This window comes from Macaca fascicularis, chromosome 16 (assembly GCF_037993035.2).
Source record: "Macaca fascicularis isolate 582-1 chromosome 16, T2T-MFA8v1.1".
In the NCBI taxonomy this organism is placed as follows: domain Eukaryota; kingdom Metazoa; phylum Chordata; class Mammalia; order Primates; family Cercopithecidae; genus Macaca; species Macaca fascicularis.
The window spans coordinates 54212078-54284166 of record NC_088390.1 but is presented as its reverse complement, the minus strand read 5'-3'; positions in this window follow the sequence as shown (position 1 = coordinate 54284166).

Here is a 72089-nt window from a genome sequence, read left to right as displayed (position 1 = left end):
CTTCAGTGATAGCCCAAGAGCTACTGTGCCTAGATGAGCTGCATGAGCTTCATAGAGAAAGTGACTTTTGAATGGAGTCTTGAAGGGTATACAGAAACTTTTCCAAAAGGAGAGAGGAAAAGGAAGGAGGGAGCTCTCATTACAGGAAGAAGAGACGGTACATGTAAAACCGCAGGTATATGCAGGATGATCATGGTGTATACCCAGTACTATGGTCGGAATGTTTGTGTCCCTCCAAAATCCATATATTGAACTCCTAACCCTTAGAGTGATGGTATTAAGGAATTAGGACCTTTAAGAGGTGATTAGATCATGAGGGGCAAGCCATCATGAATGGGATTAGTATCTCTTAAAAAGAGGTCCCAGGAAGCTACCTTGTCCTTTTTTCATAGTAGATGATAGGCTCTCACCAGATACTGATTCATCCTTGATCTTGAACATCCCAGACTCCAGAACTGTGAGAAATCCATTTCTATTGTTTATAAGATACTCAGTTTATGGAATTTTTTATAGCAGCCTGAACAGACTAAGACAGATGAGTGTGACCACTGTGTGATATTTAGTTCAGTTCCTAGAATACAGTAGGTGTTCAGTAAATGTTCAATGAATGAATGAATATATGCTGCATGAATAAGACTGATAGGACAAATACGTGGAAAGTAATTTGGGACCTACATTGGAAGGATCTTAATTTGTCAAGGTAAGACCTTAGTACTTCATCCAGACTTAAATTAGGCATTATTTCTTTTTTCTTTTATTTGAAATTTATTTTATGTATAATTTAACCAAACCATATATGTAATTCTATATAATAATTTTTATGTGATATTATATTATAAACACCCTATTTTCAGTAGCTGCCTAATATTCTGTTGAATAGATATTCTTTAGATAATGTAATCTTATTTTTGAATATTTAGATTACACTCAGGGTTTCTTCTATTATTAACACATTTTTCTAATCTGTAAGAATTTTCTTTTTTTTTTTTGAAAGAAGATTTTTTAAATTAAATAATAGCTCCTTGTTTATTGGCTTTAAATACTGAAACGTTCAAATTGTGGGCTTTTCTAAATGCACAAAATATAAAATATTTTCTCCTAAAGTCCATGGATGGTGCCTTTTGGCCTCTCTGAACCCTCTTAACACAGCAGGATTTCGAATGTCTGCGGGACACCAGGAAACTCACGTCATTCCCACAGGGCTTTGGATTTAGGACTTTCTTAGATTGACAGTGACTGAATACTTGAAGTAAACTATTGACATGCAAGAGGCAGATTAATGTGAAGGTTAGTAGTTTTGGAGCTAATTCCATCATCTTTTCTTTAATTAATTAATTTTTTTATTATACTTTATGTTCTAGGGTACACGTGCACAACGTGCAGGTTTGTTACATATGTATACATGTGCCATGTTGGTGTGCTGCACCCATTAACTCGTCATTTACATTAGGTATATCTCCTAATGCTATCCCTCCCCCCTCCCCCCACCCCACAATAGGCCCCAGTGTGTGATGTTCCCCTTCCTGTGTCCAAGTGATCTCATTGTTCAGTTCCCAACTACGAGTGAGAATATGCGGTGTTTGGTTTTCTGTTCTTGCGATAGTTTGCTGAGAATGATGGTTTCTAGCTGCATCCATGTCCCTACAAAGGACACAAACTCATCCTTTTTGATGGCTGCATAGTATTCCATGGTGTATATGTGCCACATTTTCTTAATCCAGTCTGTCATTGATGGACATTTGGGTTGGCTCCAAGTCTTTGCTATTGTGAACAGTGTCACAATAAATACATGTGTGCATGTGTCTTTATAGCAGCATGATTTATAATCCTTTGGATATATACCCAGTAATGGGATGGCTGGGTCAAATGGTATTTCTAGTTCTAGATCCTTGAGGAATCGCCACACTGTTTTCCACAATGGTTGAACTAGTTTACAGTCCCACCAACAGTGTAAAAGTGTTCCTATTTCTCCACATCCTCTCCTTGTTTCCTGACTTTTTAATGATTGCCATTCTAACTGGTGTGAGATGATATCTCATTGTGGTTTTGATTTGCATTTCTCTGATGGCGAGTGATGATGAGCATTTTTTCATGTGTCTGTTGGCTGTATGAATGTCTTCTTTTGAGAAGTGTCTGTTCATATCCTTTGCCCACTTTTTGATGGGGTTGTTTGTTTTTTTCTTGTAAATTTGTTTGAGTTCTTTGTAGATTCTGGAAATTAGCCCTTTGTCAGATGAGTAGATTGCAAAAATTTTCTCCCATTCTGTAGGTTGCCTGTTCACTCTGATGGTAGTCTCTTTTGCTGTGCAGAAGCTCTTTAGTTTAATTAGATCCCATTTGTCAATTTTGGCTTTTGCTGCCATTGCTTTTGGTGTTTTAGACATGAAGTCCTTGATAAGGCATTATTTCTTAGTGGTTAAGCCTGAGCACTATTTGGACTGCCCAGGTTGAATGCTGGTTCCATCACTTACCATTTTTGTATCTGTAGAAAAGCCTAAATCTCAGTTTATTCACCCATAAAGTGGGGGAAATAATTACATACATTTTGTAGGTTGCTGTGAGGATTAAAGAGTTTAGAGCAGAGATTCATTCAATGTGAATCCCTGATAAAGGCTAATTACTATTGTTATTAATACTTTATGCCCTAGAGAGCATTTGAAGAATTTTAAAGGAAAGAATGACACGAGTAGATTTTATTTCTTTAAGATGCTACTGGGCATGTTGGCATGCCCAGGTCCACAAAATGCCACCTTAAAAATTTTTTTTCAGACTGTCTTGATTTGGGATAAAAAATTCTCACAACTCCATGAAAAATATTGGTGATTTCAAGAAGAGTCCAGTAGCAAAAAGAGTCCAGAGTATGAAAAAGTACCAGTCAAATCCTGGGACTAGATAATGATATATATCACTGGTTGCAAAAACTCTTAGTCCTGGAGGAAGAAAACAGTAGCTTGGTAATAGGACTGAAGTAGGACTCTTAGGAATGAGAGTAAGAAAGGCTAGTATTATATTTCAAATTTAACCAGGCATAGAAGAACAGGCAAAGGGAAGTAGAGAAAATGGAAATATGGCTAAATGTCCAACAATAGTTACCAAATGAGGAAAACGCATTGAAATGTGTAACTATCTAGTGCCCCTAATTCTGCCTTTTACCCCTTGAAGGACAGCTCCAAATTCTATCATTTGGGATAAGTGCAGCCCTGGGTGATGTGACTTTTGCATGAAGCCTGATGCAAAATTCAGTAGCAAGAAAGAGTGAGCAACCATGGAGGTTCCCAACAACTTTCTGCAACTTTGACCTAAGTCCTTTAACTATGGCTGGAGTTTTTATAGCTACTTGGTGTATTAGTGTATGGCACTAAGAAAAAACATAATTTCTAGCACCTATACTTCTATACCTAACAATGCCTTGGGCATTAATGTAATCTGATTGTAGGGATTGACAACTCAGCTATATCATGTAATTTGGGAGACCAAGAGGAAGATAGTACTTGGAGTAGTGGTGTCTAGATTATTCCTTGGGACTTTTGTGAGATTAACACCTGGGGTGTAAAAAAAGTGATTTTGTAGTCATATTAGTTTGGAAATAGTGACTCAAACAGAATTAAGCTAGTTTATTTACTTGTAGGTCTTCTCAGATGCTTACTATGCCAATGTTTATGATTAGGTTTCTGAAGGGAAGATCTAGGCAATAGGAAAGACGGCAAAGCATGGGGTATAAATATCTATGCAATAGGAAAGACAGCAAAGCATGGAGTATAAAGTTTTGTTCTCAATATGGCCAATCTAATGAGAGAGACAGAAAAGTAATCCAACTATAGCAATAGTTTATGAATACTTCTGCTGAGTGCAATATCCTACTTACCATTTACCCCTTCTCTAATGGTTCTGAATGCCAAAACCAAACCAATTATCTTACTGGCATTTGCCTCTTGTCTGCATGGTGACATCAGAATTTAGTTAAATAATTAAAGACTGTTAGGCACGCTGGGGACAGCTCAGTCTTACATCTGGCCCTTGTTTTGCAATCAGTTCTTTTTTAGGGATCCTAGTCCAAATTTTGTCTTCCAGATGTAATGCTGTATACAAGACAAAATCATGAGATTTCTCACAATTTCTTTCAAATGTGTAGGATTCCTAGAATAAGAGACATTAGAATAGGAGGAAAAGTTAGTTATCATCATGTTGAATCTCTTCATTAGATATCATCATGTTCAATTCCTTAATTTTATACCAGAGTTTCACTAAATATGTAGGTCTAGACATGACTGGCATGTATAGCTGCCTGAGTTGTACACTGCACAACTGTAATGTGCCTTTCACTAGACCATAATGTGAAATTCACCTCTTGAAGTAATCTGTGTAACCATAGGTAGTGACCTTGGCTTAGACATACAGTTTTGTTTTCTCCTAGAAGAGATAGCTATGTATTTTTAAATGCCTGAGAATAGTGATTAAAGTGCAATAATCAAAGAAGCATAAATCCCAACATCCGAAAGGTATATTATGCTTCTAAAACACAATGTTCTATTATAAAATAAATAAGTTGGGTGAACATGTGGCAGTCACTCAGTAAAAAAAAGCTTGTATAATATTTATAGTTTCAAATTTTTACCTCCTATATTTAGTAAGTGATTAAAAAAGTAATAAAGAAGGAGGGCAGTAAGAGCGGAGCAGCAGAGAGTGACACTGAGTGTTCAGGAAGAGTATAGAAGCAAAAAAACAAAAAAGACTACTCAGTGAACATCTAATGGAAAACCAGATGTCAAAATAACAATGAAATATATAAATATAATCTGTTTTATATAATTCTCCTTGGTGAGTCATCTCATGTGGCTTGCAAGTTACAAATAGAGTAACCCAAGTTCCTCTTCTTAAATAAGAAAATTTAGGAAATGAAAGTTTTAATGTGTTTTCTGATACCTCTTGGGAGTTAATTTCCAGAATGCCTAACACAGACAGCATCACCAGTAAATCTCAGTCTTATGCCTGCTGCAGCTTTATGATCTGTCTTCACCAGGCTTGTCAAGGTGCTCAAAACATAAATAGCCATCAGGAACAGAAGTTGTCTTCTCTACACCACTGTGAGGTTTACCTTGTCAGACAGGACTTAGATCTCTCAATCATTGGAGGGGATTGCACAGCATTGGTAGGATTGCTCTACTTCCTTTACTTGCTTTGCTTATTTCTCACTGGGCTGTGATGACATTGAGTATAGGGACTCTATTTCATCCTGGGCCACATAGCAGACACTCAATAAATAATTGTCGTGAGAGAGAAAGTTGTAGCCTCTTTCACCTATCATTTGAGAATCTTAGCTCCAGTCCCTGTAAGCTGTTTGTTCATGCCTATTAAACCCCAAGCCTACTGGCATTCTACAAGGTCCAAAAGGCTAAAATAGCCAAGATAGATTTTGCACAGCTTCCTCACTTTTCTGGCAAGAGTAGAAGTGGGCAACGCTAATATTCATTCTGGATCAGAATCAGGAATTCCTGTTTGCTTAGTTTCCAGAGATAAATCTTCCTGTACATAGAAATGTATCGTGTTGATGCTTCTGATGGGCAGGATGCCCAGAGCTTCATTGAGTTATCAATGTTTCCACTTGATCTATTGACAATGGAGGCTTGAAAGTAAACAGCTTTGCCGATTCCAAATAGCTGGTTTGAGGCTGGGCAAACAGGAAAGCTTTGCACAACGCTAAAAGCTGGCACGGGGCTTGGGGTTTTCAGTAAGTTTCTGCAGTTGGTTTTAGGAAGAGAAAAAGAACTCTGGATTATAAAATTAGGGCAGCAGATTAGGCCTTGAATTTAATTACTGTGTTTAGAGATAACTGACCCATGCAAGAAATGAGGCAGTGCTGTACAATAGTGAGAAAAAAATGGATTTTAAGTCTAAGGCTACCATTTGGGGAAATCGTCTATCCTTTCTGGTATCAAATTTCTGTATTTCTAAGAAAAATATAGTGACAGCAAAGATGACTTGATAGAAAGGGTGGTGATGAATACTGCCATGAGAATCCAGTTACCTGGATTCTGCTTATGGATATATAACCATAAGATATGGTTTAGCTTTGCATTCCCACTCAAACCTCATCTCGAATTGTAATCCCCATATGTCCAGGGAGGGAGGGGAATGGATCATGGGGGTAGTTTTCCCATGCTGTTCTTGTGATAGAGAGTGAGTTCTCAGGAGATCTGTAAGTGTTTGACAGTTCCTCCACACTCAGTCACATTCGCTGTCTCTGCTGCCTTGTGAAGAAGGTGCCTGCTTCTCCTTCTGCCATGATTGTAAGTTTCCTGTGGTCTCCCCAGCCACTGTGAGTCAAACCTCTTTCCTTTGTAAATTACCTAGTCTCAGGCATTTCTTTATAGCAGTATGAAAATGAACTAATACAAAACTCAAGACACTACTCAGCCTCATGGAGCTTTGTTTTTTTCATATGTAAGTGGTAATAATAACCCCAGCAGATTACCCAGAAATAATGAACTTGATATTCAACAGCAACATAGATAGATGTTAGACATTTTATACTACATAAGGGAAGCAAGAATCAGAATACACACAAAACACTGTATGTGTGTGTAAAGTTGACATATGTAATGTAAAATGGAGAGACACCCTATAAATGGATTAGAATTAGAAACTAATGTGAAGAGGGAGAAATGAGTGCTAAAATTAATGGAAAATAAAAGTAAAACATAAAAATTGTGTGACATGGACCTTAGATAATTGTACTCCTGAACTAACTCATATGATTAACTCCATTCTGTGGTTCACAAAGGGGAAAAATAATTATGCAAATAAATCTATAATTAGAAACCATAATAGCTGGTATGAATCAAATAAAGAAGATGCTATGATTAGGAATAGGCAGGGGTAAGGGAAGCTCTAACATAGATGTTAAAGTGAGTCAGAGGAAGAGTATAGGAAAGGACATTCCAGACAGCATGAATAGCCTTTGCAAAGTTCATGATGTTGCAAATAGATTGATGCATTCAAGAAACCAAGAGAACCATGAGGCTGGTGAGTGAAGACCAGAATGGTTAGAGGTGAGCCTGAAGTGGTCTGACAGGCCAAGTTATGTAAGACCTTATAGACCACATAAACAAGTTGCATTTTACCTAAGTGCAGGGAAAAGCCATTAGGGGTTTTAAATGCAAGGGCTAGTGGATAATAATGAAGACGGTGGGAAGAGAATGTATGTGGCGTGGTCAGATTTTTGTTGAACAGCTGCTCTCAGGGAGCCAAAGTAGATGCAGACAGATCTATTAAGAGCTTTTTTGGAGCAATCCAGATGGACTATGAGTGATTTGGTCAACAGTGTGGGCAATGGGAATGTAGACAAATGATTGATTAGAGAGACACTTGGAGGTAATATCAACATGTCATATAAGTTTAATATGTCTTTGTTATAGACTATATATGTGTTCAAATTATTTGTTCCTCATTTTTACTGGAGGATTATACATCCCTTTCTGATTGACATCAGAAATAGCCATGTTACTTTTTTTGCTGATAAAAAGTAGATGAATGTATTATATGTCATGTCTAGGTAGAATCTGTAATAGCCAGTGGATGTTTTGCTCTACTTCGCTTTTCCTCTGACATGACACAAACAATGCATCAGAAAGGGGCTGCCTTACCAAAGTGGGTCTCAGAATGATTGCGATGCGTAACAGAGCCTTAACTGACCAGTAAAAAAAATGAGTGAGAACTTAACTTTCTTGCTCAAGTGCACATCAAATGTTTGGTAAGATTATATTATATGCTGGGCTATAAAACAAATCTTAATATGTTTTAAAATAGCAAAATCAAATAGAGATTTTTCTTTTACCAAACTGGCATTAAAATTTGAATCAATAACTGGACAACATCTGAACAATCCTCAAATAATTCAAAATTAGACAACTCACCAGGGGATAACCCATGGATTAAGTAGGAAACAAGAACAATTATGAAATATTTTGAGTAAATAAAAATGAAAACAATATGGGAAAATCTGTAGGAAGCAGCTGAGAAAAATATGAAAGTTAAATGACTGCACTGGAGTGAAGAAAAAAATCAATAATGTGTGATTTCACCTTAAAAAGGTAGAAGAAAAGCTAAATTACACCCAAAAGAAGTAGAAAAAAGTATTTAATAAAATATGTGTGGAAATAAAAAATAGAAAATGGACAAAAATATAGAAAATTGAAAAAATCAAAATTTTTCTTTGAAATGTTAATAGATTGATAAAACCTAATAAGATTGATTAAGAAAAAAAAAAAAAAAAAAAAGAAACTACCAATATCAGGAATGAAAGACAGGACATCATCACATATTCCACAAACATTACAAGAATAATAAGGGGAAGGGTTATTATATGAAAAATTTTGTGTCAATAAGTTTAGCAACTTAGATGAAATGAATAAAAATTCCTGGGTAGTACAACTTTATTAAAACTGATATTAGAAGAAAATTTAAAAATCTGAATAACATATCTATTTAAGAAACTGAATTAAAATTTTAACATTTTTCACAAAGAAAATGTCAAAGATTTGTTCTGTTTGCTTAGGATTGTCTTGGCTATACAGACTCTTTTTTGGTTCCATATAAAATTTAAAGTAGCTTTTTCTAATTCTGTGAAGAAACTCTGTGGTAGCTTGATGGGAATAGCATGGAATTTACAAATTACTTTGAGCAGTATGGCCATTTTCACGATATTGATACTTCCTATCCATAAGCATGGAATGTTTTTCCATTTGTTTGTGTCCTCTCTTATTTCCTTGAGCAGTGGTTTGTAGCTCTCCTTGAAGAGGTCCTTCACACCCCTTGTAAGTTGGATTCCTAGGTATTTTGTTATCTTTGTAGCAATTGTGAATGGAGGTTTGCTCATGATTTGGCTGGTTGTCTATTAATGGTGTGTAGGAATGGTTGTGATTTTTGCACACTGATTTTGTATCCTGAGACTTTGCTGAAGTTGCTTATCAGTTTAAGGAGTTTTGGGGCTGAGACGATGGGGTTTTCTAAATATACAATCATGTCATCTGCAAACAGAGATAATTTGACTTCCTCTCTGCCTATTTGAATATGCTTTATTTCTTTCTCTTGCCTGATTGCTCTGGCCAGAACTTCCAACACTATGTTGAATAGGAGTGATGAGAGAGGGCATCCTTGTATTGTGCCGGTTTTCAAAGGAATGCTTCCAGCTTTTGCTTATTCAGTATGATATTGACTATGGGTTTGTCATAAATTATTTTGAGATATGTTCCATCAATACCTAGTTTACTGAGTGTTTTTAGCATGAAGGGTGTTGAATTTTATTAAAGGCCTTTTCTGCGTCTATTGAGATAACCATGGGGTTTTTGTCATTGGTTCTGTTTATGTTATGGATTATGTTTATCAATTTGCATATGTTGAACCAGCCTTGCATCCCAGGGATGAAGCTGATTCGATCATGGTGGATAAGCTTTTTGATGTGCTGCTGGATTTGGTTTGCCAATATTTTATTGAGGATTTTTGCATCGATGTTCATCAGGGATATTGGCTTGAAATTTTCTTTTTTTGTTGTGTCTCTGCCAGGTTTGGTATTAGGATGACGCTAGCCTCATAAAATGGGTTAGGGAGGAGTCTCTCTTTTTCTATTGTTTGGAATCATTTCAGAAGGAATGGTAAAAGCTCCTCTTTGTACTTCTGGTAGAATTCGGCTGTGAATCCATTGGGTCCTGAGTTTTTTCTGGTTGGTAGGCTATTAACTACTGCCTCAATTTCAGAACTTGCTATTGGTCTATTCAGGGATTTGACTTCTTCCTGGTCTAGTTTTGGGAGGGTGTATGTGTCCAGGAATTTATCTGTTTCTTTTAGATTTTGTATTTATTTGCACAGAAGTGTTTATAGAATTTTCTGATGGTAAGTGTGTATTTCTATGGGATCATTTTTTATATTTTTTATTTCTCATTTATTTTTTAATCATTTTTATCACTTATTTTTTATTGTGTCTATTTGATTCTTCTCTCTTTTCTTTTTTATTAGTTTGGCTAGTAGTCTATCTAGTTTGTTAATTTTTTTATTTTTATTTTTTTACAAAAACAACTCCTGGATTCATTGATTTTTGAAGGGTTTTTCGTGTCTCTATCTCCTTCAGTTCTGCTCTGATCTTATGCTACCTGACTTCAAACTATACTACAAGGCTCTAGTAACCAAAACAGCATGGTACTGGTACCAAAACAGATATATAGACCAATGGAACAGAACAGAGGCCTCAGAAATAACAACACAGATCTACAACCATCTGATCTTTGACAAACCTGACAAAAACAAGCAATGAGGAATGGATTCCCTATTTAATAAATGGTGTTGGGAAAACTGTAGCTATATGCAGAAAACTGAAACTGGACCCCTTCCTTATACCTTATACAAAAATTAACTCAAGATTTAATTTAATTTAACTTAAATATTTAAATGTAAGACCTAAAATTATAAAACTCTAGAAGAAAACCTTGGCAATACCATTCAAGACATAGGCATGGGCAAAGACTTCATGTCTAAAAAGTAAAAGCAATGGCAACAAAAGTGAAAATTGACAATTGGGATCTAATTAAACTAAAGAGCTTCTGCACAGTAAAAGAGACTATCATCACCATGAACAGGAAACCTACAGAATAGGAGAAAATTTTTGCAATCTATCCATCTGACAAAGGGCTAACATCCAGAATCTACACGAAACTTAAACAAATTTACAAGAAAAAACAACCCCATCAAAAAGTGGGCAAATAATATGAACAGACACTTTTCAAAAGAAGACATTTATGTGGTCAACAAATGTATGAAAAAAAGCTCATCACTGGTCATTAGAGAAATGCAAATCAAAACCACAATGAGATACCATCTCATGCCAGTTAGAATGGTGATCATTAAAGTCAGGGAACAACAGATGCTGGAGAGGATGTGGAGAAATAGGACTGCTCTAAGACTGTTGGTGAGAGTGTAAATTAGTTCAACCATTGTGGAAGAGAGTGTGGCAATTCCTCAAGGATCTAGAACCAGAAATGTCATTTGACCCAGCAATCCCATTACTGGATATATATCCAAAGGATTATAAATCATTCTATAATAAAGACACCTGCACACATATGTTTGTTGCAGCACTATTCAAAATAGCAAAGACTTGGAACCAACCCAAATGCCCATCAATGTTAGACTGAATAAAGAAAATGTGGCACATATACAGCATTGAATACTATGCAGCCATTAAAAAGAATGAGTTCATGTCCTTTGCAGGGAAATGGATGAAGCTGGAAGCCATCATCCTCAGCAGACTAACACAGGAACAGAAAACTAAACACCGCATGTTCTCACTCACAAGTGGGAGTTGAACAATGAGAACATATGGGCACAGGGAGGGGAATATCATACACTGGAGCCTGTTAGGGGGTTGGGGGGCAAGGGGTGGGATTGCATTAGGAGAAATACCTGATGTAGATGACAGGTTGATGGGTGCCGCAAACCACCATGGCATGTGTATACCTATGTAACAAACCTGCAAGTTCTGCACATATAACCCATAACTTAAAGTATAATAAAAAAAGAAAATGTTAAAGATTTGTTTTCAAAGTTTATATGGTAATGCAAGACCCTGAAATGACCTCTTTTCCACCACTGCCAACAAAAAAACTTGAAAAGAAAAAAAATGTATTTTTTATACTATCTGATTTCAAGATTCTCTATAACAGTAATGTAATAAAGGTCATTTGGATTGTCAAAACCATACATATTTAAACCAAAAGAATAGAGTAGAAGGTCTAAAAATGAACTCACACATATATGTAAAAATAGAAAGGTGCCACAGCAATTCAATGAGTAATGCAAAGTGTTAACAAATGGTTGAGATGAACACAGAGTAATCAGATACAAAGGAACAAATGGATGTCTCCAAAGATAAAATGAAACTCAAAACCTACTTTATGCCATATAATAAAATTTATTTTAGGTGTAATGCATACATACTCATGAAAGCGTAATCTATCAAACTTTTCAAATAACATATCAAAGAATATCTTCACAACCTTGAAAGGCTCATTTTTTTTTAAAAGACAGAACACGAAAATATTGATGAACTGAACTTCAAATTTAAAAACCTCCACACATCAAGAAAACAAATAGGCAAGGAAACAACTGGATGAAAATATTCACAACTTATATATTTGACTAAGGACTTCAAGCCACGATATATAAAGAAGTACTATAACTCATTCATAAAAAACAACTTGATTAAAAAAATAGCAAGATTTCAAGAACACTTCCCAAAGAAAGATGTTCCAGTGTTTAATGGGCACCTGAAAAAGTGTTCAACACCAGTAGTCATCAGGAAAATGTAAACTGAAACCAATAATATCCCACGATATACTCACTATATACCCACATTGTTGGTGTAGCTGTAAAATGGCACAACTGCCTCAAAACTGCTATACTGCTTAGCTGTTTTTAAAACATTTATTCTATGACTCAGCAATTCCATTCCAAGGAAGACAAAATCATATGTCCGCTAAAGACTTGTGCACACATATTCACAGCATCTTTATTCACAGTCGTCAAAGACTGCAAGCAATGCAAATGCCCAACAGTAAGAAACATCAACAGGAATACGTCATTTCCTGCATCAACAATGCCTTCACTCAGAATTTCAAAATGGGTTTCCAAAGTTGGGCATTTCTGATAAGTTTCCAGGTGATACTGATGCTGTTGGTATATGGACCACAGTAGAGAACCACTGATATAGATTGTAAGTACCAGGCTGCAGGGATCGCATCTGTCTTACCTACTGCTGATTCCCATCAGCTATTACAGGCATAGAGTGGCCCTCACTCAGGATAAACAAGCAAGCTGGTATATATATGTATTTCCATATTACTTAGCAATAAAAATAAAGTAACTACTAATACATTATACAAACAAACATTTTTATATGGCCTTTTAAAACCCAATTCTACATTGCTTAACTTTACCTCTGGTTTTAGCCTTCTTATGCCCGTCTCCTCTTTAGTCACTAAGCCCCAGCACCAACATCTTTTTGGTTACTCATAAGACTCATGATATTCAGAGAAATGTGAATTAAAATCACAAGGAAATATCATCTTACACCAGTCAAAATGGTTATTATTAAAATGCCAAAAAATAATAGATATTGTTGAGGATGCAGAGAGAAGGGGAAGTTTATATACTATTAGTAGGAATGTAAATTAGTACAATATCTATGGAATACAGTATTGAGATTTCTCAAAGAACCAGATTTCTCAAAGAATTACCATTTGATCCAACAATCCTGCTACTGGATACCTATCTGAAGGAAAATAAATCACTATTTAAAAAAGACACCTGTGGCTGGGCGCAGTGGCTCACACCTGTAATCCCAGCACTTTGGGAAGCCAAGGCGAGTTGATCACCTGAGGTTTGAGTTTGAGGCCAGCCTGGCCGACAAGGTGAAACCTCGTCTCTACTAAAATACAAAATTAGCTGGGCATGGTGGCGCATGCCTGTAATCCCAGCTACTCGAGAGGCTGAGGCAGAAGAATTGCTTGAACCCAGAAGGCAGAGGTTGCAGTGAGCTGAGATTGTGCCATTGCATTCCAGCCTGAGCAACAGAGACTCCGTCTCAAAACAAAAACAAAAACAAAAACAAAAACAAGAAAAACACCTGCATTCCTATGTTTATTGCAGCACTATTCACAATAGCAAACTCGTGGAACCAATCTAAGTGTTCACCAACCAATTAATGGATAAAGAATATGTGATGTATATATTTACACACATACACACACACAATAAAATAAACACACAATAAAATACTACTTAGCCATAAAAAATGAAATCATGTGTTTTGCAGCAACATGGATGGAACTGGAGACCATTATTTTAAGTGAAATAATTTAGAAAAAGTCAAATACTGCATGTTTTCACTTATAAGGGAGAGCTAAATAAGGTGTACACATGGTGGTCATAGAGGGGAATAATAGACATTGGAGCCTCAGAAGGGTGGGGGGGTGGGAGGCGGTTGAGTGATGAGAAATTACTCGGTGGGCACAGTGTACACTATTCAGGTGATGGCTACGCTAAATGCCCAGACTTCACCACTGCTCAATATATTTGTGGAACAGAAGTACACTAGTATCCCCTAAGTCTGTATTTAAATTAAAAGAAAAAACTTGATTGAAAGATGAATGAGAATTTGAGTAGCATGGAATATGTTCTTCCCTATATCAAGAATGCTGGCTGTGTGCAGTGGCTCAAGTCTGTAATCCCAGAACTTTGGGAGGCTGAGGTGGGAGTATGCTCAAGCCCAGGAGTTCAAGACCAGCCTGGGCAACAAAGCAAGACCTGACCCTGTCTCCATAAAAATAAATAAATAAATAAATATTCAGCCAGGTGTGGTGGCACACACCTGTAATCCCAGTTACTTAGGAGGCTGAAGTGGGAGGATCGCTTGAGCCCGGCAGGTCAAGGCTACAGTGAGCTGTGATTGTGCCACTGCACTCTAGCCTTCACAACAAAGTGAAACTTTGTCTCAAAACACACAAACAAACAAAAACAAACAAACAAAAAACACACACAAAGAATGCCTTCACTCTTTCTCATTCACTCACCCTTCAGCCACTTCTAATCTTCCTCAAAGCCCACTCTATTTTCCTTGACATATTATTATGACAATTTCCAAAGGATGAAAGATTGTATCAGTAAAATCTTCTTACATGTATACCTACCACCTAGATCCTACCATTAACACTTTATTATGCTTGCTTTATTACATCTATATTATTATCCATTCTTCTATTTAATGGCCCACTTTTATTCCAACAGTTCTTCAGGGGTACTTTCTCTGAATCCCCAAAGAGGCAAAGACTTCACATCCTATCCTCATACTCTCTCTTACAATTTCTCAACCTTCTGTTATGCCACTTGATGTAATTATCATAAACAACTTTGTTTAATATTTATCTTCTCTAGCAGAGCAGTGTGATTCTCAAAATTGAGCTTGCTTTTAAATCATGGGAAGGCTGGCTAAAACATAGATTACTCAGCCCCACCTCCAAAATTTCTGTCCTAACAGATCTTGGATGGGGTCCAAAATTTTGCACATCTGACAAGGTCTCAGGTGATGCTGATGCTTCTGGTCCATGAGCACCATGCTGCAGGGGTCATGTCTGTGGGTCTTCCTACTGATTGCTATCAGCTATCGTAAACACAGAGAAGGCACTCAGGATATAATATAGATTTACTGAATGAATGAACCAATGTTTATGTGTGTGTGCATGTTTTTGTGTGTATCCTTTTCATTTAATATGACATAGGAATTCCTTATAGCTCTCGCTGTCAATGAATAGGTTCATCAATCTGTGTATCTTGTTTATGTATCTTCCTCTATTGTTATATACTTAAATTGTTCCCAATTAATCCCATTGTATTTGATACTGTTTCCAAACAGGCCTTGATTTTTCACAGGAATTTCTTCACGTCATAACTAACAAAGGATAGGTACACGTTCTTATTTTTTTTTTAATTTTTTATGGTCCCAGGTTATAAAAGCCAGCATGTTATTTCCAGCTTAAATGAAGTAGGAATTATGATTTCCAAAGGCTCTCTTCTTAAGAGAGTGGAGAAAAAAAATCAGCATACTATAATTGTAACAAAGATAATATTTGTGTGAAGTTTTCTGTGCAGGTGTGAAGATGGGAGGTAATGCAACAGAACTGGCCTGGAGCTGTCAATATGCCATTATCATAACCGTGAAGCACCTGGTTCTAAATGACCGATGAATGAAAGGGTTCTAAGGTAAACAAGGAGTTGTCTGGCCCCACCCTTGAATTCTTCAGATAAAGGATTCCAAGTCAGTGGCCTGGAGTTGAACAGGACTTTTAAAATCTGCTTATGTTATGGTTCCTTGGCTTCAATATGAAAATTAAAAGGCAACCTTTTAATAACTTCTTTGATTTTCTGTAGTTATTTATACCATATTCAAATGTTGGAAATTTTCCCAAATGATTTTTGTTTCCTCTGCATTGGAATCAGGGAACAAAATCAGCACAAGCACCATTCTGATGTCCTCCTGGATATTGGAAGCTGCCTTCCTCATTGTAAAGCACTTATGAACCTATTTACACTGTTCTGTATTTAACACAAGATAAAGTTAAGTAGATGGCAAAACATTCATCTATTCTTAAATTTATCCAACCTCCTTTTACTGAATGTCTACCTTGTTCCAGGTCTTGTGAGAACACAAGTTACAGGAAGCACTATATTTCCTCAAGGAACTTAAGAGTCTAACAGGGAATGCAGTTATTAATCTCAGTGCAATGTGATGTAGTCTTTAGGTAAAATAGAAATGGGTCTTTCGGGGCAAAGACAAGCATTTAAATGAGGCTGAAACATCAGGGGAGGCACTTAACTGAGTTTTGAAGGGAAAGCAGTTTCAGTATGAGAAGGGTAGTGAAAGCCATTGCAAGTGAAGAATAGCATCTAGGTCCAAAACGGAATAAAGCATTCCAAAGAGTAAGAATGTTTCAATGGAGTTAACATGAGATCCCTTGTACAAGACAGTTCAGAAATTATTAAACAGATTGGCCAAGGTCAGATCAGGAATGGCAGAGAAACTTACCAACCAGGTCTGCCTCTTCCCCCTCATTTCATTACTTCCTCTTTGTTCTCTGTGTTACAGCCTCTCTGGCCTTCAATTATTCCTCCCAAATCTCAAGTTTCCCTCTCCCTCTGGACCTTTATGCACTGCCTGGGACGTTCTTTCATGCATCGCTCTTCATCCAGGTGATGCCTCCTACTCCATCAGATCTGGGCTTCAATTCTACTTTCTCAGGAAAGACCTCTCTGATCCTCCAGAAGAAGTCAGTCTCTAGCTTGCTTCCCCTCTGTTCACTATATTCTTCTGGCATAGTCTATATCATGTTTGATATAGGTGAACATGATCATTTTCACACTATTACATAAGCTCAAGCAGGTAAGAGAACATATCTGTTTTCCTCATTATTGTGTTCCTGTTTTAAGCAGAATTTCTTGCATATAGTAGGTGCTTAGCAAGTATGGGAGGAAATAATATTTATTCCATATTGATAGGCCATGCTATGTGCATGTGTGTGTGTGTGTGTGTGTACACAATTTGTTTTTACTTAATCCTTCCTCAAACTCTTTGAGGTAGGTAATATATATTTTTCTATTTTACACCTGAAGTAAATTGGGTTAATGGAAGTAAATTTTCTTAAAGTTGCAGCATGACCTCATGTCATTATATGTTGTATGTGTTTCTCTTTCTGTCAATCCCATGACCACTAAATGCTACCCAGAAGTAAAGCAGTAATTTTTATCATCTGAGTTCTCAATTCCTCTGTAAGTCTTTTTAAAAGTTTACTTGCACCACAAGCAAGAAAGTCTAGGCCATTTTGCCGGTTTCCATTTAGCTATGTAGTTTCTTCTAATACATCACTAGCCTTGTTGACTTCTCTATTTCCCCTGTGTATACTGTGAGGTTCTGGAAAACCAGACTTTTGTCCTGTTCACTGCATTACTACTCTCAAGTACCTGGTGCGCAATGGGTACTTAAATTAGTGCTGAGGTGGCTTGTATGAGATAGTTTAGAAATTATCAGATGGTTGTCCAAGATCAGATTGTGAACTGCAGAGAAACTCATTCACTTAGTGTGTCACCTACTCACCTTTAAATTTAAGTTAAATAGCTAAGTTATATTGTTCACTCCCAAGTGTATTCATTGAGTACGTGCTATGTGGTAGGCACTGTTCTAGACTCCAGGAATATAGCAGTGAGTAATACCAGTGAAGTCCAAGATAATATTACCATAGAGCTTATGCTCTACTGGGAGTTCTAGCAGAGCCAGCCTTTAGATTTAGCAGTCTTTTACAGATTGTTGCTCTATGCCACCTCCCTAATACAGGCTATAACAAAATATATATTTTCTCTAATGATCACGTTTAGCCTTATTCAAGCCTTAGGCATTGCTCTTTCCCTGAGAGAATTCTTCTTAAGAGTTTGTAACATGACCCAACCTTTCTTGCCTTTTTAAAAAGAAAATATTGCTTTCATTTTCATCCCCTCCATCATTGCTTTACGATTTTAACAAGTTTTATCTCTTCCAACAGCAATTAGCATATCCCCCTGTAGTTCAACCAAACATCTCAGCTTTGGAGGAATTAAGTATTGAGTTTTTCAAGAAACCCGGAAAAGAAGGAAGGGAGAGTGAGAGACAGTGACTTTGGAGAGAACAGGGTTGAGGAAATGTTTTGTTTTGAATTTTTTAAGGTAGTAGATATTTCAGCATGTTTATAGGATCAAGGGAAGAAGCCAATGAAAGAGGGTTGAAATATCCAACAGACAGAATAATTGATGGAGCAATGCTTTAGAGGTGAAAAAGCTGCAAACATAGGTGGGGGTATCATTGAGATTTTAGAAAGAAAATGTCAATATATTCTTTTGGAGAGGCAAAAAAGAAAAAGAAAACAAAAGTTAAGAGAATGCACACATTTCAGACCAGAGGGAATATGATTCAGAAACTATGTTCTATAGTTATTCTCCCAAAGAAATTGTAGGCAATGTCTTCTGATGAAGGGATGGGGGAAGGGGTGAGAGAATTGATGACTGAATAAAATAAAAACGTTTAGAAGAAATGTAGTGAAAAGCCAAAGGAGGTAACCGAGGTTTTGTAAAAGAGTTTCCAGACATAATTAAAGACCCAACCAGGACAGAAGTTATTTGATGTTATGTATCTTGAGAACAAATCCTGTGTGTAAGACTATACCCTTCAGTTTCCACCCTCTCCCAAACTGTTTTTATTTTATTCATTTATTTATTTTTTAATATCTCCTTCAGTCTACCACTCTTCATGGAATCCTTTTGGAAATAAAATTTGTTTACCACAATGCACCTTAACACCTACATAGCTGGGATCAGGAAGGAACTTGCAAGGGGGTAAAACTGGGACTAAGAGTACTAATTTTGATTACCTTAACTTGGCCCTTAGGGGGATGTGAAATTCAGACATTTACCCCATCCTAACCGAACCACAGTCTCAGACATAGTTCAGATACTTCCCAAATTTGTTTACCACAATTTAACAAATAATTAAATTTTATATGCCCAGTAGGCAAATAGACAAAATTTTGGCCATTTCTTTGTTTTCTTTCTTCTTTAAAATGCTTATTTGCAGATAAATGTTACATCTTAGGAGGAAGAAATTCAGGAAATTCAGAAATTTGTTATTCAAATTCCATAATTTAGCTGATTTTTCTACATATTCTCTTAATAATAAATTAGAAACTACATCTTTGTAGCTAGCGCATTTGCAAGTCATTGTCTTCATGATCTTGACCAGCTCCAGGTAATGTCAAGAACAATGAACGTTATCACCTGAGCAGCTGGGATCAGGAAGAAACTTGCAAGGAGGTAAAATTGGGACTATGAGGACTAAATTTGATTATCCTTAGCTTGGCCCTTAGGAGGATGTGGAATTCAGACATTTACCCCATCCTAACAGAACCATAGTCTCAGACATAGTTCAGATAATTCCCAGTGCCAACAGAGTCCAAGACAGCTGTCTTAGTCTCCACAGGCTGTACCAGAGTTTGAATATTTGTGTTCCTCCAAATTCATGTTGAAACCTAATCCCCATTGTGGTAGTGTTACGAGGTGGAGTCTTTAGGAAGTGTTTAATCCATGAGGGTGGAACTCTCATGGATGTGATTCGTACCCTCATAGAAGAGGCTTGAGGGAGCCTTCTTCCCCTTCCACCACATGAAGATGTAACAACAAAGTGCCATCTTCGAAGCGGAGAGCAGGCATTCACAAGATACTGAAGCTGCTGTCACCTTGATCTTGGACTTCCAGCCTCCAGAGCTATACACAAGAAATTTCTGTTGTTTATAAGTTGCCCAACCTAAGATATTTTGTTATAGAAGCCCCAACAGATTAAGATAGGCTGCCATAACAAAATACCATGGACTAAGTGGTTTAAACAACATAAATTTATTTCCTCTTAGTTCTAGGGACTGAAAGCCCAAGATCAAGTTGCCAGCAGGAAAAGAGACAGAGGGAGGAAGGGAGACAGAGACAGAGACAGAGAGAGACAGAGAGAGAGAGAGAGAGAGAGAGAAGAGGAGAGGAGAGGAGAGGGAGGAAAAGAGAGAGAGAAAGAGTGAAAGCAAGGGAGGGAGAGAGCTAGGTCTCTCTGGTTTCTTTTCTTAAAGGATATTAATCCTATGGAACTGGGGTCCCACTCTTATAACCTCAATTAACCTTCATTACTTCCTTAGCAGTTTCATCTCCAAATACAGCCACACTGGAGGATAGGGCTACAACATATGTATTTTATATGGACAAACATTTAGGCCATCATACCAGCCAACAGGGCAGAGTAAGAATCCCCACCCAAAGCAGTCATAAGCATAAATAACATATTATCACTGTGATTTAAAGTCATTAATAAATCCACTTCTAACTATATTCTAGTTGGTCCTGAGGTCTATGTGGAAACTGTTAAGATGTATAGAGAATATCATGACCTGTGTCAGAGTTGCGACTCTTCCAATAGAAAATAACAAGTGTCAGTAGAAGATCATGAGAATTTCATGAGACACAACTACCTCCATGCTGGTGAGACAGGGATTACTGAAACAGCACTCCTGGGATTAGGATTGACTATGGACCTGATAGGTTTCACCACAGGTGTATTTCATTAATCACTTTAACTGGAAGGAGGGCCTAGATATCGTTTATAGTTATTCACTCATTGTGACTTTGTTGCTTTCTTTAGTGCATTCACCACTTCTAAGAAAATGTGGGGAGAAAGGTGGGAAGATTAGGAATTGAGTCAGTATGCTTAAAATCATATAACCAGCTAATGATAGAAGTGAGACTAAGACCAAAGTCTCTAGACTTCCAAGTTTCATACTTCTTCTGCTCTATTCCACTTTTATTTCGAAGAGGGGTTGCCATTGTCTGAACAAAATTCCTAACTCTACTTTATGTCTCTAAAATACTTTTGGGGGCTTAGAGTGTGAAATAACTTCTGCAATGATAATAATAGGAGCACACTATCTTGAGAACTTATTATGTGCTATGCACTTCCAATGTATGATATTATTTAATTCTCTAAACAACTCTGGGTAGTGGACACTGTTAACATTTTCATTTTCTAGGTGACAAACAAAAAGGTTTAGAGGAGAATTAGATGTCACATCCGAGAAGTGGCAAATCCAAGGTTCAAATCTAGTTTAACTGAGTACAGAGTCAAAGACTATAACTAGGAAACTATAGACTATGTGCCCTTATATAGCAGAAACGGTGTTTTATTTAGATCTTTTTGGTATTTTCATATTTATCATGTATCAATATGTCATTTGACCTCTACTATCTAAAGGACATGCCTATTTTCCCCTAAATGATAAATAAAACAATAACAAAAGTAGTTTATTCTCCCTCTTCCTCACAGAATTCCAAAAACACATACTTCTCAGAGACAAAATTAGGCATTATTCCCTGAAAGAATGAACAATTCAGTATCCTACATTTTCCAGAAACAATCTCCCAATCCAAAAAAAAAAAAAAAAAAAAAAAAAAAAAACTGCGACTGACAGCTTAAGGAGAAAGAGAGGTTGAGAGACATGTCTCAAAATTACCCATTACCCAAGTTTAGTAATAGTAAGACATCAAATGTACAGTTGGTCTCTTTACCTCCCCAGTTTAGAGAGTTTCAATGATCCCCAGAGGCACATGAACCTACGGTGCTAAGTAATAGTCTCAAAATTCAGAGATTCCCTCTCACAGCCCACCTTCACTACTGACTCACTGCATAATTTGCTAAAACCAAGTTGTTCACTCACTGAGATGGATTGAGAGAAATAACATTCCTAATTTTTAAAGCTGTGAGAAGACAACAATGCTATCTGGGCAAAACACACAAAAAAGTGCTTTACAGACATAAGCAGTTTAGTTTTGTAATCAAATAAAACTTGCAACAACAAATTGTCTGACACATAGCTAACGGTATGATTCGTCATTGTCTGTCTGTGTTGTAATTTGACCTAAATTGTGAGCAGTTTGTGTAAATCTCTGTATTTCTTAGTGATGAACTATCTCTTAATATTTGTATAGCACTTTAAAGTTTATAATGCACTTTACCATAGATTATCTTATTATCTCACATGAGAAGGTCTAATGAGCTCAGTAAATGTTAGCGTAATTTAAATCACTCAAAGCCACGTTAGAAAAGCTAGGTAGATATCACTAATTCCTTCTATGAATGAGGAAGGTGAGACATACAGCTTCTTTTTTTAAAATTATTATTATTATTTTACTTTAAGTTCTAGGGTACATGTGCATAACGTGCAGGTTTGTTACATATGTATACTTGTGCCATGTTGGTGTGCTGCACCCATCAACTTGTCAGCACCCATCAACTCGTCCTTTACATCAGGTATAACTCCCAATGCAATCCCTCCCCCTCCACCCCCATAATAGGCCCCAGTGTGTGATGTTCCCCTTCCCGAGTCCAAGTGATCTCATTGTTCAGTTCCCACCTATGAGTGAGAACATGCGGTGTTTGGTTTTCTGTTCTTGCAATAGTTTGCTGAGAATGATGGTTTCCAGTTGCATCCATGTCCCTACAAAGGACACAAACTCATCCTTTTTTTATGGCTGCATAGTATTCCATGGTGTATATGTGCCACATTTTCTTAATCCAGTCTGTCACTGATGGACATTTGGGTTGATTCCAAGTCTTTGCTATTGTGAATAGTGCCGCAATGAACATACGTGTGCATGTGTCTTTATAGCAGCATGATTTATAATCCTTTGGGTATATACCCAGTAATGGGATGGCCGGGTGATATGGTACTTCTAGTTCTAGATCCTTGAGGAATCGCCATACTGTTTTCCATAATGGTTGAACTAGTTTACAATCCTACCAACAGTGTAAAAGTGTTCCTATTTCTCCACATCCTCTCCAGCACCTGTTGTTTCCTGACTTTTTAATGATTACCATTCTAACTGGTGTGAGATGGTATCTCATTGTGGTTTTGATTTGCATTTCTCTGATGGCCAATGATGCTGAGCATTTTTTAATGTGTCTGTTGGCTGCATAAGTGTCTTCTTTTGAGAAGTGTCTGTTCATATCTAGTGGTTTGTAGTTCTCCTTGAAGAGGTTCTTTACATCCCTTGTAAGTTGGATTCCTAGGTATTTTATTCTCTTTGAAGCAATTGTGAATGGAAGTTCATTCATGATTTGGCTCTCTGTTTTTCTGTTACTGGTATATAAGAATGTTTGTGATTTTTGCACATTGATTTTGTATCCTGAGACTTTGCTGAAGTTGCTTATCAGCTTAAGGAGATTTTGGGCTGAGATGATGGGGTTTTCTAAATATACATTCATGTTATCTGCAAAGAGGGACAATTTGACTTCTTCTTTTCCTAACTGAATACCCTTGATTTCTTTCTCTTGCCTGATTGCCCTAGCCAGAACTTCCAACACTATGTTGAATGGGAGTGGTGAGAGAGGGCATCCCTGTCTGACATACAGCTTCTTTGTGATTGGGCCAAACTAAAGTCAAAGGCATTTGACATCTGGTGATGAGTGTTCTTTCTTATACCATGTCACCTTTCACATAGTCAAACATAGCAAACAGTGCCTTGTGGAGGTGAAGAATGGGTAAAATTAAATTTAAAATGATAGCATCTGAGATGTCCCTCTGTGGTTTAGTTTCCTTTGTATGTTTCAAGTGGTTTATCCTTCAATTCCTTAAGGCAGATCTCTTTTTTTTGTGTTGTTTGAGATTTCAGAGTGAGAGAGAGAAAAAAAGAGAGAGACAGATACAAACATGCACCTCTCAGAAGACTACTGCTAGCTGTTAATAGTAAAAACTGAGCATTTCCTTTTTGTAGAGTGCTTTGTAGATGTCAGAGTTTTTCTCTTAGGTGAATGGCAAAAGTTCAAACATCTTTGCTGTCACAGGACACTATTCATTATCTGGTTCTTCCCCACTTCCCTGGTATCAAACCCCTTGCTCCTCCAGACATACTCTGTACTAGATACACAAAACAAAACTTATAGTATGTTCTTGAAAGTATTAAGCTATCTTATACTTCAATAATCTCACACATGCTGTTCCCTTTGCCTTGGCTGCCTCTCCTCTGCTTTATCCAAAGTTTCCAAGGCTTCCATTCTTCTTCATCCTCAATTATTATAGTACCCTGGAGGTGGTTTTAAGAAACGCTGTCCCTAGATTCTATCCTAGGCCAGTTGTATCTGACATCTATATTTATAAAAACTTTCCTATTTGATTCTGGTGCCTGTGAGGGTTGAGTATCATTATTCACATCTCTGACTATCCCATTAATCCTTCAACTCTTCAAGGGGATGGAGTATGTTATTCAATTTTGTATTCCCAGAACCTAGCATGGAGTCAGACTCATTTATTAGTCCTTCTTTCTTTGTCTCAGAAACAGGGCTATTTGGACATGCCAAAGGATGCTAGAGTTTCACATTCTTCTCTTTTTTTTTTTCAACGCTATTTGTAGTCATTTATTAAAAAATGAGGCAGCTTTACATGTACCCATAGACATGAAACATTCCTTGCCTCTGTTATCTATGTCCACCAGAATGGCATGTTACACATTATCCAAAATTTAGTGTCTTAACACAATAAATATGTATTTATCTTAATCATCTGTAGGTTGATGATTTAGGCTGTGCAGTTCTCATTTTAGCTGGGCTTGCTTGCATATGAGTGGATCAGCTGGATGTTGGCCAAAGTGATCAAAGGAGAATCATTTCCCCTTCTATCACCAAATGTGCCATCATACCTTCATTGGCGCCCATATGTTGTGCCTTCTCTTGGGTCATAGCAGGTGTGTTGTCCTGGTTCCTGCCTAAAGATCACCCTCTATGAGGTTATCTATTCAATGACTTGACTCTGTAATTGTCCCCTCTCTTACATCATCTACTTATCCTTCTGTTATATTATTCATTTGAAAACATGCTGCATTGCTTTGCATCTAAACAAAATACATTCTGTTAACCCACTGACCCGTATCTCTTTCAGCAAAAATTCAAAGCTATCTGTATCAACTTTCTTCACTTTCTCACCTTCCATTCTTCCTTGAACCCCTTATGTCAAGTTGTTGTTCCCACAGATCCACTGATACTGCTTTTGCCAGTGTCCTCAGTGATTCCATGTTGCCCCATCAAATGTTTGCTTCTTTGTACTCATCTTACTCAGCTTCTTGGAAGCAGTTGGCAGATCTGATTACTCCAAACTCCTTGAAACTCTTTCTTTACTTGGCTTCAGGGAAAACACGCTCCTTGTTTTCCGCCTATCTCACTGGTAACTACCACTCATCTTTGTGGGCTGAAACTTCCTTATCTTACTGACCCTTAAATGTTAAGAGTGTTCCAGGCTCAGTCCTCAAATTTCTTCTCTTTTCTATTTTTTCTAACTTTAATTATAGGTTCAGGAGTACATGTGCAGACTGGTATATAAGTAATCTGTGTGTCACAGGTGTTTGGTGTCCCCAGGTAATAAGCATAGTATACAATAGTTAGTTTTTCTATCTTCTCCCTCCTCCTATATTCCATGCTCAAGTAGGTCCTGGTGTCTGTTGTTCCTTCTTTGTGTTCATTTGTACTTGATGATTAGCTCCCTCTTATAAGTGAGAACATGCAGTGTTTGGTTTTCTGTTCCTGCATTAGTTTGCTTAGAATAATGGCCTCTAGCTCCATGCATGTTGCTACAAAGGACATGCTCTCATTCTTTGTATGATTGTGTAGTATTCCATGGTATATACTTACCACATTTTCTTTATCCAGTCTACTGTTGATGGGCATGTGGGTTGATTCCATGTCTTTGCTACTGGGATTAGTGTGGCCATGGACACACACATGCATGGATCCTTATGGTAGAAGGATTTATATTATTTTGGGTTCATACCCAATAATGGGATTGCTTGGTTGAATGGTAATTCTGTTTTGGATTCTTTAAAAAAGTGCCCCACTGCTTTCCACAATGGCTGGACCAATTTACATTCCCACCAGAAATGTATAAGCATTCTCTTTTGTCTGCAATCATGGCAGCATCTGTTATTTTTAGACTTTTTAATAATGCTCATTCTGATTGGTGAAATGGTATTTCAATGTGGTTTTGAATTTCATTTCTCTAATGATTACTGATGTTGAACATTCTTTCATATGCTTCTTGGCCACATGTATGTCTTCTTTTAAAAAGTGTCTGTTTATGTCCTTTGCTCACTTTTTAATGGGTTTTTTTTTTTTTTTGGTGACAATTTGATTACACTCCTTATACATTCTGCATATTAGACCTTTTTCAGATGCATAGTTTGCAAATATTTTCTCCCATTCTGTAGGTTGTGTGTTTACTCTGTTGTCAGTTCATTTTGCTGTGCAGAAGCTCTTCAGTTTAACTAGGTCTTATTTGTAAATTTTTGTTTTTGTTGCAATTGCTTTTGGTGTCTTTGTCATAAAATCTTTTCCAGGTCCTATGTTCAGAATGGTATTTCCTAGGTTATCTTCCAGAGTTCTTATACTTTTAGGCTTTACATTTAAGTCTTTAATCCATCTGAAGTTGATTTTTATATATAGTATAAGGAAGGGGTCCAGTTTCCGTCTTCTGCATATGCTTAGTCAGTCATTCCAGCACCATTTATTGAATAACAATTCCATTCACACCATTGCTTGTTTTCTCCAACTCTGTTGAAGATCATTTGGTTGTAGGTGTGTGCCATTTCAAGTAAGTTAGAGTAGGTGTATGATTCAAAATCTATTCATGATCCCTGACCTGAACCCTTGAGTTGATGACATAAATTTGTGTTCAGCTGTTTTGGCTGGTCAATTTCTCTGCTACAGAACTTCCAGTATTCCCTGGCTTTAGCACTACATTTATATAAATGAAACACAACTACCTGGTTCCCCATTTCAAAACCTGGCTTAGCTCTCAACAAGGAAAAGGAAATGAGTGTTGATTGCATTTCATGAGGACATCCTACACTCCTATGTCAAATTTGAAGCTTATAGAAATAGGCTCGAGTAGGAAATGTAATCTAATTATATGTATTTTCATTCCACTGATATTCACAGGTATCATTGTCCTGTTCAGACTTAGGCACTATGGTCGGGTCACTATCTCAGGCCTATACCTAGATATCTTTGGGCTATGAAAATGGTTGGGCTTGACTTTTACAGTTCAGCATCACCACAAGGCAAAGAGGCCCTGTATAGACAGCTGACTCAAAGGCATGCAAGACAAGTAATGCAGAACCATACTCAAACTGTGGCTTGGAGGTGAGCCCAGTTACACCCGTTACCTTCTAATTTTTGTTATGCTATTGTGGTAATGTGAATTTGGGTAAGTGAACTCAGATCTTTGTACCCCTTGTTCCCAGTTTGTAGAATGAAGCTATTGAGCCAGAGGATTCTAAAGACTATTCTGGCCCTAAAACTGATTCTGACACATTTGTGGAATGACAAGAAGGCAGAGATTAATATTTCTATCATATAAGTGAGTGATCTGGGGCTTTTTAATTTCAAAGATATTGACAAGAATTATTCAGCTATTAAGTGGTGAGGTCAGGATTAAACCTAGAACTTCTGACCAGAATACCACAAAATGTTTTACCAGACCGCATGTATTCTAGTGAAATTTTAGTTTTCAGGTTATAAAGGAAAGATGAGTAAATTTATCAATCTTAGAAAATTTGGGTTTGGAGAATGATGTAGTAGGAGAATTGATTGAAAGTTCACTTTAAAATCCCTGAAAATCTTTAGGGCAACCTGGAAGACATCCAAGCTCAGTGGTGACTTCAAACACCATAGATTAGTTTTGCCTGTTTTTGACATTTATATAAACAGAATATAGGTTATTTAACTCAACGTTATGTTTATGAGTTTCAACTATGTTGTTTTTTGTTGCAAAAGTTCACTCTCATTTTGTATAGTATAAATTCTATTATATAAATATAATACAATTAATTTCTTTGCTTTGTTGATGACATATATTTGTCTTTCTTTCCATTATTTGGCTTTTACTAATGGTGCTGAGATAAACATATTTATGCATGTCTTTTGGTTTATTCATACATTTCTGTTGAATATATACCTAGAATTTTGTTGAGCTTTTAGTGCATTCTGACATACCCAATTTTTTAGAGTCATTCTAAATATTGACATACCTACTCCAGTTTCAGTTAAACCACATCCTTGCTGACATGTACTATTGTTAAACTATTTAATTCTTAATTTTAAAACACTACAAATAAGCTTTATTTTTGTATTCTGTGTAAGAAATGAAGATGCTCTAGCATATTTTATCTAGAAGCTGTATTATTTTAACTGTCTCATTTTTCTCTCCAGTCAATCTGGAGGAGTGAGGGTAAATATTTATTTGATGGATGTCCAATTGACCCATCTCTGTGTTGAAGAGACTATCAGATTGCCACTGTGCTGCATTGTTATTTTTGTCATATATTGGTACACTTTTATAGGCCTATTTCTGGACTCTCTCTTTTGCTACATGGTGTGTTTTGGCTGTATCCCGACCCAAATCTCATCTTGTATTGAAACTCCCACAATTCCCGTGTGTCGTGGGAGGAACCTGGTGGGAAGCAACTGAATCATGAGGTCAGGTCTTTCCCATGCTGTTCTTATGATAGTGAATAAGTCTCATGAGATCTGATGGTTTCAAAAATGGAACTCTCCCTGCACAAGTTCTCTTTTATTTGCCTGATGCCACCCATGTAAAACATGACTTGCTCTTCCTTGCCTTCTGCCATTATTATGAGGTTTCCAAGTCACATGGAACTGTAAGTCTAATTAAATCTCTTTTTTTGGTAAACTGCCCAGTCTCGGGTATGTTTTTATCAGAAGTGTGAAAAATGGACTAATACACTACATTTATCTGTTTGCCTTTGTACTATCTGAAATACTGTAACATTATAATAATTCAATATCCAATAGAGTAAGTCCTCCAGTTTTAGCCCTTTGTATGTTTACATATATCTTATTGTCCATTTATTTATTTCCACCATAAAAACTGAGTCTGGGATTGCATTTAGTATATAAATCTATGAAGTAAAAATTAAAATCTTTACAAGAGTTATAATTGAAGAGCCTGGCAAATCACAATTAACTTAGGTCTTTGATTTCTCTTAATCATGCACAGTTTTAGTGTTCTACATAAGTCTTGCACATAATTCACAGATTTATTCCTAGATTTTTGATATTATTACACATATAATAATATGTATCTTTCAAATACTCATGTTCTATTTTTTGTTGCTAGTATTTAAAAATACAGTTGATTTTTTAAAATATTGCCCTTTTGTCCAAGCACCTCAACAAATGCATTTTTTTTTTGTAATAGTTTTACTCTGTACATTCTTTTGAATTTTCTATGTATATGATAATATCATCTATGAATAGGGCAGTTTTATTTCATCAAGTCCTTTTAAATAATATTTACTAGAAGTGACTGTAAACAAGCATTTTATCTCCTCACAAGTTCAGAAGGAAAGTGATCTTTATTTCACTATTCAGAATGAAGTTTGCTAGATTTTTATATTTTGTTAATAACATGCTTCTATTCTCAGTTTTAGAGATTGCATCATGAATGACTGTTGGTTTTATAAAATGATTTTTTCGTGTCTATTGAGATTATATGTTTTTCTTCTTTGGTTGTTCATATGGTGACTTACCTGATTTTGAATCTTTAAAAGCAATAAAGTTAACTTAGTCATAGGATATTACCTCTCCCATGTTATGATATCACTGTATTTGATTTTTCTCTTCTTCCTCCTTTCTATCTTCTTTCCTTTTCTCTTCCTTCTTTCAAAAGTTTGGCACATAATTTCATTAGAGAAGGAGTCTATACTTTTCATTTAACTTCCTTATCTTTTGTTATCAGGATTAGGCTGACTTCATAAGAAAAGTTGGTGTGTGAAAATATCAATGTATTTTTTAAGATACATTGAATCATAAGGCACATTCAACAAGTAAAATATTACAATATATTAATAAAAGCAGAGATATTTTAAAGAGCATCAGAGGCATATTTTTTAAAAGGTCATGGCATTTGCTCAGGGAGTATACAATGAAGTTAATCTGTAATCTGAGAAGGGCTACCTGGAAGCCAGGTATGTTCAACATGGAGGCTCCATCTTTCCTTTTATTTGTCACCACATGTACGGTAAAGAACCAGGCAACATGGCACTGGCCAGGTAGAGAACCCATCTTCATAATCAAATGTTAGGGTGGGGTGGCCAACTTCTTTGGATGCTATGCAAATGGCATACCTGGTTAGGCCAATCTTGTGTGCCCTAGGTAAATCTGACACTCTCTTGCTCCTGCTCCTGCCATGGGAGATGCTTGCTCCCTGCTTTGCCTTCTGCCATGATTGGAAGCTTCCCGAGGTTCTCCCCAGAAACAGAAGCAGCTGTGCTACAGCCTGCAGAACCACGAGTCAATTAAACCTCTTTTCTTCATAAATTACCCAGTCTCAGGTAGTTCTTTATTGCCATGTGAGAACAGACTTAAAAAAGCAACCGGCATTGTTTTCAAGGGATGATGCCATATCGAGTGCACAATGTCATTCTGTACTGTAAGCAGTTGGGGTTTGAACAGCAGCTGTGACATTGTTGAAAAAGAGGTGATGCTCTTGGTCCTGTTCATACCATTCATCCTCATGTTAAGTCTGCTCATAAGGCCATTATGTCAGTCCTAAAGGTGGTTAAGATGAAAGATTGGCTGATACCCATGGGACATGTCATCATGTCAGCCTGGCTGTTGAGAAAGTCCTAAGTTCATTTAGGTGATTAATACGAAACACAAAATTTTGCATGCTGTGTGCCTACTCCAAAATTCTCACTCACATACTTCTAAAGGCTTTCTCATCCTTCATTTTTCAGTATTATTACTCCTGGAACACCAGTAGGCTAGCTGCCTTGTCCCAAAAGTCATTGCACACTCTAACCTCAGACCAAGCTCCCTCCAAATGAAGTGGGTGGTCAACTGTGTTACTCATACCCATGATTACAAGAAGGATTTCCCAATGCTACAATCCTCACTAAATGGGGTTGTAATGTAGAAGGTGTCAATTCCCAGCAATTGATAAGCATTACTGCAGTACATTTTTGAATGATGCCCAAGTCAGTATCCATCAGTTGGCCATAGGGAATCCCCATTCTATGGTGCAATCAGTTTGCTTTAAGCAAGAAGTACCAGTGCATCCGAGGTAGATGCCATAGACCGCCTATTTCTGTAATTTAATTATATCATCAATATATACTCAAGCCTGATCCCAAATGTATGACTTCTCTCACTTAATGAATTTTGGCTGTGCCCACAAATATTATCTGATAAAATGGATCTGATAACACTAACATCAGAATAGGCTTCCGAGGCCATGTATTCATTTGGCATTCCATATTCAAATACTCAGTCTCAGTAAGATTCAAGTAGCATGCCAAGGTTATTTTTTCAAACCAAAAGTAATCTTCTGATGTGGAGGGCATAATTTTACTCCAGAAACCAAGAGATCTGTACTTTATATCTTCTATTGGGGCTTGACAAGATAAGGATCCTTATCTGTCACTCTAGCACAGTATTTCTCAACTGGGGGCTATTTTACCTCCCAGGAGGAAGTTGTCGCTATCTATAGATGTTTCTGGTTGTCACAACTTGAATGGGGATTGCTACTGGCATCCAGTGGGTAGAAACCAGAGATGCTGCTAAACGTCCTACCATACACTGGATACTTCTTTCTCCACAACAACAAAAATAATCAAGCTCAAAATGTGAACAGTACTGAAGTTGAGAAACTGGTCTAGCACTACTGAATCTAATGCATTCTATGACTTTTGGACAGATTGTACTGTATCCTAGACCTGCTGCAAATATTTCCTTTGTTCTTGACCATACTTGAAACTTGAAGGATTTCAGGTCATTCAATACATGGATTGGAGCAGTTTTCTAAGTATGATGAATGCTGTCTCCAAAGTCCCCTCTCCTCCTTCAAAAAGCTCATAATGTGCTGCGAGAGATGTGAAGTGTAACAGTTGTGTTGACCTCAGAGGGAATCTCTCCGTATCTTCTGAACCATGTATGAGCCTTAAAAAGTTTACCACATTCATTCTCTACTCATTGGGTCAAATTCTCATTCTGTGAAGAACTTCAGGATGATTAAGGTTCCATAGAACTACTTTATGACAAAGAGAAGAAAATTACATTGCTTTGGGCCAAGATAGTAAAAGGCAGTAGAAGTGTACTGTTGTCCTTATTGCATAATGGTGAACAATTTTTGAGTCTTCCTGATGATGGAGAACAAGAAAAACCATCATTCATAAAGTCATTATAAATTATGCAACAGAAATTGTGTTAATCTGTTACAGTAAAGACTAGACCACGTTTTGAACAGCGTCTGAAATTGGAACCAACACTTGGTTATGTTTATAGAATTTCACTATCATTTGCTGCAATTCATCTGCTTTTTTTCAGAGACTAGAGAGATGAATTGAATATGGGTATAGTAAGTATCTTGTATTTGTTAAATTTTAGTGATCCTAATCTTCAGTTTTTCCTGAATTGCTCTGTTTCCTTTATTTTCTTGGCACAGGAGAAATAGGGCATGTTGAGGGCTTTCCACTTGACTCTTTTATGATGGCCCTTACTCCACGAGTCAAGAAAGCAATATAAGTTCCTGCCAGGTGTTACGTATATCAATCCTAATTTTACATGTAAGAAACGTGAAGATAATCACAAGGTGGGTTCACAGGAATTAGACATAATATGAGAGATTGGGTTCAAAATTCCATGCTACATGCAGGGCCAAGAATTAGGTGAGGCAAGCAAATCACTTAGGAAACAAAATCTGAGGAGAAAATTATTCTCAGGGCTGTGAAAGTACAAAGCCCGCACATGCATAACACGAGAGTGAGTGCTTTCTTAACATTTGTTTCCTAGACATCTCATTCACCTTACCCTGGTCTCAGTCCTAATCACCTGACCTGTAAGTCCCACTGTAAACATAAGAGATTATATCTCACAGTATCTCATGGTTTAAAACATCTCTAATGCACAATCACCTGGGAAACTGAAGAATATGAGAAAAGGAATATTTATTGCATATACTTGTGGTCTTTTTCAAAAGCAGCCATCCTCCACTTTGATCAGTGGGTTCTGGCTTCGTGAACTGACTTCAACCTAAAAACAAGAAACCGTACATTTTTTTGATTGTCACAGCTGATCTAAGTCTTTTGCTTCCTCTCCCTCTCCCTCTCCGTTTCCCTCTCCCTCTCCCTATTTCTCTCTCTCTCTCTCCCCCTCTCTGTCTCTCTCCCCCTCTCTCCCTCTCCCTTTCCCTCTCCCTCTCTCTCTCTCTCTCCCTTTCCGTTTCCCTCTCCTCTACCTATTTCTCTCTCTCTCTCCCTCTCCCTCTCCCTCTCCCTCTCCCTCTCCCTCCCCCTCCCCCTCCCCCTCCCCCTCCCTCTCCCTCTCCCTCTCCCTGTATATAGTGATTAGTACCCTCCTTAGCTGCCTCTAGATCTCGGTTCTATAAGCACCATAAATTACGTATTTTCTGCAGTTTCAGGATATGAGTCTTCTTTAAATCTGACATAGAAACTCCAGCTTTGAAAGCATGCCTTAAATTGCAATTGACTGCTAGAATCTAAGTTCTCCAGCTGTGTTCTCCTATTCTCCAGTGCTATAAAAATAAGATATCTTCCTCCTAAATTCTTATAATTGTCATTGCCCTTATACTGACTAAATATCTTAGCTACTTGATCCCCCAATGCCTGCTGTCCCAGACTAATTTAGGATCAAGAAGTAAAATAGTCATCATAGGAATATATATTGATATGTTTATCTAAATTAAAAATTGAGTAATTAAAAAGTTAAAAGTAGATATATGACATTCTTTCTGACATAAAATATGTCTTATTTGCCTAATTGTTTTTGCTAATTAATTTATATGCAGGCATTTCCCGTGAACCAAATGTTCAGCTCCAACATTTTCAAAAACATATTTCAAGCACAAGAAAAGATAAAAGCTCTTAATCCAAAATGTCATTTTTTAAAAAGCATTAAAATTAACATTATTTTATTTTTTCCCAATAATCTAGGTCTATCAAATTAAGCCAGATGTCTTTAAATTAAAAGTTGCCAGAAAAAAAACATAATAGTATTAGTCTTGGTACATTTTTTTGATACACATCTCAGATGTGTATTGTTGTTGTATTGTGTTGTGGTTCTCTGTTTTTTATAAAATTCAAGTAGGACCCAACTTCATGACCAAGGTGAGGTAAATGAGACACTTTGAGAGAAAATCTTAAGAAGGCATTTGGTTTCAGAGCCATGCAAGTGCACACCCTGCTCTTGCACGACCCCGACAAAGACTGCCTCCTTGCTTGTCTCCCCCTAACCCTGACCACAGTGTGACACAATTAAAATGTTAACTGATAGATCATTAAAGACACCTTTTGATCTTATATCAGTTTGTAATTTTTGTTGTATAACTCAGAAGAGGTTCAAAGGAATGACTATCACTGCTCTAATGAAATGTCTACCTTTAGGAATGGACTTATTCTGGCATATATGTATATCCATTTTATGCCAACTTTCCATATATGTGTGTGTATGTATACTTCATATAAATTGAGTATATATGTATAATTTATGTATATAAATTGAAAAGTAGGCATAAAATGAATGCTCAATCCTGTCTTATTCTAGTAATAAATAATAATCATCCAAAGATAAACAGACATACTTCTATGTAATTGTCTGTATTAGTTTCTTACAGCTGCCGTAACAAATTACTGCAAGCTTCTTTGCTTAAAACAGCAGAAACTCAACATCTTACAGTTCTGCAGGTTAGGTATCTAAATGGGTCTTACAAGGCTAAAATCCAGTTATCTGCAAGGCTGTGTTCCTTCTGAATGCCCCAGATGTGAATCCCTTTCCTTGCCTTTTCCAGCTCCCAGAGGTCACCGCATTCCTTGGCTCATCTCAGTTCTTCAAAGTGCATCATTCCAATACCTGCTGTGTCATCACAGCTTTTCTTTCTGCCTCTGACCCTTTTGTCTCCTTTTATAAGCGCTCTTGTGATTATGTTGGATCCTCCCAGATAATCCAGGATCATCACTCCATCTCAAGATCTTTAATTTAATTGCATCTGAAAAGTCCCTTTACCATGTAAAGTAACATAATTACAGATTATGGGGATTAGAACATGAACATTTGTGAATGGGTTCTTATACTGTCTACCATAACCCCCTTCCACCTCACTGGAATGAATTTTAAATAAAATTTTACTATTTATATTAAAAATTCTTTATTAATGTTAATAATATTTTTGTTTAGGAAATCAATTTTTTACTAATACATGTTAATGTTTTAATCCAAAGGCATGGATTTAACATGATTTCTATGATTATAGAAAATTCAAAAAGTATAGTGTGCAGCTATATGTTTTCATTACAAAATGTATGATCAAAAGACAATATAACAATATTTTGTATAGAAAAATATACTACAAAAGGGCAAAATTCATTTAGAAAGTGAAAGAAGTATATATATTCAAAAGGAAATGAAATGATGCAATTTTCTAAATGTTACAGAAGACCTATTTCACTTAATATATAAACGGATAAAGACATGTGTCAGAATCAGTTATTTAAATTTCTTTGGCTATATTAAAAACACAAAGAAACTCTTATTTAAAAATGTATGTTTACAATATGCTAGGAATTATGTAATTTATAGTTATTTGATATTATGATAGAAATTTTTGGTCATAATATGAAACTGTATGATAGGTTACATAGTTTTCAAAATTATTTTGTAAGATAAATGAGCAAAAATTAGTGACCTCCAGCTGTAGGCTATAATTATCATAGTGAAATATCATTCTACGTTTGGAGAAGGCTCATCAGTACCAGAAATTGCTGCAAACAGAATTTGATGCATAATCAGTATGTAACCTACTTTCTGTCCCAGTCTATCTGCCTGAGTCTTCATTTATAAATGGTAGTAATAGCACCAGCTTTGTTCTCAGGGTTGTTGTCAATAACAAATGAGACACTTTGTCTAATTTTTTTCATAAACATATAGGATAAGCTGCAGTTATTAATGTTGCTTAATTTTATGACAGCAATAACCAGTAACAGGGCTTTTCCTTTACCCTGTGTTTTGGAGACAAATCTGCTATGAACCTGCTTATGAGGAGATCAAAAGATCAAGTAGGAAATCCTGACAAATGCTCTTCTTCTCACTCATTAAATTGCCCCTAAGGGGAGCCTTCAAAGGGAATGACTGGTGACTGTTTACTGAGTTGCAATAGTTCAGGTCTTTGGAGATTTTTCTTTTACACAAAATCTTTCAAAGGGGACTTTTAAAGGTTACATTGAAATATGTCATTCCTACTCCTCAATCTTCATGCCTCTGACCTCAGAAGGACACTAATAATAGCTTTGTGAAGGGGAATTTGCTACTCACTAGAGATATTGGCAATAATTACTTGGTGGGAAAAGCTAATGATTTTCTCACTTATAGGAAGACTGGAGCTTCCACTCGTTGTTCCTTTGGTAAATTGAATGGCTATTCTTATGGTAATGTAGAGAATGAATGAACAGCACATTAAGGAGCTGTCTGAATAGGGAAATGTACTGACATTTCAGCATTATCTGAATTATGTGTTAAGAGTGGCTTAGTCAAATTAAAATGAATGACAGGTCAAAGCAAAAATTACAAGCTCTTTCTCATTACTCAGAATACATATTAAGTGTTCTCTAATTCTGAGAATCCAAAATGTATTAGACAATTTAGTTTACAGGGACAAGTTGTCATTATGGGGTTTGGGTAGGAGACCTGGAGAAATTTGAAGTTCTAACTCTCCATTCTAACCAAGCTTTGGCAAGCCAAATCTTGCTCTTCACTTTGCTACTTTATATCATTTCCATGTTTTGGTTAACTTTTTACATAGTACAGCTTTATAGTGGAAATTGCTTCAACTGGAGTTCCTGAGAATCTAATCCCCTTTCTACCTTTAATTTACTCCTTGACATGTGGTAAATCACTTTATTTCTCTAGTTCTCATTTATAAATTTCTGACAGTTGTGTCAGATCAATTCTTTTTTATAAGAAGCTACACGAATAATGATCATGTTATACAGAAACCACTCCCTTGGGCTGGGCTTGAGACTCGGGAAAGTCCCAGCTTTCCTGATTTTATAAGAAGGAAACCTCTTTTATGAACAGAACAGTAACTTTACTATTTGCTTTTCTACTCCAGAAAGCTATTAATTGGTGACATGGCGATTATTATAAGGCTAACCTTGAATGTGCTTTAATTAATTTAAAAAAATATATGTTTTGATTATGAAATGGTAGATGAAGGTGATAGACATCTAATGAGGAGAATAATGACCAGAGAGACATTATGACCTTCTGAATGACACAGCATCTGTGCAAATCATCTTGTGAGAAAAAAATGCTCAAAGTAAAAGGAAGCTGGGAAGTTCTAGATGGCTAAGAGTTCCTTGAGCTGACACTGGAGGTGTTAGAAGATGAAAGAAGCTAAAACTGAACCTTATAAAGGAAAGAGTAACGTGCAAACCTCTGGCCCATCTTCAGAAACTGATCTTTAGAAAACTTGCAACATATACAACCTCTTTTGAAAACACAAAGTCACAGGTCAATAGCTATGTAAATTCCACATTAAAAGAAGGCTATGCAGATGAAATTCTGATTACCAAATGGAACAGAGAAGGTTATGCAGACCTGTGCTGCCTATGATATATAAGCAAATAGTAAAGTTACAGGATGCCAACTCTGGAACTCACTTCATTTGCTGGGCTTGAAGCTGCATGTGGGAATGGTCATCAAGGGTCTTCAGTGTGGATGTAGGGGTAGTTCTGGCTAAGTCTGCTCCGAGCCCAATTCCCATCCTGCCCTAGACCTGGGACTTTAATGATGGCTGCTTTTTCACTTGCACCTGACACCCCATTTCCTGATAGGTTCTTCTCTGTATAGCAGGAACCTAAGTCAGAGTTAAAGCATAGTCTCTGTAGTTGATGGCTTTGGTTTTCATCAAGTGCAATTATTTGTAATTTAAAAAAATAAATCCCTTAACCCTCAAAAAAAGTAATTTGGAGACACTTGTACTTTTCTTGTAATATGGCCTTTAGAGTAAGACATGTTTCCAGACTCATTCTAAGAACTATACTATTGGCTTCAACTTTTACCGACAGTCTCACCTAAACTTATTTCTTTTCCTATTATGTCTGAGGAAAAGGTTAACATCTACTTCTCAGACAAGTAGCAGTTTACAACAACTCCTCTGGAGGAGAAAAAAAAATGCCTTAAATTGTCAGTTCCAAGAACCTCATTGGACTATACTTTTTCAAAGGATAGAGTCTTGGGAAGAATGTAAATAAATCTGTATCTTTTTTTGCCCAAGAGCTTTCTAAAGAAAACTTAGCTTTAGGTTTTTGTTTCTCTTGTGTCTTTCCTTCTCTGGCAGAAATCCTTGGATAAAGATTCTGACATCCTTCTCTCTTTCTCTTGTGCTCTTCTTTGTTCCCTCCGGATTTTCCCCACAAAGCCTGGAGCCCTGAAGCTTTGCAAGCTGCCCCTTCTATTACAAAGTTGTGTGGCATAAAGCCTATGTCATCGCTGCTCTAGGCATTTGTAAACTCTCTTATATTCTTTTGCTTGTCTCTTCTCCCTGGCTACAGGTTCTGCTTGGACCACTTTTTCCTTTCATCAGAATTTTATGACAGAGTGGCTCAGAATTCAGGCATGAGTTTATAGAGACAGAAACAAAGGGGGTTCAATCTGTTTGGCTTCAAGGTTTCAGGCTCATCTTTAGCCAAGCAAAAAATATTACACAAGGACAAGTCCAGCCAAACAGGCTACTGTGCTGAGCTTTCGACTCAAAGCCTCATAGTAATCAAATGACAGCATTTACCTGTGTTTTGCCCAAGTTACTTCTTTGCCCTTGCTGTGATTCTAGTTGTCAAGTTAGATAATAAATAACTCGAACATGATTTTAGACTATCATGAAGGAACTAGTAGAGGAAGAGAGGATACAAAATCAGAAAATAGAGGGAATGATAATGAAGCCAGGTCCCTTTATTTTTCTTGTCCATTAATTTTCCTTGAGGTGTAATGAAGAGAGTTGGTATCGAGTGAATAGCCAAGAACATAATTGGCAGATTCAGAATTCAATGCTCAACAGTCTTTCCCTAAGCACATTTTATTCCCAACACTGCGTGACATCAATTCTACTTTTGCTCCAGGTTTAATTCCATCACACAAAGAGGAACCCAGTTTCATCAGTATTTCCCATATTTTCTGATTCTTCATTCTCTTGTCCTCCACTAACTTCTTCCCTTTATCCTATAAACGTGTTCAAATTACTCATTATCTTAAAATGGCAACAACAAGGATAAAGATGTGAGTTCAGTAATACTGGAACATGTATTCGGCTAAAGTGACTCATATGGACATGACAGTTCAGGCTGCGTGGCAATTTGGGAAATCAACAGAAAGAAGTGGGGAATAAGTCATGGATATTCAGAAAACTGAATGTGTAAATTAATGGCGTGCGTTCGAATCTTCTTTGTAAGCAGAGCCACGTGCATGCTGTTCATAGTGGTTTTGGAATTTTGGTATCCAAAAGTACAGAGTCAGGATGGGCCTGAACTCCCGAGAGCTATGGGTGCTCTTGATCATTAGGTTTAGTTATGTGGGGGCTTGGTAGGAGCAGAAACCACAGTTATTCCGCAGTGGGAAGATGTTGAGGAGCTTATGGAATATGAAGTGATCATTAAGGAGGTGGCAGCACTTGAAGGATTCTGCAAATTTGCAGTGTAAACTCTGAAGTAGGAGAGGTAAACCAAAGCTTAGAAGACCTTAAATAGGCTCACCTAAAACTAGGACCCAGCTAGGAGCCCCAGTCCAACATCGAAGTGTTAGGGCCAGCTCTGAAAGTAGAATATCTCCTAGAATATGGCTATAAATCTTCTTCTGAAGGAGAAATATGGCAAGGTAACTAGATTAGCCTTTATTAACATGACTGTACTAAAACAAATATTTGCCTCACAGAATTTTGAATCAGTATACTAAAGAGTGAGACTTGAACATAATATGTGCTTTTATTGTTTTAATTTTTTAAAAAATTATATTACTTGACTTCAAATTTTACAAGGCTATAGTAACCTAAACAGCATAGTACTGGTGTAAAAATACACACACAAATGAATGGAACAGAATAGAGAACCTGGAAATAAAGCCACATACCTAAAGTCAACTGACCTTCAACGAAGTTGACAAAGACAAAAACATATACTGGGGGAACGGACACCCTATAAATAGTGCTAGGGAAATTGGATAGTCACATGCAGAAGAATAAAACTGGATCCCTATCACTCACCATATACAAGTACTAACTCACGATGGATTAAAGACCTAAATATAAAACTGGAAACTATTAAAAAATATGAGAATATGTGCTTTGAAATGTGATTCATCACATAAACAGAAGACAAAAAAACAGTGATTGCCTCAATAGATTCAGAAAAGGCTTTTGATAAAATTCAACATCGCTTCATGTTAAAAACTCTCAATAAACTAGGTATTGAAAGAACACACCTCACAATAGTAAGAGCCATCAATGACAAACTTACAGCCAACACCATACCGAATGGACAAAAGCTGGAAGCATTCCCCTTAAAAACTGGCACAAGACAAGTATGCCCTCTCTCACTACTTCTATTCAACATAATATTGGAAGTCCTGGCCAGAGCAATCAAGCAAGAGAAAGAAAGAAAAGGCATCCCAATAAGAAAAGAGGAAGTCAAACTATCCCTGTTTGTAGACAACATGCTTCAATATTTAGAAAACCTCATAGTCTTGGACCAAAAGCTCTTTCAGCTGATAAAGAACTTCAGTAAAGTTTCAGGACAAAAAACTGATGTACTAAAATTATTATCACTTTTATACGCCAACAACAGCCAACCTGAGAGCCAAATCAGGAACACAATCTCATTCACAATTGCCATAAAAAGAATAAAATACCTAGAAATAAAGCTAATCAAGGAGGTGAAAAATCACTATAATGAGAATTACAAAACACTGTTCAAGGAAATAAGAGATTACAGAAACAAATTACAGAAATAGATTACAGAAACATGAAAAACATTCCATGCTTATGGATAGGTAGATTCAATATCATTAAAACGGCCATATTGCCCAAAGCAACTTGCAGATTCAATACTATGCCTATCAAACTACCAGTGACATTCTTCACAGAACTAGAACTATTTTAAAATTAACATAGAACCAAAAAAGAACCCAAATAAGCAAGGCAATCCTAAAAGAACAAAGCCGAAGGCATCACATTACCTGACTTCAAACTATACTACAGGGCTACAGTAACCAAAACAGCATGGTACTGGTACAAAAACAGATACATAGACCAATGAAATAGAATAGACAGTCCAAAATAAGGTCATATACCTACAACCATCTGATCTTTGACAAAGATGACAAAAACAAGCAATGGGAAAAGGACTCCCTATTCAATAAATGGTGCAGGGATAACTGGTTAGCCATATGAAAAAAATTGAAACTGAACCCCTTCCTTACACCAATACAAAAATCAAGTCAATATGGATTAAGACTTCAATGTAAAACCCCAAACTATAAAAACCCTGGAAGATGACCCAGGCAATACCATTCTGGATATAAGAACAGGAAAAAACTTCATGATGAAGAAGCTGAAAGCAATCGCAACAAAAACAAAAACTAACAAGTGGGATTTAATTAAACTAAAGAACTTCTGTACAGCAAAAGAAACTATCAACAGAGTAAACAGACAACCTATAGAATAGGAGAAAATATTTGCAAACTATGCACCTGATGAAAGCCTAATATCCAACATCTATAAAGAACTTAAACTTACCAAAAAAAAAAAAAAAAAACACCAAACAACTCCATTAAAAGTTGGGCATAAGACGTGAACAGACACTTTTCCAGAGAAGGCATTCATGTGGCCAAGAAACATGAAAAAAAGCTCAATATTACTGATTATTAGAGAAGTGGAAATCAAAACCACTATGAGATACCATCAATCAGGGTAGCTACTGAAAAATCAAGAAATAACCAATGCTGGTGAGGTTGTGGGAAATGGGAGCACTTACACACTGTTAATGGAATCACAAGCATTCTTATACACCAGTAACAGACAAAAACAGAGAGCCAAAGCATGAGTGAACTCCCATTCACAATTGCTTCAAAGAGAATAAAATACCTAGGAATCCAATTACAAGGGATGTGAATGACCTCTTCGAGGAGAACTACAAACCACTGCTCAACGAAATAAAAGAGGACACAAACAAATGGAAGAACATTCCATGCTCACGGATAGGAAGAATCAATATTGTGAAAATGGCCATACTGCCCAAGGTAATTTACAGATTCAATGCCAACCCCATCAAGCCACTGATGACTTTCTTCACAGAATTGGAAAAAATTACTTTAAAGTTCATATGGAGCTGAAAAAGAGCTCGCATTGCCAAGACAATCCCAAGCAAAAAGAACAAAGCTGGAGGCATCATGCTACCTAACTTCAAACTATACTGTAAGTCTACAGTAACCAAAACAGCATGGTACTGGTACCAAAACAGAGAGATAGACCAATGGAACAGAACAGAGCCCTCAGAAATAATACCACACATGTACAGCCATCTGATCTTTGACAAATCTGACAAAAACAAGAAATGGGGAAAGGAATCCCTATTTAACAAATTGTGCTGGGAAAACTGGCTAGCCATATGTAGAAAGCTGAAACTGGATCCCTTCCTTATACTTTATACAAAAATTAATTCAAGATAGATTAAAGACTTAAATGTTAGACCTAAAACCATAAAAACCCTAGAAGAAAACCTAGGCAATACCATTCAGGACATAGGCATGGGCAAGGACTTCATGACTAAAACACCAAAAGCAATGGCAACAAAAGCCAAAATAGACCAATGGGATCTAATTAAACTAAAGAGCTTCTTCACAGCCAAAGAAACTACCATCAGAGTGAATAGGCAACCTACAGAATGGGAGAAAAGTTTTGCAATCTGCCCATCTGACAAAGGGCTAATATCCAGAATGTACAAAGAACTTAAACAAATTTACAAGAAAAAATCAACCCCATCAAAAAGTGGGGAAAGGATATGAACAGACACTTCTCAAAAGAAGACATTTACGCAGCCAACAGACACATGAAAATATGCTCATCATCAATGGTCAGAGAAATGCAACTCAAAACCACAGTAAGATACATCTCATACCAGTTAGAATGGTGATCATTAAAAAGTCAGGAAACAACAGATTCTGGAGAGGATGTGGGGAAACAGGAATGCTTTTACACTGTTGGTGTAAATAGTTCAACCATTATGGAAGACAGTGTGGCAATTCCTCAAGGATCTAGAACTAGAAATACCATTTGACCCAGTGATCCCATTACTGGGTATATACCCAAAGGATTACATATCATGGTACTATAAAGACATATGCACACGTATGTTTGCTGTGGCACTATTCACAACAGCAAAGACTTGGAACCAACCCAAATGTCCATCAGTGATAGACTGGATTAAGAAAATGTGGCACATATACACCATGGAATACTATGAAGCCATAAAAAACCATGAGTTCATGTCCTTTACAGGGACATGGATGCAGCTGGAAACCATCATTCTGAACAAACTATCACAAGGACAGAAAACTAAACACCGCATGTTCCCACTCTTAGGTGGGAATTGAACAATGAGAACACTTGGACAGAGGGTGGGGAATGTCACACACTGGGGCCTGGCGTGGGGTTGGGGGGATGGGGAAGGGATAGCGTTAGGAGAAATGCCTAATATAAATGACAAGTTAATGGGTGTAGCAAACCAACATGGCACATGTATACATATGTAACAAACCTGCATGTTGTGCACATGTACCCCAGAACTTAAAGTACAATTAAAAAAAATAAGATTCACCTGAAGATCTTCATTTGTGTCTGGCTTGAATTCTGTTTGACGATTGTGACTACCCCACAGTATCTTCAAAGGAAAGAAGGAAGTTTGAGTCCAAAGTTTATAGTTTGCATACCCCCTTGGATGAATGGAATTCAGTCATGTTGCCAGAAAGTCCTCAGTTTAATCTAAAATATTTGTCTCACATAGCTATTTAGTATGGAGGTAAGTCCAGACACAGGGCTATCAAAACAACAACTAGAACAACAAAGACAATAAAATGGGAGGGACTTCAACGTTTCGGCTTGAACAATGGCATGGCAGAGAAGGTAAAAGATTTAGTTTTGGATCTTGCTTGAGAAAATACAATAATAATAATAATCCTGCAAATACTCTGCCTCGCAGACACTGGGGAGTTCAGTCAGAGAGATCTCAAAGTTCTTCCAGATACCCACAAACAAAGGTATTGGCCTGCTGCAGACACCAAAGCCTTGTCATTTCTACATGTGACAGCAGGACGGCAAGTTTGGTGGGTGGAGGTGCTTTCAAGGCAGTGGGATTTCAGAACCTACTGGTGACTGGTCTTTTGAGAATGAGGCTGCTTTTGGCAGAGTAGTTAAAAACAACAACTCAAAGCCCTGGAAAAGACAGGGTTCATTACATTTGGCACCGGTTTAGCTTTCCAGTGGATGTCCCGTTTTCTGTTCTTCTGTGTCTGGGGTATTAAACACTATCAGAGAAAAATCCTTGTGCCAGCCTGATTGGTGCCTTTACAAATGCATGGATTTTAAACTTGGTTAGACCCCTTGACAATCTGTTAATTCATCTCTAATTGTCTTTCATTCCTCTTTCTCACAACACTCTATCAGAAGAATTTCCCCTATGAAATTCAATGTGTTTTGAAAACACCATTTTATAAAGGACATTTTTATTTTTCTATTCTATCATGTGGTTGCTTTTACATGTATTTAAACATTCTATTATTGTTATGTATGCAGGTTGTTTCCAGTTTTGAGCTGTTATGAATAATGTTTCCATGGATATTTTGGTACTAAATCTTTAACAAATCTCCTATTATTTCCTTACAATAGATTCCTACGTGTAGAATTACTAAGTAAAAGAGTATAATATTTAAATATGTGACTGTACATATGTATATATATGACATGAATAACACTGCTTATTATAGAAAAGCATATTAATATGGACAAGCAAATATCCATAATTCTTAGACTTAAAGATTAATGCAGTTAATGTTTTGCTATATAATCTTTTAGAAATGTTTTATGCATACATTGTCATAAAGTCTTTGAAAGGCTCATTATACTTCTTGCCAAATTGCTGCCCAGAGGAACATGCTAATATATAGTCCTACTTGCCGTATATGATCACCTTGATTATTATAATTTAAAAAATCAACATATTGGGAAATAATATCTCATTGTTATTTAATTAGAATTTATGTAAGTCTAATAAGGTTGATTAACATTTTTCACATTGACTTTTTTGTTTTTTGGTGAATTAATTTACTATTTCTTTATCTTCCTTTATTCCTTTCTTGGAGGGTACAGTTGTTTAAAAATATTAAAAAATACAAAGAAGAAAATGACAGTCACTGAAATACTTATCACATAGAATTACTCACTGTTTATTTTGGCAAAATTGCTCTCAGTCTTTTAAATGTTTGTAAACTGGTTCTTTATACAAGTAATATAGGAAGACATTGTCCCTTTTTAATAAAAAGGAACATTGTACATCAAGCTAGAGTGTCCCAAATTTGATCCTTCCATTTTTATTTATACCTCTTCGGCAAATATTAAAAACTAACATGAGTTTGAGAAGGAAACTTCTAAAAATTATGCATACATGCCCACATATGGATACAAATTTATCTACAAAAAGTATATGATGTAGTCTTATGTCTGCATGGTTCTTCAAATCTTTACTTCTTCAGTCAACATGTTTTGAAATTCCATATTGATAATATTGAGCCCCTTCATTCCTAACTGGATTCATAGTGTCTGTACACACAGATTTGTTTATCCTTTCTCTTATTGTTGGACACTGAGTACATTGAGTTTGTATAATTATTTTAAAAGGAGTTTCAGTTCTCTAAGGGTATATGAGAAAATTTTATTTTTCCCAATGACGAACAACAGTGCTCTGTCAAACTCTCTCCCATGGCCTCCTGCTGAGTAGTGGGATCCCTTAATGAGAGCTTATTTGAGTCAGGAAAGTCACTTTCTGTTATTAAACCAGTACCACTTTAGTTCTTTAAGATTCAGTAATGTACATTTATTTTATCACTGTTATCTCATATTTGATTCAAAGCAATATTCCCTTTCTCTCCCAATCCCTGCACCCAAATACACTTCGGTTTGTAAGGATTTAGATGGGGAAGCAGAATAGACTGCTTCTGACTCCTCATCCCCAACTTTGTTTCCACTTTTCCTTTCCCTTCTTCTCCCTCCTGGGGTTGGCCAAGAAGAGAGAAAGGGCTAAAAACATATCATCTCTTTAAGAGCCCAACCTGGAGATCCTCTCCTGGGTTGGTGATGAGCACTCTCCGAGCTCACTGATTTCACTGCCTAAGAGTGGTGGCCAGCGTCCCATAGACTGACACCTCACGGTGTTCCTCCAGAACAGCAGCCTTCTGGTCTCCCACTGTGGCAGTACCCAGCACGAGAGCCCAGTATCCACATGTTCTGTGGCTCCTGACTCTGGGTCAGGGACCCAAAGCAGGATCAATTTTTTATACCTATGGGAACTTGGAACTGGAGGGCACTGTCAGTGTCCCAAACCTCCGTGGCTGCCCCTCTAAGCCACCTCTCCTTTATGTTTGTTCCCTTGGACCTGTAGCATGGTATCTCTGGTGACTCAGCAAAAATCTAGGCAGAGATAAAATGTCAGTCTTTTTTTCTCGATTAGATATCTCTGAACTATTCCTAGGGTGTATTAGTCTGTTCTCATGCTGCTAATAAAGACATACCCAAGACTGAGTAATTTATGAAGGGAAGTGGTTTAATTGACTCACACAGTTCCACATGGCTGGGGAGTCCTCACAATCATGGTGGAAGGTGACGTCTTACATGATGGCAGGCAAGAGAGAAGTGCAGAGTGAAAGAGAGTGAAACTCCCCTTATGAAACCATCAGATCTCATGAGCACTCACTCACTATCACAAGAGGAGGTAACAGCGCCTGTGATTCAGTTACCTCCCACTGGTATTGACAGATGAATTGACAATCTGTTAATTCATCTCTAATTGTCTTTCATTCCTCTTTCTCACAACACTCTATCAGAAGAATTTCCCCTGGGAAATTCAATGTGTTTTGAAAACACCATTTTATAAAGGACATTTTTATTTTTCTAGTCTATCACGTGGTGGTTTTTACATGTGTTTAAACATTCTATTATTGTTATGTATGCAGGTTGTTTCCAGTTTTGCGCTGTCTCTTCCATGACACGTGGGGATTATAGGAACTACAGTTCAAGTTGAGATTTGGGTGGGGACACAGGCAAACCATATCACAGGGGTTCTCCTGGCCCTTCCTTTCCTGGCTGTGGGAATTGGAAGAACCTCCCCCAGAAACTTTTATCTTCCTCCCAGTTCTACTCCCTGGGGTAGGAATGGAGGAGGGTGGTGGTCATGTGTTAGTTCTACTGAAATGTCGCCTGTGGGCAGGCTCCAGGGAAAAGGGTTGTCCCCCATATGGGACAATTTTCTGTACTTAAAGAATGTGAGGCCCTTAATGCCTTTGTTCCTAGCTGTATATTATCGTTAGTTCTACAAAAAAGGAAAAACTCCCATTTTGTACCTTATATCGTCTTTTTACAATTGTTTCTAAGTTATTATTGTTCCACACGATGCTGTTCTGAATATGCTATGCCAACCTTCTTGTACACACATATAAGTACTTGTGATGAAGATATCTAGAAGAGGATCTGCTGAATCATAAGGTGTGCACATTTTCTGTTTTAATAGATACTGCCAAATTGCCTTCCAAAGTGACTCCACCAATTTGCACTCTCATAACTCTGCAAGAAATTACTTCCCTTAAACCTCATCATATTTGACATTAAAGGCTTTTTATCTTATGTGTGAAAAATAGTATCTCATTTTTAATTTGCTTTTTCCTGATTTTTATGTAACAATGAGTACTTTTTCGTTGGCTCCTTCTTTTTTTTTCTCCTCTTGCAATGTTTATCTTTTTACTTATGTGTATGAGATCTTTTTAGAGAATGTCAATGCTTTGTCATAGCATATTTCACTACCATTTCCCCACCAATTATTAGTAGTTCTTTAGTCAGAATGATCTTTCTAAAACTTAAATCTAATACAACACACCTCTGCTTACAATTTGATGTTTCCAATTTTCCTGAAGATAAAATTTAAACTCTTTAACAGGCATGCAAACTCCTTTAGGATATATCTTCTGTATACTTGGTCAGCTCATCAATTATCATTGCCTGCCTTATACCTATGTGTTCCACGCATACTGAACTATCTATGGTCATATGGTTTGGCTGTGTCCCCACTGAAATCTCAACTTGAATTTTGTCTCCCATAATTCCCACGTGTTCTGGGAGGAACCCAGGGGGACATAATTGAATCATGGAGGCCAGTCTTTCCCATGTTGTTCTCGTGACAGTGAATAAGTCTCCTGAGATCTGATGGGTTTATTGGGGGTTTCTGTTTTTGCTTCTTCCTCATTTTCTCTTGCCGCCACCATGTAAGAAGTGCCTTTCACCTCCCGCCATGATTCTGAGGCCTTCCCCAGCCATGTGGAACTGCAAGTCCAATTAAACCTCTTTTTCTTCCCAGTCTCAGCTATGTCTTTATCAGCAGCATGAAAACGGACTAATACAGTAAATTGGTGCTGGGAGTTGGATGTTGCTGAAAAGATACCCAAAAATGTGGAAGTGACTTTGGAACTGGGTAACAGATAGAGATTGGAACAGTTTGGAGAGCTCAGAAGACAGGAACATGTGGAAAAGTTTGTAACTTCCTAGAGACTTGTTGAATGGCTTTCATGAGAATACTGATAGAGATATGAACAAAGTCCAGGCTGAGATGGTCTCAGATGGAGATGAGGAACTTGTTGGGAACTTGAACAAAGGTGACTCTTGTTATGTTTTAGAAAAGAGACTGGTGGCATTTTGCTCCTGCTCTGGAGATCTATGCAACTTTGAACTTCAGAGAGATGATTTAGGGTATTTGGCAGAAAAAACCTCTGAGCAGCAAAGCATTCAAGAGGTAACTTGGGTGCTGTTAAAAACATTCAGTTTTAAAAGGGAAACAGGGGATAAAAGTTTGGAAAATTTGCAGGCTGACAATGTGATAGAAAACAAAAACAAAAGCAAAAACACATTTTCTGTGGAGAAACTCTAGCTGGCTGCAGGAATTTGCATAAGTAGCAAGAAGCCTAATGTTAATCCCCAAGACCATATAGAAAATGTCTCTAGACCATGTCAGATACCTTGATGGCAGCCCCTCCCATCACAGGCCTGGTTGCCTAGGCGGAAAAAGTGGTTTTGTGAGCCAGGCCCAGGGTCCCCGTACTGTGTGCAGCCTAGTGAGTAGGTGCCCTGTGTCCCACCTCCTCCAGCCGTGGCTGTTAAAGGCTGATGTACAGTTTGGGCTGTGGCTGCAGAAGGTGGAAGCCCTAAGCCTTGGCAGCTTCCACATGGTGTTGAGCCTGTAGGTGCACAGATGTCAAGAATTGAGATTTGGGAACCTCTGCCGAGATTTCAGAAGATGTATGGAAATGCCTGGATGGATGCCGAGGCAAAAGTTTGCTGCAGGGGCGGTGCCCTCATGGAGAACCTCTCCTAGGGCAGTGAGGAAAGGAAATGTGTGGTCAGAGCCCCCCACACAGAGTCCCTGCTGGGGCACTGCCTACTGGAGCTGTGAGAACAGGGCCACCATCCTCCAGAACCCCAAATGGTAGATCCACTGACAGCACGCACTGTGCACCTTGAAAAGCTGTGGACACTCAATGCCAGCCCACAAAAGCAGCCAGGAGGGAGACTGTACCCTGCAAAGCTACAGAGGTGGAGATGTCCAAGAACATGGCAACCCACTTCTTGCATCAGTGTGACCTGGATGTGAGACCTGGAGTCAAAGGAGATCATTTTGGAGCTTTAAAATTAATTGTCCCACTGGATTTCAGACTTGCATGGTCCCTGTAACCCCTTTGCTTTGGCCAATTTCTCCCATTTGGAACTGCTGTATTTACCCAATACCTATACCCCTATTGTATCTAGGAAGCAACTAGCTTGCTTTTGATTTTACAGGCTCATAGGTGGAAGGGACTTGCCTTGTCTCATATGAGCCTTTGGACTGTGGACTTTTGAGTTAATGCTGAAACGAGTTAAGACTTTGGAGGACTGTTGGCAAAGCATGATTAGTTTTGAAATGTGAGGACATGAGATTTGGAGGGGCCAGGGTTGGAATGATATGGTTTGGCTGTGTCCCCACCAAAATCTCAACTTGACATGTTTCTCCCAGAATTCCCATGAGTTGTGGGATGGACCTGGAGTGGGGGTAATTGAATCATGGGGGCCAATGTTTCCCATGCTATTCTCATCATGGTGAATAAGTCTCACGAGATCTGATGGGTTTATCAGGGGTTTCTGCTTTTCCTTCTTCCTCATTTTCTCTTGCCACCGCCATGTAAGAAGTGCCTTTTACCTCCTGCCATGATTCTGAGGCCTTCCCCAGCCATGTAGAACTGCAAGTCCAATTGCATCTCTTTTTCTTCCCAGTCATGGGTATGTCTTTATCAGCAGTGTGAAAACAGACTAACACATATGGCTAATCAATATTCTATCCCTTCTCATGCCTCCCTACATTGACACATGTTCCACCTGTTGTCTCTGAAATGGCCTTTTACCCCTTTGACTTCTATTCTTTTTGAAGACTCTACTCATTCACCATCTTCTCTAGGGACTCTTCTCTGTGTGAGCAGAATATCTTCCACATAAGCATTTAATAAGTCGTATCTGACAATTGTGTGATCTCTCTGTAGGCAGGAGTTATAGTTTAATAATGAATAATTTTGATTTTGTGATATTTAGCATAGTGCCTTCCACATTGTATGATCTAATGGAAAATATTCAAATGAATGAATGAAGCTAAGACATGGAAATCATATTTAGGATGTCATTAACTCTCTGAAGGAAAATACACATTTATTTGAAGTGGTTGAGGAAATAATATAATTATGCCTTAAAAAGTAAAATTAGTAATTGGGCAATCTGAGGGAACAGATTAAAAGTGGAGGCATAGATTATACAAGGATTAGTGATTCAAGAAAAGAATTGGTTTATGAGATGGTGTTTTACAGTGGAATTTTCTGCTAGTATGTAAGTAAATATGTATCAAAAACCAAAGGGAACATGATGATTTTTAGTGGAGGATTCAAAAAAAAGGTAGCTGAAAACTGGTTAGGCAGTTTAAGGCAATTACACTTCTTAGCCACATTAAGCAGATATAAATGGGCTAAGGATGAGACTGAAAGCAGAAGCTGTAAAGGGGATTTTGGGGAAGGCCGCTGAAGTACATTGAGTTCCCCGACTCATCGCAAGGGAAAAGGGAATTTATGGCTGCTTCTTATCTTGAGCCTATGAGAAGGACTTCACTGGGGCCACTCAGAGTTGATGTACACACTAGTGTCTGATTTCTGCCTGAGAATAGAGTAAGACATAGTCTGAGTAGCTGCAGACAAAAGAGGCCTAGACATGGCTACACTAGGAGGACTGTGCACCCAACATTCGCTAATGGGGAAGGAAGCATGATCATTTCTCATGGACCAGTGCTGGACCAGGTATAACATAGAGCTCTGTATGAGCCAGAGGGTTGCCTGAAGAGGCAAAGAGATATCTGCAGAGATAAACCAAAGAGCCTGATTTTCAGCACCTGAGAATGCAGTGAGTTACCAAAGTCACTAGAACAGAGATCAGAGGAACTGCAAGTGAACATTCCTGAGCATGGCTCTAGATTCTGTGGGAGCATCAAAGGAAGCATCACTCTAAACATTCGCCAGGTCCAGAGAAAAGCCATTATTGATGTAAAGACTTCCCTTAACCCCTTTTTCCTCTTTATTTCTCGTGTTTCAACCCAGAGTGGCCAGAAGCTAATTAACAAAATGCAGCTAAAAGGTGGAACATTGGTGAGTAAGGAGAAAAGACGCCACCTGTACCTTCTTCCTTCATTACAGGCTTCTTCTAACAATAGTTCAGAGCTGGCAGGGAGGTGTGGGGGAGTGGAGAGGCAGCAGATGCCTTAATTTTGAGGCTGTTTGGAGTATTGAACATATGTAGAATGGGACATACCAATTCTTAAATTGAAAGTAAATTAAGAATTATCATGCATGTAAAAGAGTGTGCCTGAATTTTCTACAAGAACAGAAAAAGAATGAGCCTCACTAAACAAACGGGTAGGGATAGTGAGAGATAAAATAAAATGACTTTCGGATTTTGTTCCATGAATCATGGTGGTTCAGTGTGCTGATTACATTTCACTCAGAGCCTGGTGAATACTTGCAGTGCAGTGGCAGCTACTTCAAGGCTCTATGCCAGGGTAAACGATTTTAATAGTTTATGTGTTAAATTAGTTCTATTATATGTTATAGACATGCAGATTCCACTTGAACTTTTCCCTAGATATCAATGCTCGGATTCCTCGTTTTTTGCCTCTGTCTTCTGGACCTCTTTGGCCCAGTTTAATAAGTAAGGAGGTGCACATATAATGAGGCTTACTCAGATAAGCTGGGACAGATTTTAATACTCTTCATTCTGGCCTCCTGGATAGAATCAATACTATTGATCAGAGTGGCTGAGTTGGCCAGACAGCTGCTACCCCAAGAAAAGGATCTCATCAGTCTGCTGCTGAAAACTCCCAGGAAGAAATGGAAACTTTTGCAGAGGATTTTAGAGAATTCTCTGTGCAATCAGGTAAGCAAAGTTATAGAAGTGAGGTATGGAAGTAATAGTTTGCTCTGCTTTTAGCACTGACTCTGATATTAGGGATATTCTATGTTCCATTAATTATGAGAATAATGCTTATTTCCAAAAGAAAGGAAGGTTGCTCTTTATTTATAGGCCAGTGTATCAGTCAGAGTTTGAGTGGAAGCAGAATCATTATGAGAATTATAGTATAAGACACTTATTATTGGAGATAGACCTTATATACTTGAGAGAGGAACTGGAGAATTAAAAGTCTGAAAAAAAAAGTTAAGATCAGAAAGACACATCAGTAACCAGCCCAGGGGTGGATGAATGAGTTGGAGCTTGCAGGGAAATCTGGATGTTAAGCATGTCTGGAAAGGGAATGCCAATGGAAGACTGGTGGTTCTTCAAGGCTATTAATTCTGTGAGTTTGCAGCAAGGCATCTGGTAATGGGTCTGGGGTGCTATTAGTCAACAGGACCAGCAGTTGGGAAGAAAAACTGGATACAGAGTGAGAAAGAGCCTGGGCTAACTACAATCTTCTGGGACCTTTGTATCTCTCACCATATCTGACTTAACAGAATGGTGGCTGCTGCTTCTGTCTCATAAAACTTAATTTTTAGCAAACTCCTATCAAGAATTATATAGAAAAGAAAATTTGGGGAAATTTAGTTCTCAGCATAACCATGTTGATAATAGAACAGTCCAGTACAGTGGACAGGCAAACATACATACCTCATCAAATAGGCATACACACGCACTTTTTTTTTTTTTTATCTATATTTAACTTTCATGTAAAGACAATAACAAAATGAGGCTTCAGTCTAACATGATATAGCTATTTTTTTGTAAGCCTTCACGCACACTTATATTCTCCCCCAAAGAAGATACATAGAGTCTCAATTTAACCATATTTTGAGTGATATTTATTTCTCTTTTAGCTGAGTTACATTCTCCCTTGGTATCCTGTTATTTAAATAGTGAATTATAAAGTTGACTTATGGAATGTAAAAAGAAAGGAAAAATGAGAAATGACAGAAAACAAAAAGAATCAGTTAATATCCGTATACAAATATACTCACACCACAATGAGAGAAGTACTCTTCATAGCACAGTTCATTTTTCGGCAGCTGTTCACATGATCATAGGTGGCAGTTATCACTTCTTTCTTCCAACACCTGTACCATATTCCCTTTACCTTCAGCAAGCACTTCAGCTAGTCATGTTTTCTTGTCCATGAGGATGACCAAAACCTTGATTTTTACATGGAGTTCTTGTAGTTTTCCATTAAATTTGACCACAGGACATGGGACAATTAAGAGATGCACCAGAGGAGCTCCTGCATTCTAGACATGATTTTCCCCCACTTCCACTGTGTAGAAGCAATGTAATTTCTTTCTGATAGTCGGGATAAATCACCTCAACACTACAGCAGCCCTATCTTTGCTCAATGTTTTGCTGGCTCAGGGAGACCAAAATGACCAGGCGGCCGTTTCAACGAGTTTAATGACATAATTGCTATGCCACCTGGTAGAAGTCTCCTACTTCCATTAGGAATGAAGACTTGAAAACCTGCAGAACCCATGAAGTTAGGAATTTGGGGAAAATTTTTGCTAGGTGATCATTAGGAGCACTAGTGTTTAGCTACTCTCATTTCCACCTACCGAATCCCTCATCTGTAAATACTGGCTAAGGAGAAATAGGACCATATGGTTGCAAAGGAAAATAGCATCATGGTCACAGATAAAGAGTATTTACAACATCTTGAAGGTGATCAACTCAGCCCTGCAAGGTGTTGCAACTTAACTAGCACACTAAGTCTTCAAAAACCCATTCTAAAATTTAACTGTTTCAGGGCTAGGGAACATAGTAACACCAGTAAATTTTGTAAGTACAAGGCACTTTGTTTCCTAAAAATGAGTTTCTTGGTCACAAGCAATGTTATGTGTTATCATCCATAAAATGGACCAGTGTAAGGAAAGGAGAGGCAATGTTCGATGCTGTGGACAAGATTATGCTGTAGGGATTAAGAGTTGAAATAACCCTGAGCTAGTGCAGTGAACGAGGCTGACCTTGCCAACTGAAAGGAAATTAATTTTAGTGGTCCATACTATTAAGTATAAGTATCATTCACCAGAACAATAGCTGGGTACCAGGTACTGGGAATACGTTTATCTACTCGAACAGCTGTAATTGTGTCTATCATCAAGTTAAGTTTTACAGTAATTCTCTGTTAATTTTTAAAAATCCATCTGTCTTCCACACAGGTCAGATAGGCAAGTGGAATTGACATGTAGTCTGGATTACCACTCTTTCATTTCGTATCACCTTTATGGTGGCAATGATATTTCTAATTTCTCCAAGAATATGATTGCATTGGTTTACTATTTTGGTAAACAGAGTCCATTCTAATGGCTTCTGTGTGACTTTTCCTGTAACAATAGACTTCACCTTATGAGTCTGGGAATGAGCGTGGAGACTGCCAGTTTCTGAGCTACCAACTTTGCACTATGGAATAGAGAAGATAAACATAGGTTGGGGGTGGAGATCCATAGTACTGATTGTGAGATAGGCATAGGTCAAAACGTCATAATCACATGACCTCCATAAGCCCCTACTCTGACTGGTAGAGCACACACAGTGATATTTTTGGTCTTCAGAAATAAGTGCCATTTCAGAGCTAATGTCTAACAATTCCTGAAAGGTCTGGATATTCCCTCTTCTATTCAAATCACCCTGACAAATGGTTAATCATCATACTGAGGAAGACAAGGAGAAAGATTTGAAGCATAAATTTTGGCAGTGTAGTAGGATTCTTTCTTAAGGGGCACTGGCTTCATCTTCATTCAACTAAGTCTGGATCAGCAAACTGGCTCAAGTTTGGGACCCAGTCGGGGCCGCAAATCTATTTTGACAAGGAAAGACAGATTTCTCTTTGACCTGGAGCTTTTCTCACTGATAAAAGCTAGATTCTCATTTGCTGCCATTCTACTTTAGTCCCAAGGATAACATAATCAATTAGCCGAGACCAAAGATCTCAATGGTTTCAATTATTGTGAAAAACACTGCTTTGTCTCTGATCATTATAGAAGGAACTATTCTGCAGAATTCCGTTTCTTAAATAGTTTTGTGTTTGTGTTCTCTAGAAATATTTTGCATGAGATTTGGAAGGCACACTAGAGGGAGCAGCCATAGTAGTGTATGTTTAGAAGGCCCGTCCTGGGGCACCATGTGCTATAGCAGCTCATGCACACTCTTGCTGACCTTTCAATTCATGTTCATGACAGTTCCTCTGGCTCAGGCTTGAGCTCCTCCTTTTCATCTCTGATTTGTGGCTTTGCATGTACGTCTTCTGGGGCAGCAGCCAGAAGTGATGTTCCTTCTGCTTCTACTTGATCTTTTCCTTTAGCTTCTCTACTCTTGGTCTAGGCCCTACAAGAGATACAGAAGCAACAACTAAACCTAAACTAATTGAGTAGCTTCTCTAAGCACATAAGGTCAAGTTCCTATAAGAAATCTCAGATACTATGTCATACCTAGTGGTTCTATTTTTGTGATTGGACTTTAACTGATATATCCACATTATTTGTAGTACATAAGTGCTTCTACTTTACTTCTGCCATTATAAAATCACATCATTCCTTTTGAATTTGGAGAGTCCAGATCAATATCAGCAGCCCCTAGTATCATTCCTGCCCTGCAGAGAATAGCCACCAAAGAGCTGTTCAAGTGTGTGTGTGAGCTCCCTTTCTAGTGTGTTTCTCAAAGCCCTGGTGAAGGGAGAGTTCCGAGACTCTCCTGGACAGCAGAGTTAGGAGAGTTAGGGCATAGTTCAGTGGGACTGACATAATAAATTTATGTGCATAACTCTGATATTTCTAAGACTTGGATACCTTTCTTTACATATAAAAAGTCAGTCCCAGCATTTCAACTATATTCATTGTAGGCTGTGTCTGGATCTAAGTTTTAGTTCACCATTCAGGCATACTATTACTGCTACTCTAGGCCATTCAAGCAAGCACACTAACTCTGGAGTTTTTGCTACATGCACTTATACCAACGCATTTAGCTTGATTCAAACTATTATTCATTCTATACTGATCCAACATCCTTAGGATTCATTTCCATAATATTTGATAGTTTTTAATTCAATATAAACTGGGAGAATCTTGCATTTATTTAGGTGTGTCTGAGACATTCTCATGGGTCATGTTTTGCATTTTACCCCATGCTTCCTACCAGGATTTTAATCCAGTTATAAATTTGGAAGCAATGAATGGTGGCAGTGGGTCCTACAGGGGATTGGCAGTCCCTTGTAGGTGACTATCTCAGGGGAATCCAATGCATGTTCTTTAGCTATCAAGAGACTAGTCTACTCAGACAAGGGGGCAAAGTCTGCTTCTACTGGAAAAGAAGGCTACGCAAAATTTTCATGGTGTGATGTTTTTAGCTTCATTAGAATCTACCCATTAAAGGTGTTCATCCAAAGTTTCAAGATCTTGTTCTTTCCTAGTCAATGCCTCAATCCCCTATCATAAGAAGCCCTATGAGGTTATAGATTCAATCTGAATTGTACTTTGGCCACACACAGGATTAGACTTTTGGTTTGATTTTCAAAAATCTTGTCCCTGTCGTTACAGGAGATAAGATTTCTTTTTAGGATAGGCATACAAGCTTTATGATTTTTTTTTTGTTGTTGTTCTGGACCTTCTAGTGAGAATTTAAAGCCAAAAGATCATCAGTTTCTTTTTCCGAGTTCTCTTATAAACTTATAATTGACCAACTAACTTCAAAATGCCTTTTTTAAACTAGAAGTTTTTATGGAAGCAACCACTTGGTCACCCCCAAAATTGCCTTATATGGATGCTTGAATACAGATGTACATAGACATATAAATAGTTTTGTCACTGAATGCCTTGGACCAGCAATATGCTAATGGTCACTAATGTTCTTAAGTCTAATAAGGACATAAAACCAATTCTAGATACCCATTCTAAAGATTCTGTTCCCTCTCCGAGTCCGTATGTTATCATCATTTAGCTCCCACTTATAAGTGGGAACATGTTGTATATGGTTTTTTGTTCCAGTGTTAGTTTCTAAGGATGATGGCCTCCAGCTCCATCCATGTCCCTGAAAAGGACATGACTTCATGCTTTTTTTATGGATAGATAGTATTCCATGATGAATATGTACCATGTTTTCTTTATCCAATCTCTTATTAATAAGTATTTAAGTTGATTCCATGTCTTTGCTGTTGTGAGTAGTGTTGCAGTGAACATATGAATGATTTCTATTTCTCTGATTATATACCCAGTAGTGGGATTGCTGGTGGAGAGTGGGAGGAGGGAGGAGAAGAGCAGGAAAAATAACTCATGAGAACTAGGCTCAACACCTGGGTGATGAAATAATCTGTACAACAAACCTCATGAAACAAGTTTACCTATGTAAAAAACCTGAACATGTACGCTTGAAGTTAAAATAAAAGTTTAAAAAAATAAAAATAAAATAAAAGATTCAGTTGTCCTAGTATCACTTCTGGTACCAATAACTGTATCAGTCAAGGTTCATTCATGGAAGCAGGAGCGTGATGACTATTATAAAATGAGAAGGTTATTCAAGTCATTAGACATTAAACAATTGTGGAAGGAGATGGAAAGCTGGAACTTTCCAGGGAATATTGAAGCTGGCATATCTGATTGTTAGAGTAAGATCTTTAAGAGAGACTGGTAAAGAAGTTTGTAAATGTTACTTGTTCTTCCCGGCTACTGCCTCTGTGAGTTTGCAGCAAGGCATCTGATAGTGGGCCTGAGATTTCTTTTAGTGAGCAGATATATTCATTTTCTGTTTTGACATTACAATTTACCTTAAATTTAGCAGTTTAAAACAGCACGTATTATCTCACAGTTTCCATGGGTCAGGGGTCTGGGCACATGTTAGCCCCCTCCTCTCCTTAGGGTAATAAAAGGCTATAATCAAGGTGTCAGCCAGGCCCAGGGGTGTCTTCTGAGGCTTGTGGTCTTTTCTAAGTTCAGGTGATTCTTGGCAGAATTGATTTCATTGTCCCTGTAGAACTAATGGAGACTGTGTCTTCGGGGTGAGTAAGAAGTGAACCTCTTGACAAGGCATTTTAAAGGCTCCCATGATTATGTCAGATTCACTTCAGATAAGCTTCCTTTTGATTAATTCAAAGTCAACTGATTAGGAGCCTAAATGTGGGAGTGATATTCTATCATATTCACAGCTTCCACCCACACTCAAGAGGAGTGCATTTTTCAAGAAGAATATACCATGAAGCAAAAACCTTGAATCTGTCTTAGAATTATGCCTACCACTGTAGGAACTGCAGTTGAGACAAGAGCTGGATGTGTAGTAGAGGAGAACCAAGCCAAACTGAAATCTGCCAGCACGCTGTGTCTTTCTCTCATTACCTTTAAACAACGATACACTTCAGAGTGTAATAATGACTGTTGCTTTACTTCTTCCTCCCAGAAATCATTCAACTCTGTCTGTCCCTAACCCAGAACCTTACAGGGAACGGTTCTGGGAAATGCAGTTCGCAGTGTAACCAAGTTGTCAATAGAACAACGCAGCATTGTCAGGGTGGAGAAAATTTATTAAATTGTACTGAGCAGGAACACCTAGGTCCTAAACAATCTATTGTATGTAATAAAATATTGCTATTGTTTTTGTATGAGGAGGTTTCCTTCCTGTACTGTTCATAGAGCCAACCCACATGAATTGACCTTAGTGAAATGAAACCAGCCATTCTCTATTTGTTTCAGGTATAAAGAATGATGTTCTCCACTCTTTTAGGACACAGCTAGAGAGAAATGAATGTCTTTCTAAAATAGAACTTCAAAAAATCAGTTTTCTATTTTATGCTATTTAAATGAACATTTGATAGCAAAAGAAGATGATTTTATTTCTAATGTGGATTGCCTTTGTCTTCATAGTGTTTTTTTAAAACCTCAGGTGACTTTATTTCTGTCATGCTTATTATGTATAAGCAAGAGAAAGTTGCATTTATGCTATTATTTTGGAGAAAAGGGGTTTTGACTAAATGAAGCAAGCTATAAAATCAGCACAAATTAGAAAATGCCACAATATCCAATTATTTCCAAAGAAATTAGTCTGTATTTGGGAGCAAAATAAACTAGCACTTAGAGAGAAATGTGAGAAAATGGACAAAGGGTGGAAGAACAGGTGCAAGACTCACGATTTTGTCACAAATTTCCTGTGAGACTTCCTTTAAGTTGCTTCACCTCTCTGAACCTTACATTTCTCATCTGCATTGCCAGGGCTGAGGACAGTGCCTGCTACATTGTCTGTGCTCAAGGCCTGTTGAATCATTCAGTCACCCAATCAACAGCTTAATAAATCTGCAGAAGGATTAGAGTTATCTTTCTGCCAGCTTTGAAACTCTGTGATTCTGCTACTTCCTCACTCTGAGTTTACAGTTAGATTTTTATTGACCTTGGTGATTATTTCAGGACTTGAACAAAAGGCAGGACTTCTCAATGGAGCTGTCAGCTCAATGCTACTTCATCCCCTAGAATGCCTTACATCTCGACAGCACATGTAGACTATGTCAATCCGCAGATACCAGATCAATTCTAAGCCTGTGGGGTAAATGACAATTTGAGGAAGCTCCCACTGCTTGCTTTTTCTACTCCTATCTGAGGTAGTTACACAAAGTATAATCATAAAACCATGTCATCTCTTTCCCTTATAGATTGATCTCACCTGGGTCCTCGTAGCTGATTATCATGCTATTCTCTTGTGATTCTACTCATTTTCTTTACAGCAGCTCTTCCAGATATTCTACTCCAATGTCTACGCGTATCCACCACTCACATGCTATTAAAATGACCTGCCCTTTTCTCTTGTACACTAAAATTAAATCCTAAGTCCCCCACTGACTTGGCCAAAGGGACCACAGAAAAATCTTGAAACTGAGTTCCTGACCATGATGGGAAGGGAGATCAGAGATGCCTCATTATACCCCCTTCCTTTTGTGGTTTAGACACAACAACTGACCAGCACTAATGTTAAAATAGAGATCATAAGACTGAAATAACAGAATCTTTGCAGCAATAAAATACAAAATTATAAACATGGGCTGGGCATGGTGGCTCACACCCGTAATCCCACACTTTGGGAGGCCGAGGTGGGTGGATCACCTGAGGTCAGGAGTTCGAGACCAGCCTGGTCAACATGGAGAAACCCTGTCTCTACTAAAAATACAAAAGTTAGCTGGGTGTGGTGGAAGGCACCTGTAATCCCAGCTACTTGGCAAGCTGAGGCAGGAGAATTGCTTGAACCCAGGAGGGGAGATTGCAGTGAACGGAGATTGCACCATTGCACTCCAGCCTGGGTGACTGAGCAACACTCCATCTCAAAAAAAAAACAAACAAAAAAAATTATGAACAGGTTCTAAGGCCATGCCAGGCAAGGGTTAAGTCATGTACCCCTATAGTTAAATAATGTGTTCTAATTTCCATAAGGTTTTTCTTTTTCTCTGGCAGCTAAACAAGCACTGACCTTGAAATAAGCAATCTTAAAACAATTACAACTCCAGCTCACAGGTGCTAACCAAACCCTTTTTACCAGCTATAACTGTAGCTGTTAGGGGACAAGAGACTGATTTCAGTGACTTCCTTCCAGATAAGAAGACTAGAGGCTGGGCGCGGTGGCTCACGCCTGTAATCCCAGCACTTTGAGAGGCCAAGGCAAGCAGATCACCTGAGGTCAGGAGTTCAAGACCAGCCTGACCAACATGGGGAAACCCCACCTCTCCTAAAAATGTAAAATTAGCTGTGCATGCTGGTGCATGCCTGTAATCCCAGCTACTTGGGAGGCTGAGGCAGAAGAATTGCTTGAACCCGGGAGGCGGAGGTTGCGGTGAGCTGAGATCACATTGCTCTTGTTGCACTCTAGCCTGGGCAACAAGAGCAAAACTCCATCTCAAAAAAATACAAAAAGGCCAGAGACCAATTTCTGGTTGTAGCGGGTTTACAGAGGTCATGCACTTGTGTGCTTCTGTGTCCTGAAAAGACCTTTGGACATATAAGGCCTAACTGTAATAAATTTAAATGTTAAGTCTCCACCCAAAGTGAACATGGGCCATATGTTACATGCATGTTTGTTTTATATGCATGTGTTGGGACCACCTTAATGAACATTTATAGCTCCTCCTATAACCTGTTGAATATGTATGTTTAGCCAACCCATTTAACATAAAGTTCCTACTCCATCCCCTCCTCCTTCAAATCTGGTCTTGGCCAGAGACACACTTCCAAGTCTGCAGGGTAGTCACCTTGCAGGCAGTAATGCCTTATAAGAAATGAAGTCTTCTTCTCCTTTAAAAATATATAGTTTTTTTTTAGTTAGAACACTTCATCTCTTACTTGTTTTCCTCATCATCCTGATTAAATTCACTCTCATATCACAAAAAATGGCCTACTCCTTCCTACTTTTCCTTTCCGCTTATCTCCATTGCTTTCTCAGCTTCAAATATCACATTGATACAAATGATCTCCAAATCTGAGTCCCACAGTTATTTAACAAATAAAGCCCCAGTTATTTGCAACAGTCCTGGTTTGTGTCTATTTTCCAAACAAATTATTAATAGAACATTTTTATCCTGATGTAGTGGTACATGCCTGTAGCCCCAGCTACTCTGGAGGCTGAGGTCAAAGGATCCCTTGAGCCCAGGAGGTCATTACTGCAGTGAGCAATGATCAGGACTTACTTCCTAACTTTGAACCCCACATTCCTAGGTATCTTCTAGATATTTTTCCTGAAGGTTCTGCCATGTCCTCAAAATCATTATGCTTTAAACTGAAATAATCAGTTTTTCTCTTGTTCTCCCACTCATACTAATGAACGATTACCTTTCCCATTACTCAGGATTGAAAATTTGATATTCTTCATGATTCTCCCTTTTCCCTGTTCTTTCATTTCAAAATGTTGTCAAGCTCTGTTACTTCTGGTTTAATTCAAGCTGGTTCAGTGGCAAGGCACTCTGGGACCACCATATTGTTGAATATGGAAGAGGGGAGGAAGGTGTAACAGCAGAAACTGTATTGGAGGATCTGCCCAGCTGTAGAGGGCTGGCTTCATTGGAAGGTGTCCTATGGATCCTATGGCCCTTCATTAGTTACTGCTATTGGATGTGGTGGACTCAGGCATATTGAGACCAATGTTAATATCCAGATTCTCTAACCAGGAGGCAGGAGAACTGAAAGGGCATAAACTATATTTGAAATCAAGTGTGTGACAGTGAGAGTACAATTCCAGAACTCCATTTTTGAGGAACTGGTCTAGGTACTCAGAGCCCAGGGCTCCACTGACACACGTTTACCTTGTTAATCTTCCTAAAGCACACTTCCATCATTTCAGTTGCTCGTCAAAAATTGTCAGAGGCACCACAGTTTTGACTACATTGTATGCAAACCATTTTGAAGCTTTCAAAGTTCTCATTATGCCAGTACCAACATCCTCTTCCTGGGTAACTGTTCACGCTTTGTAAATTGAACTGTGGATTACAATCTCAAAGTTACTTCATCTACTAGATGCAATAAGAATACTGAAGAAAGTTCAGGTGATAGAGAATGAGATGGGTTGGAGTGTATAGTCAGGGAAGGCAACTCTGATAAGGTATCATGTAACAGGAAACCCAAAAGAAGCAAAGAGCAAGCCACCAAGATATCTAACAGAAATGCTGTTAAGGGCAGAGGCAATACCAGTGCAAATGCTCCCAGGCAGAAGCATGCTTGGTGTGCTCCAGAGTCACTAGGGAGGCCAAACAGGCTGAAGTGCAGTGCATAAGGAAAAGCAGGACAAGGTTACGTAGGGCCTTTCAGGTGTGGTGGCCAAAGCCTCAGTTATTTGCAACAGTCCTGGTTTGTGTCTATTTTCCAAACAAATTATTAATAGAACATTTTTATCCTGATGTAGTGGTACATGCCTGTAGCCCCAGCTATTCTGGAGGCTGAGGTCAAAGGATCCCTTGAGCCCAGGAGGTCATTACTGCAGTGAGCAATGATCAGACCTCTGCATTCCAGCTTGGTTGACAGAATAAGACCCTGCCTTATAAGATAATAATAACAATAATAATAGTCTCTTTTTCATGCCCCAGTATATCCTGGTTTGTGTAATAAATTATTTGGTCAGCCTATTAGAGCCCACCAGACAATTCACCAGACAGTTTCTCTAGGTGCAATGATTACAGGATGAGAGGGTTTTTAATTACAGTCCCAATTGCTTTAATAAATATAAGATTATTTATATTTTCTATTTCTCAACTTTTCAGTAATACAAAATTTTGTTTTTCTAGTTTATCTAAATTGTTAACTTCATGGTGTAAAGTGGTGTCCATAAAATCCATTTGATATCTTCTTTTTCATTCTTGATTTAATAATTTCTGTTTCCTCTTATTTTTTTTTTCATTAGTTTTGGCAGGAGATTTTCACATTTATTCGTCCATTCATAGCAACAGCTTTTAGCTTTGTGAATTTTCTTTATTCAACATTTTTTTTCTTATGTTATTTCTGTTATTCTTACTTTCTTCTACTTTGTTTAGGTTATATTTTCTCTTTTGTTTTTCTCTCTTTTTTTTTTTCTATTTTCTACAGTAAGAGTTTTTTCTTAACTTCTGGAGAGTTAAGTCACCAATTTTCATTTTTTCTAAGATATGCATTTAAGTTTTGACATTTTCTTCTATATGCACTCTAAATTTCATTCTGCAAAAGTTGTATGGTGTATTTTCATTATCATTCAGTTTAAAGCACTTTCAGAATTGCACTGTGATATTTTCTTTGAGCTTGGAGTTATTTAGACATGCACTGCTCAAGTTACCAACACTTGAATACTTTCTATATTTTTAATTTTAGCTTAATTTTGATGTGATCAGAACATACAGTTTTAATAATTTCAATACTTTAAATTTGTTTGAAGTTTACCTTTTGATGTATTATATGTCAATTTTGATAAATACTCCATGTATGCTTGAAGATAATGTATCCTCTTATTGTGGGGTACACTCTTCTACAAACATCAATTAAGTCCATTTTGTTATTTGTATTTTCTATGTCTTTCAAATATCGTTATTCTTTTATCCAAGTCTCCTATCAGTTACTGACAAAAGCCTGTAAACTTTGTCTTCAGTTAGATTCTGTAGATCCCAAGTCTACAATGGCAATTCTTGGGAAGGTGATTTGTTGAGAATGAGGGAAGTAGTGTATGGTAAGTGTAAGAAGCCAAGCAAGGGTGTAATATCAGCAGGAGACTGCCTTCTCCCTGATCCCATGAGGAGATCAATAGCATGAATTGCAACATAAAGTAAGCACTACCTTGAGGCAAAACACCAGCCCATTGGTTGTGGGCTGCTGCAGGGGTTGGGAGTCTAGTTTCCCAGGTAACTAACCATCCTTTGGGCTAAAGACACTATAGGAGGGGCGCAGAGAACAGCCAGCATGTATAGTAGCTAGAGAATGCATTTAACAACCTGGTAAAGAGAGTCTGGGTGGATCATCAATAAAGCCCAATAAATCCAGGGGCCCTTTCTGGTTATGGATTTTCCTGTTATCTCCTTTTAGTGAACTCAATGTTTATATTTTTTGAATGCATGTTATTAGTACAAGCAAATCTAGAATTGTTCTATTTTCCAAATAATTATTTTATCATTAAGAAATGCCTTCACTATGCCTTTTTTCCCTTAAATATGTATTGTCTGATATATTAGGAAAGCCGTTGAGAATTTATTTCTGTTAGTGACGTGATGGAATCAATTTTCCATTGTTTTACTTAAAGCCATTCTATATTGTGACTTTTAAATTATGTTTATTATAGGCTGCATATAGTTGGGGTTTACTATCTAGTCTGAAAATTTTTCCTTAATTGAAATAGTCTGTTTACTTAAATATTTTATTGAGTGAGATTCACAACATAAAATTTACCATTTTAAAGTATACACTTAAATGCATTTAATACATTCACAAAGTTGTAAAGCTGTCACCACAATTTAGTCTCCATTTTTATCACCCTCAAAGAAAACCCCCTAAACATTAAGCACTTGTTCCCCATTTTTCTGTCCCCAGAAACACTGGCAACCACTACATCTTCTTTCTACATTTATGAATTTATCAATTCTGGATATTTTATATAAATGAAATAATATATGACATTTTGTGTCAGACTTTTTTGCTTCACATCACATTATCAAGATTCATCTATAATGTGGCAGGTGTCAGTACTCCATTCCTTTTTTATGTCTTAATAATGTTCCATTGCATAGATATACCACATTTATCTACTCATTAGCTGATAGACATTTGTATTGTTTTGGCTGTTATGAATTAGGTTGCCTTTTGGCCATTTTGAGTAGTGCTGCTAGGAACGTTGACATACAAGTATTTGTTTGAATACCTGTTTTCAATTATTTGGTGTGTACACCTAGGAGTGAACTTCCTGGATGATGGTAATTCTGTTTAACTTTTTGAGGAACTGCCAAACATTTTTTCTACAACAGCTGCACTGTTTTACATTCTCACCAGCCATGTATGAGTATTCCAGTTCTTTTACATTCTCAACCGCCACTATTATTTTCCACGTTTTCTTGGTCATTGCCATTTGGTGAGACATTTACTTTCAAAATAAGTGCTAATATATTTGGCTTTATATTTACTATCTTACTATTTTTTTAAAATGTTCTTACATGTATAATGTTTCATTTTATCTCACCTCCTGCCTCTTCTTGGATTAAATATTTTATCGCTTTATTTCTCCTTGTTATTTATACATCTCATTGCTATTTATACTAAATAATTTACTATTAATTTGTGCTTATCTGAGACGTTACAGCAGTCACTTTTGACTTATTATAATTTAATGCAAGTGAATACATTTTCTAGGACCTTAGAGCACTTTAACTCTTTCTACCTTCCTTTTGCTTTTCTGTTACTGTCATCATGCATTTTAATTCTACAAATATTTGTAGTATTATTCTTTAAGATGGTAATATCTATTTGGATTTACTTAGATATTAACCATTTCTATCATTATGTAATCCTCCCTTCATGTTCCTATTTCCATCTGGACTTAATTTTCTTACTGCTTTGGTATTTCTTCTTATACTTGAATATACTCCCCTTAGTACTTCTCTTAGAGTGCATATAATGGCTACAAATTATCTCAGTTTTCGTTTTTCTGGAAATGTCTATTTCACTATTACTTTTGAAGGACATTTTCACTGATTATAAGATAAATTGAGAGTCATATTTTAAATATTTAAAGTCCGTCATTTTGTTGTGTCCTGGCTTACATGTTTCTGTGAGAAATCAGTGGTAAATCTTACTAATTGATCCCTTAAAGTATTATATCTTTTATTTTATGTAGTTTGCTTTTATTAAATTTGGTCTTTATACCTTAGTATTTTTACTCTGTTATAACTAGGAATTACTTACTTGTATTTATCTTGCTTGTTACTTATATAGTTGCCCTTGTGTTCAATATATTAATGTCTTCTTATCAGTTTTTGAAGATTTTTGGTCATTATATTTAAATATTATATCTCCTGCATTTGCTACCTTATCCCATTCTGGAACCGCTCTGTTTCATAAATTTATTATACTCTCTTTTTGGTATTTTCTATTCTGTTTGGTCCCTGTTCTTCAGCATGAATATTTCCTTCTGATCTCTTACTTCAATAAATGTCTCTTTCATTATATTCAATCTGTGGTAAAAATCCATCAATTCAATTCTTAATTAATTCTAGTTATTTTAGTTTTTTATTTTGAGAGTTTAAATTTGATTATGTTTATAGATTCCAGTCCTCTGTGAAATACTACTTATTGTCATCTTTTTTATTGTTGATATTAATCACAATTTTAAAATCTCTGATAATTCCATCCATAGGTCTGTTTCTAATGTGTGTTTTTTTTTCTTTTTTTCCTCTTCTTTGGTATGCTATTCATTTTTGACTGAAAAAAAAAACAAACCCTATCTATCTATAGTTTGCTCCTGCCTAGGTTGTGTCTCTCTAGGACCCTAAATGATGATCTCTGGTATTTTTAAGGGCTCTTATTTCTTGGAAGGTCTAGTACCTCATTTGTCTCTGCTAAGCTCTTTGAGGTTGCTTAAAATTTTGCTTTACTTTTAAGCTGCTTTCTGCTTAGCTTCTTAGCTTTTATCTCTAAATAGCTTAAGAAATAGGCAAATAGCTTAAGTGGGAAAGAACTGAATGTTAGCCTTTTTTCCTTATTCCTTTTTTTTTTCTGTCTAGGGTACTAGCCCATCAGGTTCTGGCTGTCTTTGAAAATCCAGACCCCAATTCCCATCTTCAAATCTCTATCATATAGCTAAAAACTCTGCTGACTTCTCTATTTATGAAGGACATTGATATGGCCACAAATAGGCAAATATCCCAAGAAGAAAATGAGTATGCAGACTGTTAGCCCACCTCTGTGTGACTTTCCTCCTTCAAAGATCTTAACTTCTCAAGTCTTTATTACCTTGGCATGTCCTTATCACATTCAACTGTGTGTGTGTGTGTGTGTGTGTGTATGTGTGTGTTGATTTGCTTGTAATTTTTAGCTTGACTTTCTAGTTTATTTTGATGAGAGCCTTAGTCTGCTATACAATCCTCCATTATAGTAGCAAATTGATATATCTGGGTATGTTTCAAAAATAAAGGGGGTAATATGGGTTGACAGAATAGATGTGGGGTATAGAAGATAGTGTGTTATCGAAAATAATTTCTAATTAATTGTCCAGAGCTAGTAATGAGAATAATAATGTTTATATTAACTGAAAGGAGAATGACTGTTACTGTTCATTCTTCATAGCCCAAATCAGTGTCAGCCTGCTAAATGATCTCAGGACACCTCTGATTATAATAGTATCTCTGCCCACATTTTGTTTTTTCTTTACAGTACTTGGTAGTGGTTACCTCATGCTGTTTTTGAATGGGGGCTTGTGTATTACAGTTTTTTTTTTTTCTAGATTCTCATCTACTACATTAATGACTTGAATAACTTATTTATCATCTCTGAAGTTCCCCCATGTGAAAATGGGCAAAATAATATTAACTACTCACAGTGTTGTTATAAAGTTTGAGTGGGACAATTCATACTGAAGTATCTGATAAAATTCCTGAGAAGCAACAAGATATAAGCATGTAATAGCTACAAAGCATAATGATTATTATTATTATAATCTGCTTTATCTTCCACTCTGGAATATAATATACTGAGGACTCTTTGTTAGTATTAAACAGCCATGTACTTGGGTTGACTCTCTGCTCATAACCAGCCAAACTCACCCAATAGTTGTATTCCTGTTGCGTCATTGAGCATTGAGGCAGTCGTTCAGTATCCCCCTTTTCTTCCACCAACTACTTGTTCCCAGTATGTTTTCCCTGTCTCCTCCTCCTCCTCCTCCTTCTTCTTCTTCTTTTTTTTTTTTTTTTTTTTTTTTTTTTTTTTTTGAGACGGAGTCTTGCTCTGTCACCCAGGTTGGAGTGCAGTGGGTGTGATCTCGGTTCACTGCAGCCTCCACCTCCCGGGTTCAAGTGATTCCCCTGCCTCAACCTCCTGAGTAGTTGGGACTACAGGTATGTACAACCACACCTGGCTAATTTTTTGTATTTTAGTAGAGACAGGATTTCACTATGTTGGCCAGGATGGTCTTGATCTCCTGACCTCATGATTCGCTCATCTCAGCTCTTCTTCTTCCTCTTTCTTTTTCCTCCTTCCCTATCTCCTCCTTCTCCTCCCCATCTCCTCCTCCTCTTCTTCTTCCTCTTCCTCTTTCATCTTCTTCTTTCTTCCTTCTTCTTCCCCATGTTATTCCTGTGTCAAGCCTTCTATCAGATCACATATCAGACCTTGATTCCCATTCTGGATATTTGAGTTTGCCCCCAAAATTTTCTCTCCTCTATATTAGGTTCTATCTTATATTCTTTCATCTGAATTCTCAACACTCAGTTCTCCAGAATTTAATTTTCATTGTAAAACTTGTTCATCACCCTCTTTCTTCTTAAGCCTGTGTTTGGATGTGTGTGTGAGTGGGAATGTGTGAGAATGCGTGTGTGTGTGTGTGTATGTGCATACTGGTGTGAGCTTTGGGGTGAGGGGTGAAGGAGGAGATTTTTCACTATCCTACATGGGTTCTTGCAGATTTAAATTTTTAATAAATATAGGTCAAATGAATAAATGAGAGTTATTATCAAGAAATGATAGGCTGTGCTATATTTGGACCAGAGCATTTTATAGTCAATTTTAGTATATATAGTCCTGTGAGTTCAATGTATCTATACTGGACTTTTCTTGTTAAAATAAAATAAATAAATATAATATGCATATTGTATTTATTTATAATTAAGTATAAGTACATTTTACATTATATATAAATGTGTACACACACACACGCGCGCACACACACACACACACACACAGTCTGATAGTGAAGAAATCATGTGGCTCACTGTTTCCAATATAAAGTAAGTAATTCTGGGCCTTCTGTTCCTACTTTTTCAGGTCTGTTTCTCTGTGGTCTAGTGTTTTAAAAGTTACCGTGTTGATTCCTAAAGCCTTGAAATAAAATGCAATTTTGTTTCCTTTGGAGAAGCAGCATAAAAGACTTTGTGACATAAAACACAGGGAAATTTCCTCCAAATACTCTTCAAGCATTTCCGTTCCCACTTGTCTTCTCAAGAGTCACTTATTCCAAATCCTGTTCTCCATCTCTCTCATTGCTCCTCATGTCTCCTATCACTCATCAAACTCTGTCCACTCTTTCTACACTGCCTTTCTTGTGTAAATAAATGCAGCCCTGGCTCCTCCCAATCAATTATCTTCATTCTTTGTCTTAATTAGTGTCAATAAATGAACGTGGGACCTAATGATTTCAAAAGACTCCAGACATTCTTTAGAAAAGACTATGGAAGAAATGGGGAGGCAAAATAAGAATATTTTAATATTATACTAGAATATTTTAATATTATACTAGAATATTTTAATATTTTAGTATCATTAGTATACGGGAAGCACTTCTAGCACTTTTATAATTGCATAAAGCTGATATGCATGGTTTGAAAAACCTACTGAGTACTATTTTGACCCAAGGGCAAATCACTGAATACTACTGTATATAAAAAAGTACAAAGGCTCACACTTAGATATACATAAAGTTTAAATTAATCTTACATATTCATAAAATTAGACAATATTAATGGCACATTTGTGTAACGTTCTTTGATGAACATGAGAGTAGTAACACCAACCTAATAGAATACAGTTATAAGATTATATGAGGAAATTAATTCTTCCAACAAACGTTTATAGAGCATTTACTGTGTGCTTACTATCTGAAGATATAAAGATGACTAGAATTGCTTATAGCCCTCAAGGAACTTGTAGAATAGATGGCAATCAAAAAACAGTACAATGTATTAAGGATGATGATTGCATAAAAAGATTTAGAAATAATATAAGGTGATTAACTGTTATGGAGGTTTGGGGATGTTCTAGTGTAGACTTCATGCAAGTGATTACCTGCTTCTGGGAGTTTGACAGGTAGACAAAGGATGGAGAGGAAATCCAAGGAGAAGACACAGAAAATACAGAATTAAATAGACAGAAACAGCTTGTTTTATTTAGGGACCAGCAAGTGGGTGATATTTTGAGAACTTCAGGTGATAGAAGTTGAGCTGGAGGAAATTAAGGAGAATCAGACAGGAGCCAGAACATAAAGGTTGTCTTTGGAACTGAAAGGAATTTTGGCTACATTACCTACTCAATGGAGAGCTACAGGAAAGTGTCCTGGTCATTAGGAGTAATAAGATAAGGTTTATATTTTTATAATTATTCCAAAGCCATTTTTAATGTATTACTTGGGTGAAGTCAATGAAATAAGTTACAAAGTCATTGTAATAATTCAGAAAAGACAAGTGTGAGAGACATACAATGCCTGATATATAGTAGGTGCACAATCAACGATGGCTTTTTTCCTCATTTGACAATTCTCTAGGTTAGTGATGGCAGGTGTCATCATTGCCATTTTACAACTTGA